General features: G+C 35.3%; 1 protein-coding gene and 1 long non-coding RNA gene across 2 annotated transcripts; one reads left to right on the forward strand and one right to left on the reverse strand.

Annotated features, from left to right (window-relative positions):
• The first annotated feature begins 644 nt into the window (after positions 1-644).
• LOC119070111 (octopamine receptor Oamb) lies at positions 645-47,560 on the forward strand. The gene is made up of 4 exons (XM_037174424.1): positions 645-668; positions 739-987; positions 11,331-11,571; positions 46,442-47,560. The coding sequence occupies exons 1-4, from the start codon at positions 645-647 to the stop codon at positions 47,263-47,265; spliced, it is 1,338 nt and encodes a 445-aa protein (XP_037030319.1). The 3' UTR covers positions 47,266-47,560.
• A 7,213-nt stretch (positions 47,561-54,773) lies between these two features.
• LOC119070115 lies at positions 54,774-59,883 on the reverse strand. The gene is made up of 4 exons (XR_005086465.1): positions 59,399-59,883; positions 55,869-55,919; positions 54,904-55,100; positions 54,774-54,828 (listed from the first exon to the last, which is right to left on the reverse strand). It is a non-coding gene; the product is annotated as an uncharacterized LOC119070115 (long non-coding RNA).
• Between the last annotated feature and the right edge of the window lie 12,206 nt (positions 59,884-72,089).

A 72,089-nucleotide genomic window follows, 5' to 3' on the forward strand; every position in this document is an offset into this window, starting at 1 on the left:
ATATCTACAGTGACCAACCATTACAAGGAGTATGAATTTCTGTTACTGATTTGTTCAACTCATATCTAAGTGTACACACTTCTCCATTTTCCACTCCATTATGAATTTTTATCCGAAGTCGCGGAGTGTCCACCTTATTGCTCAATTCAACGAAATAACGAATTGGTATTTAATATCAGACATTACCCCTTCACAGACGGCAAGCAATTATCGAATCTATTACTAAATTTCACTGCCTCTGACTGTAGAAAATAATTTCGAACTCGAAATGTAGAAAGAATAGAGTTTACATAAATGGGTTGGTAAACCTTGTTTTCGTTTACTTATTGACCTTGACTTCACACCAACACTGGAATTTTTGTCAATTAAATCATTCAAAATGATGGAACCTTCAAACTGCAGGAGAAGCAATTTTTTTTTTAAGTTTTGAGAGATTTTCCGGATAATTTTTGTCCTGTGCAATTTTCCGTGGACAATTTTGCTTTTTGTGTTTAATGAATGTGTCCAAATGTAAAACACGTATGACAAAAAACAAACGACATTAAAGTGAAGACGGATAGTTCCAAGCTCATAAATCAATCTCTGTGGTAAAAAAAGATCTATCGATAACTATGGGCGTCAAAAGCAAAACTTTTTTTTACCATATGAACGGAATATGCGATTTGACAGTGCATTGTACACCCAGCAATAGCATTTTTTTTTTCATTTCTCTTTAAATTAAAATTTTTTCGTTCACAGGTTTGGATATTTGGTGATTTATGGTGCCGTGTATGGTTGGCGGTAGATGTTTGGATGTGCACTGCATCTATTTTGAATTTATGTGCAATTTCCCTGGATCGTTATGTAGCTGTAACACGACCCGTAACATATCCAAGCATAATGTCAACAAAAAGAGCAAAATTGCTCGTAGCCGGAGTGTGGGTGTTATCATTCGTAATTTGCTTTCCACCCCTGGTAGGATTTATACATCAACCACAAACACCAAAGGTCAGTGTACAGAAACATGGCATAATATAAATGTTAAAATGGTCTATATGCTAACGGTAATGAAATTAATACAATGAATGATAATCACGAAAAGTCTTCTCGTCGAAAAGTTTTTAATTTTATCGTTTATAGTTTTGGTGAGGTGGGGAACAGGGATATAACTTAGAACACACGTTTTTTTTAATTTGTTTAACGAATCGAAATTGATGCAACATCGACTTCTGTTATGAATAGAGATAAAAAGATGAAAAGCAGAGTTAATCCGAGGCAAAGCCGAGGTCAATAAAAACACGAAAACGAGACTTTTCATCTTTTTACCCCTACAGTGAACGACATCTCAAATGTCTCACTGTCAAATTTTTCTGAGAATTTTATTGTGTCATTGCAAATTCACAATGACATTCTCTGAAAAAAATGACAGTGAGACATTTGAGATGTCGTTCACTGTAGTCATAAAAAATACTATCACATAACTAGAGATCCGTTACATGCTAAAGGTGTCAAAAGAAGTGCTTGAAACATGAAAAGTACGGTTTTCGACGCATGTAGCATGTAATAGTAATTTATGCAACTAGTTGCGAAAAGTGGTAGTTTTTGTCACTAGATGTGATGTTATCAAACGAGCGAAGCGGGTTTGATAACCACATCGTGTGACAAAAACAACCACTTTTCGCAACGTGTTGCATACAACGTTTTCTGCAACAAGCTGCGAAAAATGAACTTTTGAAATGCAAAACATAACTCTACCTTTAACATATATTCTACTGTATCAACGAAATATTGTATGAACGATCAAGTAGACTGCATTTATGTACGCTTCAAAAATTGGTTCACTGCGATTATGTATGTCGATAGCCGAATGGTTAGAGGTGTTGCTCGATAAGCATTGGATTTTGGTGTCGGTGGTTCGAAATTTGGTCAGGGCAGAATTTTTATTTACGGTTAATGGTTCAGATGTTCAGAAGGAGTGGTGAAAATTAAATCCATTTCACAAGTAGTGGTGAAAAGTAAAACATAGAAAACCAGAGAAAAAAAGACCCTTCTCATCCTTAGAGTTAATCATCATACCATGGTATTTCGTACGGTAAATTATGTCCCCAACATCAGTTTGTATAAGATGAATATTTCGTACGATTTTACGTAGAATTTTACACCAACACATTTTTGGTAGCTGTCAGTTTAGTATTTTGAAAATCCAGTATCGCGAATGTAAACTTTTGTTTTTATTTAATATTCGGGACAATTTATCTTTAATTTACTGTGAAAATATTGTGTAGATGCATTTTTTCGAGTTCGGCTTATATTAGGAGAAGAAAAAACTTCTCAATTTTCAAGTGTTTTTTATGAATTGAGTCAAAATTGTGCTAATTCGAAAATATTTTTCACGGAAACTTTTTGCAAATATTTCAATCCATTGAAATAAATCACTCTTCTTAGAGTACACTTCCATCTCTGAAAGGTTCCAACCTCATCCCCAATGTAATCGTTCCAATATTTATTTATTTTTTTAATTCAAAAGATTCGTGTAGCAAAAAATTTCGAAACCTTCGCGCTAATTTGCCCACCAATTCTCACACTATCAAATATTTCGTTTTTCATGTCGGGGACACAATTTTTACGTAATTTTGTTCGTAATTTCCAGTCTATATATAATTCGTCTAAGCTTCGATCGCCACCCAAATCACGCATGAAAAAGTTCAGTTTTCGCAGCGCAGTTGCAGAAATGGTATTTTATGACAATTTCTATGTTGAAGTGTTATACCTATGGTGGGTGTTCCTCATTCGTTTTATATACACCCTATATATATGCTTGGATCGATTTAGTTGAATATTAAATGCTGATGTTGGTCGTCATGGAATGGTAATTGTTACGTGAATGTAATAGGTTATTACGTCACTGCTAGTTTTTTCAACGAGAGCGAGAATTGCCGAACGAGCCGAAAATATCAGTCAACTAACTCACAATTACTTCCGAGCAATTACGTATTAAAAATGATAAGTGGCATCCGTCTAGCAAGTTAACTAATTTTTTGAACTTTACTAATGTGTCGGTATATGGACATTTATCGTGACTTGTTCGCTATAAACGGTTCATATTTTTGATTTATATTAATTGTGGTTTTGCACTTGCGTCATTAAATTCATTCGCTTCACCGCTCGTAAATTAAAACACCACCAAATAAATATAAGTAGATGTTGAACTACCAGCAAGGTAAAATATTGCCGTTCGACAGAATTTTGTACTAATTATTTTGATTTTATTCTAACCGCTTTGGTTTTATTCCGAAGTCTAGCAATGGAAATATATCCATGTATTAAGTAAAATGTCATTAGTCCTGTGGTTGGGATATACAATCTCTGTTTGTATGTTCGGATAATTTCGGAGATGATTCGTTTTACCAACGTGATTATCGTCAATATACAAAATTAAAACAGATTTTTCACAACGCTGAAATTTCGGATGCCTTTGTTGTGAAAAACGTTGTGTTTACATTGATAATTCTCGGATTGCAATTTTCAACTTTTCTTCCCTCGTTGCACAAATAACTTTTGTTAACCTATTGATCAATGTAACTTTCCTGAAGTCTGGTAAAAAAAATGAATCGTTTTCTGTATTTCGGAAGATTTTTTAATGAGTTTTCATAGTTTTCAGGGTCGTAGCTGAGCTCTTTCGTAAATCGTTTCAGCCAATAGTGGTGCAAGTGATGCTGTTCTGTTAAAACTTTTCTATATGTAGCAAAAAAAAAAACTTTTGAGTTAAAATCGTAACAACTTTGTTGTCTAACTAATTGTACACGTACACCAGTTTCCACCTAAAAAAAGTAATGAGTTCGAAGAATAGCTATTTTGCTAACTAGAAAGGCAATGGGGTTGTTTTGCCCACGAGATATGAGTTTTCCAATACGAGCGAAGCTAATTCGACAACACCTCGTGTACGCAAAACCCTCACCAATCAACATCGAAAACAAAATTTGATCCAATTGGTTTTCTCCACTAACCCCTAGTACTGAAAATGATATTCGTCTTGGATAATTTAGGCGTAGATATCAATCTCTCTCAATGGGTGAGACAAAGCGATATTAATAGAATAATTAAGAACGAAATTCGTTGAATTCGAATATCAATTTAACAACAACAAAAAAGACGAAAAGAAAATAGTTCTTTTCATGAATTATAGACAACTTGTGACCAAACTTTCTGTCCACCAACAACTTAATTTGTCAGTCAAATTCCCAGGACTGAAACTGAAAAAATGTTCAAACGAATGCGGAATTTGACCTATGGACCAGCACTCGGCGAATTTCGTACCATTCGATCGGTAATTATCCCTGCTACACGATAAACATTTAAAATTGAAAAAATCTGGTACTCCCTCATACAATCCTATACGAAAAACTGAAAAACCTACCTTTCTGGTTCTGGTTTGATCGAGTTTATTGTTTCCCGTTTTGCGTCGAGGTTGAGCTGCTGCAGTGTTGGCGCTTCTGCATAACGTACGATTCCCAATTCCAAATATACGTACACGTCCGACGTATAAACATACGACCGACCCGAAGTCACTAACATTACATATAATTACATGCTAGAAGTAAGGCAGGAAAATGTCTGCGTGGAAGCCAGTTACGTCAGTTATGCGAATTATGTCAGGCGGTAACTTTTCTGAGTGGGTGGAACAAATGAACCAAAAAATAAATTTCAACTGTCAGACCCCTTCGCTTTCCATTTTTAATTTTCTCGTTTCCATAAATCTTTAGTAGAAAGTACTGGAACATTGCTGTTTGTATTGGTCAATGTATGAGTCCTCTACCAACCCTTCACTACCAAGTTATTCTCTTTTTTAACGACAGATTCTGTCAAGATGTCCAGGAGCGAATGCGTTAAAAAAAGGATCGGAAAAAAGAAACTGATTTTGGATACATGCTGCTGAAACGTTTTACATGCAACCGGTGTGAAAATACTATATATTTTCACCTATGTGATTGACACAATTGACACGTTGGCTGTGTAACAATGCTTTTGTTATTTTTTTGAAGCTCTAAAACGACAGAAAATTTAGCACATTTCTTAAATTTAACGCTCCATCGCAGACACTTCAACTTTGGTTTCACTGCTTTATTTCTATTTAATTTGTTTACACATTTTCTTTCTATATTGGATGAGGGTTTTTCCGGAAAACGATTGAAAGATTGGTTTCGGATTTATTTTCTTCCTATCGATTGATTCGTACAGGTGATGTTAGTGGTTTTTTAATGGAAAATATGAAATACATAACACCTTATTATTCGAGGACAATAATGTGGTTTTTTGATTGATTTATAACAAAATATAAAGCGACGAAATCAAGCGATCAAACCTATACTTACCACGATCTAAATTTTAAATTCATTTGTCATTACCAATCAAATCAAATTCCAAATTGGATGCTTCTTGTTGTTGTTGTTGCTGCTGCTGCTGCAGGTCCGGACTGACCGTATGGGCATACGGCCGACGCCTGAAGTGTTTTTCGATTTTTGTATGAACGATGGGTCTTACACAAATTTTCATCATTCAATGTTCGAATGGTGCCAGCAAATCACAATGATGTCAAAGGTCTAACTTCGCGGTATCTTTATTCCAATGTGATTTCTTCATTTTGTTCACATGTACCCCAGCTTAGCACCGCTGGACGTGCATCATTTCATGGAGCACTCTTTTCGGAATTTCGATTTTAGGTTTGATAAAGTTGAGTTGAATATAAATTTACTAGAGCAACAGGTTTCCTTGTTGCTATGTTGGGGACAGGGTGTCCTTTTCTATTCAAAAAAGGATTTAGAGCATAGCTCAATCATTTATTTATGAACATGTATCCTCATTGACTAACAGGTATACAGCGATGACCCAGTCCAGTGTTTGTATAAAGAATTGGAATTATATATGTTGATATAATGGTCGTATCAATTGTTTCCCCTACTGGATGATGTTTGTGTATTTCAGGTTGCGTATTGATTACCAGTGTTGTGTCACTAAATTTCCAGCCCATATAGTATGTACGGAAATAGCAATGTTTTTTTGATGACGACAACATTTTCCAATTTATTACTAACTGTGTGGGCGAGTAAATTTTATTTGACCATGATACGGCAGCCATATCTCCAGCTGTATAAAAATAGTCGATTCTGATACTTCTTTCGCCTTACAACGAAATAGAGAACCAGGCTGACTGCTACTGATTGGTTTCATTGTGTCGTGGACTTGTGCATATTCTAGTGTTTGTTGCAAAATGTTGAACTTGATCAGTCTTTAAATACAATTTAATCATTTTGCGCCTCATTAACCTCATTGTAACTGAAGGGCTCAAGGGCTGAGTTTCATGAATAACCATAGCTTTTAGGTATTCGTTGGAGATTTTTTTAGACTACCTTTTGAGGTGTTCTCTTGAAAATGATTTTTTCTGAAAATGACTCAGGAAAAGGTCCCACAAATCAATTACTGCCTACGTTGTAAAAATCGCTTCAGTATGGTAAAAATTGCAAAATTTCAATCTAACTTCACCGACGGTGCATGTCAAAAATACATTGTAAACTGAGTAGCAAAACGATTGTTCATGATTCAACTGAAGTATAAAATAGTAATTTATGCAACTAGTTGCGAAAAGTGGTAGTTTTTGTCACTAGATGTGACGAGCGAAGCGGGTTTGATAACCACATCTTGTGACAAAAACAACCACTTTCGCAACGTGTTGCATACAACGTTTTCTGCAACAAGCTGCGAAAAATGAACTTTTGAAATGCAAAACATAACTCTACCTTTAACATATATTCTACTGTATCAACGAAATATTGTATGAACGATCAAGTAGACTGCATTTATGTACGCTTCAAAAATTGGTTCACTGCGATTATGTATCTCGATAGCCGAATGGTTAGAGGTGTTGCTCGATAAGCATTGGGTTTTGGTGTCGGTGGTTCGAAACTTGGCCAGGGCAGAATTTTTATTTACGGTTAATGGTTCAGACGTTCAGAAGGAGTGGTGAAAATTAAATCCATTTCACCACTAGTGACGAAAAGCATATATGAAAATCCATTTCACAACTAGTGGTGAAAAGTAAAACATACAAAACCAGAGAAAAAACGAGCCGTCAGAACAGTCAGAGCGTTTGCTGCGACTGAGCCCCGTACAAACCCGTACATCTATTGCGCACGTGACCCTAGTTCGTCCGTCGCCCTACTCTTACCATAAGTCTACTGCGCCCGTAAACGTCGGTAAAGTAAAATTCTTATGGAATGTGTACGTCTTAAAAATTGCGCATAGCGCAATTACGAAGCCCTGTACGATGTTCCTTTCAAACGTAACACAAATTTCAAATTGACCTAAAATTTCCTCAGTTCTATTTTAACCTATATTTACCTATAAATAAACAATTTACTGATAAATATGCTATCTATACCGTTAAATAGCTCAATATAGCTATATATATATATAGATATCCATATTTGGGATCCTTGAAACACCCCACACACGTAACCACTCACTTCACACTAATCAGTGACTTTGTAAGTATCACTTTCACCGATTTATATTGCTTTTACAAAAATCCAAAATGGCGGCCGACGGCCATTTTGTTAGGAGGTGGAAAGTAGTACGGCTGCTTAACATTCGTTAGTACCTTTCAAACAAAAAAAAATCATGAAATTCGGTCAAAGTTTACTCGAGATATTAACAAAAAACACCACCTTCACTGTACGGCCGAGTAGCCACATATAAGCTCACTCCAAGAGACCTAGCTCACGCTCCGGTGAATCGAATTTCATCAACTTTTTTTCCCCTGATTGGTACGGTCAATACCTATCTAATAAATTAAAATCCATCTAAATACGTTCTAATTTGGCCAACCTACAAGCAAAAACGGCTTGCCGCCCTGTACCTAGTTCACACCAAGGGGTCTAACTCACGAGTCGGTCATCTGATTTCCATAAACTTTTTTTTTGTCGATCGGTATTGTAAATATCTTGCACTTGACGTATCACTTACATGTGTAGTTCTTAAATGTCTGGAGATATCGTCGAAAAACAGTTAGGCACTTATTGGGCCCCAGCTCCGGAAGGGTCGACCCAAAATCGCCCATCTTTGAACTTAGCCTCACTATTTTAACTATCTTTCAGGGAAAAAAATTTTTGAAATCGGATTTGATTTACTCAAGATATCGACGTGACAGACGGACAGATGGACAGACAAAATTTTTATTGTGGATTCGTTATCTATGAACATAGGCAAACACTTTGCCCTTACCGTCTGCTTCGAATTCCATCAATTACACACGGCATCGTAATCCTATAAGCCCCTTCGTACTTCGTACGGGGCTAAAGACCCTTCGATCGCCACCCAAATCACGCATGAAAAAATTCAGTTTTCGCAGCGCAGTAAGTAAGTTCAGATAGTTCAATGACGTTTTCCCAATCCGAACAATATGTTCTATCCAAATGAAAAATGCAAATTTTCCAATTCGTTGTGAAATCATTGATTCATGTTACGAGATGCCATTGAGTTGTCTTTTTAACAGCGCACTGTACAAAGAAATGTTTTCCATTCCAGTTTCAGCACAAAGAAAAAGTGAAAAATTTAATTAAAATTATTCCTTGTGTTGCTGTTTTTATCGTTGATGTTGAAACGGCTTGAGATTCGATTATTCGATCATATCCGAACATAAGTATTTTTTTTTCTATATGAACACATCACTGTTAGAAGTTGATTGTTTATCGAATTTCTCGTTGAAATTTGAGTGAAGAAAATCAAAATCACTTGAAAATCCAGACAGACAATTCCTGAATATTTTCTCTTTATTTTTCTTCGAAACGAATGGTATTGGATTAAGTGTATTATGTTTACTCTTTGAGTGCAATGTCAAAAAAAAAATGCCTCACTGAAAAAGGATGAAAAATGAGCAAAGAAGTGTTTTTCATTTTCAACAATAAGATGAACAAGATGAACAGAAAATGCATGAAGGAATAGTTACACATACCGTACACCGGTAGCCAAATGTCTAACGGACCGATTATTCAATGTTGAATGGGTATTGTACAACATGGACGGTCTGAGTGAAAAGTATGTTTATGTGGTACCGCAAATTCAATGTCTTAATAAAATTGTACATCCAGTACATACAAACGGTTGCATACTTCGTGCATCGTACTTTTTGAATGTTAACATTCATCTATATTACATATGAAAAATCCTTAAATTTTACGAAAAACATTCCAGTTCATGGTCTAGTTGGAATACAGGTATATTACAATCTTGTTTTATATATATATACAACGAGATATATAGATGAGGAGTGTACCTTGTACATGTATATATAGATGATGAAAAATGCAAATTGAAGTGTAGATACTTGAAACTTGACCTGTTGGAGGGCTATACACTTTGAAATTGAAAACTGCTTCTCACATTTTAAATTTAGATTTATATCCTACTCGTTTCTACGAAATTTATATTAAAAAAAGAAGAGAACTATACAAACAGACACATATACTACCCGTCTTATGGCTCATACTAATACTATCTATCTGCCAGATTTACTGTTTCATATCTATATACATACATTTGTTGATACGAAAACTTTTTATGTGAATAGATACATATTTATGTACTAAATACGTGTGGATAGAAGAAATAAATGGTGGTTTTTTCATATATGAGCGAAGGTTGAAGTATTGATTTATTAAATGGTAGGTGATAGCCCGTTCGAGCATAAAACTAGAATAAGTTTCAAATAACACTCTTTTTAAATATAAATAGGTATATCTACCTTACCGACTACTTCTCATATGTCTAATATAAATTGGGGAAAAAAATCTTCTTTTGAATCTTTTATAGTATTATATAAATGTAGCAATTCGAACGACGACGAACGTGTTTACATACATATATAAAAAACGTATACGTGGAGGGCGTATGTATGAAGCTAATAATAGAATGTTTTTGTCCTTTTATTGTTGTTGAAAATATGAAGTAGATTGACTAGGACTACAATTTTACAGAATTTGTCGAAATATTGATTGAAATGATGTTCTCTTTGTGGCATTGACATAATTTATGACAGGTCCTTAGTTCTCTGTTTGATTTATTAAGTATAACAACAGGAAGAAAGTCTGTGAAGAATTTTTACCGCATTATACGCTTTTAGAATATCAATTTATCTAATCACGACTGCTGAAGCAATCCATTCGAATAATTTTCACTCGATTATCTAATAATAGTCGCAGAGTTATGAAACTTAGTCTTTTGGCGGATAATATCTTTTGACTTGAAGAGATTTCTTTTAAATTAATTTGTACATAAGATTCTGTGTTTGTACGGATAGAACCTCATTAAAATTAAAAGTTTCAATGAATTGCAACTCCAGCATATAAGTTGCAGCTCTTGAGAACTTATAATGAAAAAGTTTCCTCTCATAGATAGGCATGGGTGATAATGATTATCGATAATTATTGATGTTTTGATAATTATCAAGATATCGATAATTCGATATATCGATATTTCGGTCCGAAAATCCGATATTTATCGATATATTCCGATATATCGGTATATTATCATGAATTTTCAGACAAATATCAAAATATCGATATTTTGATAATTTTCGAATTTCGATATTTTGATAATTATTAAATTATCGATAACGATATGATTAATCGATTATCGATAATTTCTTTCGATTGATATTATCGATAATTTTGAACGTCTCCCATCCCTAATCTCGTAGATTCGACCGCAATACTCATTTTTTTCAATGTTGTTGGGAACTGGTTCACAATTCATAAGTCTTCGGTATAGAGTGTCTAGGAGATTTTTAAAAGGTTATGTCTTTATGCGTCGATGCCATTTATTCTTCATTTATTTTTCATGTGGCAATCAAATTTAGATGAAACAGGGGAGGTACAATAGGGTCAGACTCACCGAAAAAAGGGTCATTTTAATTTTTTGACTCCAACTTTCAAGTTAAGGGAATTCAGGAGTTCTTGCCTGACCTATACGAAAGTTGACCATTACATAGCAGTTTGTTCACTGTGAAAATGATCTTGAACATGAAGAATTCCTCTCAATTCGACGTGTTAGGTGTTACCCACCGACTCTAAATAGCGAAGAGACTCTAAAGAGCTAAAAAAACAGGGGAAAAACCAGTTAATTTAACTGAGCTAGGTGGGTGATAAATAAAAATTTCTACTCTCGTTTAAGAGTCTACTTGTATTGAATTCGCTCTACGTTGCACAGTTTTCTGGTTAAAAATTTCTCTGTTCCAATAATATTTCCAAACTGTAATGTTAACCAATCAATCAATAAATCAATGTTTTACCATTTTGCAGACTTCTGAAGACGTCACTTATCGTCGGGGAAACCATACGCTTATATCGGCTACAACGCCCTCACCAAGTTACCAATGTCCGTGGACATGTGAATTAACGGACGACACTGGTTACGTAGTTTATAGCGCCTTGGGAAGTTTCTACATTCCAATGTTTGTGATGTTGTTTTTCTATTGGAGAATTTACCGAGCAGCCGTCAGAACGACACGGGCCATAAACCAGGGATTCAAAACCACCAAGGGTAATTGCAATATAATTTTTGGTTTCAATATTGTTTTTCTCTCGTTCACATATTTATATTTTGCACAGAATAAAACATGCTCAGCTACATGATACATACAAATAAAAATATATTTTTTTCTGTTGATAATTTCATCCATTTCATTTGATCATAAAAATCCATTTCATTGATACAAATTGCGAATGATACCGTTCATAATAACACATCACACTCACACATTCATTTACAAAGCAGATGTGAACATAAAACGTTTTAATCAAATCAATATTTTATCCTAACAATAATCGACAGAAACAAATTACGCGAAAAACATTTGTGTTTTACTAATTTTATGCATAAATAATTGAAATTAAAATCCTTTTTTAAATTTAGTTTGATAACAATTCATTGCATTTCTAAATGAGTAGTTTGAACGAAATTATTTAACCCGCATTTGGTGCATTTATTTAAAATGATTATACGAATATTGTCCCAAAATAGTTCCAATTTATTGTAGATTTGTTCGACAACGTGAGGTAAAGCCTATTTTAATTTGATAATATATTGTATCCAGATACTCATCATGAAACGAGATATCAAATTATTTCCCGTGTGCACTATATGCTATTTTACTTTACGAGCGAGGTAAAGGGTTTTTTCACTAGGGAGGGTATGGCTCTATTACCTTCCTGGTAAAGTAATAGTATATTACTTCCGAGGTTCCAAGTTGTGTATTTGATAAGTGGGGTGTTACAGCCCGACCCGAAGGGGAGGGCTGTATTCCCCACTTGTCAAATAACAACTTGGAACCTCGTAAGTACAATGCTTTACGTGATTAGGCAATGTAAATGAAAATGAAACATGCCGTAACACGTAAAATTTATTTCGTCCCATTTAAAAGAGCCTGTTATTACATATTTTTGTGTTACAAATGATGGAAATTGCTTTACCGATTCAATCGAGAGTAATGAAGAGTGCAGTTTTATGCTGAATATTGTCGGCATAGCTCATAACTCGAAAACAGGCTAAATAGTTAGAACAATCATATGAAGTCTTCTCGCTTTTCATATTTTATTTGGCTTTGATAAAAGGAACGTAAATAAAACGTTTTTAGAAGACAGATTTATGAAAATGAAAACTGACTTTCTTTGATTACTCTATTTTCGAGTTACCGACTTCACGACAATTTTCAAGTCAACAAAGTGATTTTTCTCAAATGAACTACATTGAGTGGGGGTATCGTTAGAAAGGTACGACCTCTGACTATAAGATAAAAATTATCTTCGATCAAAATATGTCCACTCACTGAACTTTTGTGACAAAACGATTTCAGAGAGGTGTTTGAAATTTCATGAATTGAAAAATTTTGTATGGGGAAGGAACTGGTCCCATTTTACTGAATGCTGTTTTGAGCTCCCAATAGGTCCCTGAATCGATGTGCGTTCTTAGTTTTTGGGTGCATTTCGGAAAAACTTCTTTTTTGTAGGGGCGTGAATAGTTCTGAAAAAGTTCCGAGAAGTCCCGAAAAAATATCAGAATTATTCGGAATTTTTCCGAATTTTCCGAATTAAAATTCCCAACAATGGACGTTCTGCGTTCTGCTTTGTGTCCGGTAACGATTTTGATTGGACGAAAGCAGGGACTATTTTTGAGAAAATATTTTCCCATATTCTCTTGAATTGTTTTTTTCGCTGTTAAATATTTGTGAGAAAATTTGGAAAGATGTAAGAAATTTTCTGAAAATTTGAAAAAGTTCAGTAAACTTTAGGAATATTTCGAAAAAATTCTGGAAATTTCTGGAAATTTCAGGAAAATTCCGGAAAAATTCTGGAAAAATTGAGGAAAACTTGGGGAAGCGTAGGAAAATTCTGGAAAATTTAGAAACATTCCGGAAAATACGGAAAAATATTTCACCAGAATAGTGCCTGATCGTAACGGAGGGCACAATAGAGACTGAATGACTGCTATTTGCTTTCTCGTTTCTGCTTTGGAATTACGGCAGATAATTCTTTTTTTTTACCACCAAACAATGTTGCCTGTTTCTGGTTGAAATGGTGGTAAAATTGATACAGAAAAGATAACGTGAGCCCTAATATCTCACCTGGTGTATGGCTAACACTATATTTGGAATATTTTCACCGTTTCGCTCTCATTTCATCGCCAGTGAAAATTTTCTGGCCACGATTTCGGCTCGGATCAGCAAAATTTCACACACGAAAAGTATCATTTCCGTAATTTGTACTACAGACCGGGTAACTTACTGACGATAATTGCAATATAAACTCTAAAATTTTCAGAAAATTTGAAAAAGTTCAGTAAACTTTAGGAATATTTCGAAAAAATTCTGGAAATTTCTGGAAATTTCAGGAAAATTCCGGAAAAATTCTGGAAAAATTGAGGAAAACTTGGGGAAGCGTAGGAAAATTCTGGAAAATTTAGAAACATTCCGGAAAATACGGAAAAATATTTCACCAGAATAGTGCCTGATCGTAACGGAGGGCACAATAGAGACTGAATGACTGCTATTTGCTTTCTCGTTTCTGCTTTGGAATTACGGCAGATAATTCTTTTTTTTACCACCAAACAATGTTGCCTGTTTCTGGTTGAAATGGTGGTAAAATTGATACAGAAAAGATAACGTGAGCCCTAATATCTCACCTGGTGTATGGCTGGTTTCGCTCTCATTTCATCGCCAGTGAATTTTCTGGCCACGATTTCGGCTCGGATCAGCAAAATTTCACACACGAAAAGTACCATTTCCGTAATTTGTACTACAGACCGGGTAACTTACTGACGATAATTGCAATATAAATGCTTTATGTATTACACGATTTGGATAACGAAATTTTCGTTGGTTGACAATGTAAATGAGCGTGTACGACTTCCATGGAAAATTTGAATAATTGCATTCAGTTGGTTGGTTCAGTTTAAAATTTCAACTAATAAAAGTTCTTGACAAAATTTTTACAATTTTTCAACGGACGATTTATCAAAGTCAATTTTAATAGGGCTGTTTTGAGAATTATAATTGCCAGAGTGAATGTTGGTTTTTATGCGGTACTCCACATATTCCGACAAAACCAAAAGTTTCTGGATTTTTATTAGCTTTCGCGCAATCAATGCAAATCGTTTATGAAAAAAGTATTTTCAACGCAAAACATATATTTAAAAAAGAAAAACCAAAATGAACATTAAAGTCACTGAAATGAATACAGAATATATATATTTCACTACATAGACCAGCAATGACAACAGTTGACAGAAACACACAAAATGCCGCAAACTAAAATATTACCAAAAAATGTTTAATGTTGGCAAAATATATTGTTGTATTTTATCAAAATAGCACAGCTCACGATTCGTGTGTGTCTCATGTATTATAAATATTGTCTTCTCTTACACGATTTTACAAAATTCATTTGTATTACATTGTCATAGTGGTATGATTTTATGAAATATTTTGTAAAAGTTGAAATTGTAGAATTTTGTGGTCGTCCTTAAAGTAAAACAAAATCTTCATTTTCGCATAACAAAAAAAAAATCCGAACCCATTTTGGTAACAAAAGTTTATGGTTCCGAATTTCATTCAAGTGTTATAAAGGTGTATGAGAGTAAACACGTATAGACACTGATCACTGAAATGTTTGCTTAACTTTGAGTGTGCCAAACCCGTCAAACCCATTTCCGTTTAAACTGTAGATCAGATATGTTACAATTCAAACTTTTGCACTTATTTGCGTTATCCATATAATCCTTGTCACCTGTGCGTGTTGTTGTATAAAATTTCCTTTTAGACTTCTCAATCACAATAAAAAACAAATTGGCCTTTGATCTTGAATCGTACCGAAAAGTATATATATATATAGCAGTTACGTCACGCCATAAATTGTGATGCGGAGAGTTATAGAGAGTTTTTATTTAGAATAGCACGATTCGTAACAAATTAATCGTAGATTTTGGAATTATATTTCGTAAAGCGTCCTCAATATTTTATTGTCAATGCTCCCTATCAGTAGATTCAATCGAATTTTATTTATTTTATGTAATACAGTCAGAGGTAGTGAAATTTCGGTATGAATTCGCTTCAGCTGTCTTTCAGCTGATCCATAGATACAATTAACACTGTTTATACGGTTGAATTTGTTGCACGCACGTGCGTAGAAGTGGGAAAACCGTATAAAAACGAATAAACATTTTGATTGTTTATGTGGATCAGCTGAAAAATATCTACAGCAAATTCATGCTGAAATTTCACTGCCTCTAACTGTATGCAGTGGCAAAGTTGATTTAATATCTCCTTTAAATCCTTGTTAATGTTCCACTTATAAGATGAAATCTTTTATAGTCGATCTTGCACATTTGTCCTCATCCTTTTCTCTTTGAGTTTTAGCAACAACTATCGTTTTAATATCTAAAGAGACTTGGAATTCGAAAATTTCTTTTACCGCAATTCATGAGCGTCTGACTTGTATGATACAAAATGTATCTTTAAAATACAGTGGTCGTGAGTGAAATTTAGACATGAATTTGCTATAGCCGTTTTTCAGCTGGTCAAAAGTGTTTATATGGATGTAATAGTTAGCACAATCACGAAAACCCGTTTAAAGACGTATGAGTGGACCAGCTGATACACAGCTGAAGCAAATTTACTTCTAAATTAGACTGACTGACTGAGTCCGCCTTTTTGGTATCTGATTGGTTTTTGAATGGCCACCTAGAGGTGGAGAATGCTAATTGTTCAGTTTTGATGCATTTAGACAACCAAAAATTACTTGATTTTACAATTCGTTTTGAAAGTATCTTTCCATCTAACCAACTGAGAAATAAGGTTTTTTTTTGTGTATAGAAGAATTAGGTATCGTTCACAACTAACGTTCACTTTTTTCTCTGTTTTTTTTTTTCGAATCCCTTTTCCACATCGACGTTTTACTTATAGCTTATAACGTTATAACCACTTTTGTTTTGTACTTTTTTTTATAAGACGCGGATGCCCTTTATGAACGACGGGTGGCATAGCAAAAAAAATATCTCAAAATAGCGAATTCAGTCGGAGGCACTGAACTTTCAAAATGATTTTGCTTAAGCTGTTTTTTAGCTGATCCACAAATACAATCAAATCTTGTTTATACGGTTGAAGCTGTCACACCTTATAACGACGTATGATCAGTTGCGATTGTTTGTGTGGATCAGCTGAAATGCTGAAATTTCACTGCGACTATCTTTAATAAAATGACATTTTGTACCGACAAACCAATCACAAATCATTTTTTTGTAATGCGCACACCCCCCCTGAACCAAAATAAAATTTTACCGAAAATGCACCCAAAAATTGATTGCTGTTCTAAATAGAGGGACCCTAGGGGAGTTCAAAACTATGGTCCGTTAAGCTGAACCGGTTGCTTCCCCATCCCATATATTTTTTTTCTTAGTTGTATGGGGTTGGGGTAGCATCTGGTCCAGCTTAACGGACCATCGTTTTGAACTCTCCTAGGGTCCCTCTATTGAGAACAGCAATCAATTTTTGGGTGCATTTTCATCAAAACTTTATTTTGGTTCAGGGGGACCGTGTGCGCTTCAGCTGCTGCGGATAATCTGTTTGTACAAGAAAAACAACCAGAGGAAAAAGGAGAAGGGGAAAGAATTTTCTCAAATTTTGAACTTATATTCGATACCTATTTAGCGGTTGACGTGCCATCCCCACGCACTGTATTCACACATAAAATATGAATCAATTTTCTAGGAAATTTTCTTTCAAATTGAGTCTATTTTTGGTGACAAAAAGTGCCTGTAGTTTGTTGAAAGTTTAAGTACCATCGCTTTAGCCATATTGCCGAAAGTATTACAGTCTGAAAATGATTGGATTAAATTGAGTTCCATGCATCATTTTGGGAAAGCCCATGTATTTTATAGAATACTGCACTGAAAGTACTTTACAGATTCCCGTCGGTAGACATACTGTGTCGTAAGCGTCGTACAATATTCAACATTAAATGCGATTTACAATGGATTTTATGAGAATATTACGCTTGTTATGAATGTTCAAAGTCATTGATTTTTATCGATACACCATGTCATATGTGTTATATAGAGCGTGGAATATATTGAATCTTATACTGGTACCTTATTATGGATTTTGATTGTTGTCGTAGAAATTTGAAACATAAGAGTTGCAAATCTAATTACTTGCAAACACCCTGCCACACTTTATCAGTTCACCTTTTTTTTTGGTGTGTCTATAGATATTCTCTGCATTCACAGTATCAATTAAAGCAATGAATCTTATTACCCGAAACCCCTTCACAACTCATATAGCATTGAGTCAATCAAATTTATTTTTAATAATTTTTCGTATTGAAATTGTGTCATAATCATCGGAAGTTCATTTCACATTATCGCGACAAGTCACAGGTAGTGGTTTAAATATGATTGATAGTGAAACAATGTAGTGCACGCACGGCAAGACGAAACAACAGTAATAATAATAATAATAATAAAGCGAACACAAAAGGAATTTTTCTCGTTATATAAACATAAATACAAATTAATTTGTGTGACGTCTTTTTGTATAGAAGAGAATCGATGGGGCATGAGTCGAGTAATGTGTATTTCGAACGTAAATTATAATTAATTATTTATTTAAATAAGTACAACTAAAGTAGAATTAAGTTTATGTAAAATTAATTTACCAAAATTACTATTTCATAACTTAGTTATTATTATACATATGTGTGTGTTGTTGACTGAATCAATTCGTGCTAAAGATGTGAAAATGCATAACCAAGTAAAATTAAGTTAAACATTTATTTTGCATACATTTCCATAATTTTTAACAGGGAGAAAAAGTTGTGTATATTCCCAAACATTTACTTGAAGCGGCGTAGTATTTTGCATTAGTAGCAGCCGTTGTGAATGAAGTGGAATGTTCTAATCACTCAATTGAAATTTCCTTAAATCTCTTCAATTGTTAATTCAAACAAAGCATCACAAGAACTTAAATCTAGTTATGACAAATTTTTGCCGTCTGATATTTATTGGTTGAAGGTCAATGGCCATGCATTCCTAAAAAACAGATAGCTCGGAAAAACACAGATTTTAACCTATTTAGTACGCAATGCTTTTTACTCCTTTGTCTTATTTCAAGATAAGTAAAATTGGAAGAAAACAAACAATGTGCGGGAATTTCGAGAAAACAAGGCATCAGAACAGTCGGAGCGTTTGCTGCGACTTAGCCCCGTACGACCCGTAATCCTATTTCGTCCGTAACCATAATACGTCCGTAGTCGTAATACGCCCGGAACCCTAATACGTCTACAACCCTCTAATGCGTCTGTTACCAAAATGCAAGTCAAGTTGGGCATGGTCAAATTTACTGAAAGTGTTCATTTTTTAAATTGCGCATAGCGCAATTACGAAAGCCCGTACGAAGTACCTCTAAAATAAAACCAACAATTTACGACATTATTTTAGAAACCCAACATTTTTTGCCAACTTTCTATTGGGTATTCAATTACCTCTCACATAAAACAAAAATTAGCAAAATCGGATGATATTTACTCGATTTATGTGCAAAAAACACTTAGGGCCGAGTAGCGGCCTTAGTCCAAGGGCCCAAATTTGAAACTTTTTTCGCCACGTTCTTTTCGGTATTCAATTACCTTCCATAAAAAACTAAATCTAGCAAAATCGGATGAGATTTACTCGATTTATGTGCAAAAAACACTTAGGGCCAAGTAACGACCTTTGAGCTCTCCCAACAAGCCCACGTTGCATCTTACCCAAAAACAATGTTCAGCAACTTTGTTCTACTTGTCAATACCTTTCATTTGATATATCACAAGCAGCCATTGCGTGCGTATTTCGGTAGATATCGTCGAAAGACTGAAAAACACCTATAGGGCCCTAGCTCTGGAAGGGCCGACCCTACCATGTCTATTTTCGAACTTGACCTTACTTTTGTCGATACCAATCGGGGAAAAAAAGAATTTTCGAAAAAGGTTGTGATTTACTCAAGCTAGAGGGGTCACAGACGGACGGACGGATGGACATTTTTTTTATTGTGGATTCGTCATCTATGAACATAACCAAATGCTTTGCCCTTACTGTCTGCTTCCAATTCGACGTGTTACAAACGGCATATTAATCTTATAAGTACTTCGTACGGGGCTAAAAATGGTCTGTCAGAGTTGCATCTACTAATAGAATAGAATGCGCCTTAAAAGGATTTCAATTCGTTTTCGTTTATGTCCATATCGGGCAGAAAAAGTTTCCGAACAAAAACGAAATTACAGTGGAAGAAGTTACATTTTCAACAATTACAATCCAATCGACGTTATTCATTCCACATGCGATTTACACGTTATAGTACATGTACATGTACATGTCGATTGCTTTGTAATAGTTACGTCTTATAATTCCGAGATTATGCATTGTTTGGTAAATGATAAAATTGAAGTAATAGCCTGTTTCGAAACAGGCTTCGACCTATAGTTTTAGGACAGAGAACTGACCTTTGGTGACTTCCTGGCGACCTCAAACTTTTTTAAAGTCCTAAAGTTAACCGAAAAAATAGCTAAAATCCTAAGAAATGCATTGAGTATGTGTATCGATATACAATAAATTCACCACAAATTCACCTCAAAGTAGTGACTCGCTTGTTTTCGTGGATTTGTATTACCTTCACACGGAAAAAACGGAAAATGTCAATGTACGTCTGATTCGATCACGATTTACGTGTGGGTCGCAAATGCTACGTCTCGTACGTAGTATGTACATCGAAGTCATAAAATTCTACGTCTGCATCGTACAATAAACGACTGAGTGAACCATTGGTTTTGTACATTGTAGTTGAGTGAGGACAGAACCAATGGTTCACTCAGCCGTTTATTGTACGATGTAGACGTAGAATTTTACGACTTCGATGTACATACTACGTACGAGACGTAGCATTTGCGACCCACACGTAAAACGTGATCGACTCAAACGTACATCGACATTTTGTGTTTTCTCCGTGCAGTGTTTATATGCTTAAGGAAAATCATGGAATTTTCCATACTTCCTGAATGGAAATAAAAGAGAGTGGAAGCAGCGATAAAATGTCTGTGCAAGACACACTAGAAATAGCATACCAAATTGCAACTGCGTATCTTATTGAAATGAGTCTGGAAATGGTGGGCGAAATACTGCCGCAATTTCTAAGAAATACTGGAAATTCTTTTGTTTTTTCCGCTGGAAATTGTTTTTCTTACAAATTACTGCAGAATAGTCGTCACAGTTAACGAAACAGTATTTATGAAAATTACAGTATTTTCAGGAAAAAAATATTTGCAAGCAAACTTTTCATATTACCTTAAACCTTAAGGCGCACGGAACGACATAAGTAGAACCCTCTCTACTCTATATATAAGCGTGTCACATTTTTTTTTTTAAGTTTTCAACAAGTCAAGAAATCCGCATAACAGCCTGTTAATAAAGATTTTTCTCTATCAAATACATGCAATTGTGTTGACGCTGCACAATCTTTGAATAAACAACAAATACCCACCCTAAGTATATAATATCCCTAAGTTGTAGAATGTAGAGTATTCGTAGGTTATGCGGTCAAACTCTCTCTCGTGAGGCAGAACACCGCTGCAGCGACACTGCAACAAAATATGCTAGTCAAGAGAAACTTTATGTTTGATTGCTGGTGACTCGATTCGGTTTGCAAACTTCTACCTCGGTAACATGAATATTTTGAAGCATTTACAGCAGTCATGGGACAAACTAAAGGTTTAAAATTCACGAAAAGTGTAATTTAAAAAAAATATTTTTCTGTAACTTAATTCACGTCTGATACTAATGCAGCTCATGTTCTGTGTCCCACTACCATAATTAGCATTAGTTAATTCATAAAAGAAGAAGAAAACATAATCAACACCATCTCTTGTTGTATTATTCACTTTATGAACCAGTTATATTGGCGCAAAGTATTTACCCACTTGCCAAATAGAGTTCTCTGGTAAATGCATTCCCACCCTGAAAATGCAAATGTTACATTGATGTTGTGCAAGCATCTTTATTATGCGAATTTTGTAAGAACATTAATTGATAATCCTCTGGTATAAAGATAAGCCACTCAGAATTCATCGTATCATAACAGTTTTGTGCAAATTTCGCTTGTTTTTGCATAGATCAACAAACTGGAGTAACTCCCGAAGCAATTAACATTCATGATTAGAATTTCCACTATTTATCCACAACCATTATCGAAAGTCCAAACCACATTGTTTGAATCGATTCAAATGTATTCAAAATGGTTTAGAACAATGGATACATTCCACTTCAATTGCAGCTTTTACCAAGGGTAATTGTTTCAAAACGATAACTGAGGCGTATTGAAATAAACGTTAAAAGTATCAATTGCATTGAAAACAATCATTAGTAATAATTTTGGCGTAATTTTTCCTTCTTGTTGTGATTCCACTGAGATTTAGGATTTATTGATAGCGGAGAACGAATAAGCTGATTTGCAGTTTTTCACAATGAAAACGCCATTTCTATAGACTTGCACACCACTTCTGCAGATTTGCAGACCATGTGCAAAAACCTATCAATTGATTCCACGCTAGTGTTCCATAATTGCTTCTTTCATCCACATTAATAAAATGCAATTGTTAAAGAACAATATGTTGTCATCTGTGATGCTGAATGATAACAAAAATGAGTGATGTACTTTGGTGTGTGGTGTGATACATTTGTTAAAACTAATGCAAGTAAAAGATGTTGCACTTAAATAGAAGAAGTAGCAGGACTCCGCTATCAACAAATTCCTAACATCCGAAATGCCACAGTGCAGCGTGGTTGATAAGGACCATTTATACAACTATAACAATTTATTGCAACTATAAAAACGTTTGGCTTTTCATCCTTTTTTCCCAGGCATTTAGAAATATTCAAAAGAATGAAATTCTCTATTTCGACCTATACTTTTTTTTTTTTTTTTTGTATTCATAATTTGGTTTGTTTATTAAAGGAAAATGCGTAAAAAAAGACTGCTCACAATAATGACGCAGCCAGTAAAAAAGCGATCTTTTCTAAAATTAAATTTTCAATAAATAAAAATCATCTATCCTGCTTTTCCCTAATGTGCCCAAAATACAGGCAGCGTTTCCACGTTGGATAGCGATTGAAATTCGTTGCAAAAGATAGTCCTTTGATCTAACCTCACCAGTTGCCTTTTTCATTAATGATCCCAATTTGTCCACAAATTTCTTCGTTTCAGGACCCATGCAACCTAATGTCTCGAAAGCAAGCGGAGTGAATAAATAATTTTGCTTTAATTTCATATAATGATTATGTTTATGCCTCTCCGCTCTGTCAGCAATTGACCGTGCTTTCTTTGATGAATCGGTAATATAGGATGCAGCCATTGTATCTCTCACAGTTACATTCAAAAGAATGATTTAAAAATAAATATTCTAGGAACGGAGCCAAACGATTTTTTGGTTGTAAACGTTCTCAAAAAAATGGTCTTTATCAACTACACTAGTCAAAGTCGTGATATTCGAAAGTATATAAACCACTGAACGTAAAGCAAATCCGCAAAAACACTCGGAACCGAAGTTTTGGGTGAATTCGAGCGCAAGTTCACTGTAGCACGTACATACGACAGTAGAATTTTTGAAATACTTTTCCAACATTCACCACGTTCCATCAATTCTATATATTAAATCGGAAGCGCTACACCAAACGAAATATGATGCTCTACTTAAATTCACTCGAAACTTGGGTTCCGTATTTATGGACTTTGGTGATCACAGAGTGTTGACATCAAAATCCAGTTTTCCCCGATAAATATTTCACCTCAGCATCAGTGGTGAATTATTTTGTATGAAATATCGGATGTCACCGCGCATCTAACAAAATGGTGAATGAACTTAAACGGTATTACGTAAATCTAATAAAATGGCGATTGACGTTACCCAAACGTATACAGCCTTGGTTTTTACCCTGCAATGGTGTAGGCTAATATTTAGAGAGATGAAAATAATTGCCAGTGAGCTGACGCCAGTATACATGTTGATATTTATACATAATTTTTACAATGTTTAAAGATGAAACACCTCATTCTGATACATTAGATGCACTGTCATTCGTCACTCGACGCTAAACTAGAGAATCAGAGGTTTTAGTGAATTGCGCAACCTGTTATTTCAGAACATTGGTTGAGTAATTATAATCTTTCATGTACAGTATTGCGCAAAAGTGACGTTTGTAAAAGTGAGTACTACTGTACATAAAATCGTCATCCTAACTTGTGCCTAAACTGGAATTTTGAACATACGATATGCTGTCAATTTCGGCTTCGCCTTGAGTTGACAATCTTTTCAACTATGACCAAAATTTCCATTTAGGCGCATGTTATGAAAATATCTGTTTTGTACTTTGATATCGAAATGAACGCAGTTTTGTTGCTAGTGTGAAAACGGTATTTATCGCGCTAGTGCATTGAAATCATTTGGTTGAAATAATAAGTTTTTTGTTCAACGAACAATGTTCAATAATGATTTCGACATCAATTAGTATGAAAATTTTGTTCGATACATGTATCGAAATGGTGTTCTTTACTCACACGATGTGTTGCCAGTTGTCTCATACACACACACACTCACCTGCGAATTTTGTATAGATCATCTTCAAGGCCATTTGAAATGCCATCCACGTTAGGAAATGACATCGACGTTAGGAAATGCCATCGACGTTAACAAAAATCTCATACAAATGAATGAATGAACGAAACATTTAAAGAAACTTATGTGAGGTTACGTCTGAAAGTACAGTATCTTGAAGATGATCTGTATTAGTTTATTAACCAACTGACGACGAAGAAAATTGAATTGTACCGTTATCGAGTGTATGTATCTTAATTTTGTGTTTTGTATTTCGACAACCGATTTTATTTTTGTGGTCGTTTTGTGATAAGTCTTAGTTTAGATCAATTGAAATTTTATACATCTAATTACTATAATAATTATATTACTATATATGTTCGTGTGTGTAAGTCCTTTATATACATATATATATACATTTATTTCTTGTTAGATTGTGATTGCATAATGGAAGTAATGATTTTGAAATCGTAAATAATCACAACTTTTCTTTATTGCATTATAGTGTTGAATAATAATATTTATCAATCAACTAAGTGAGTATATTACATGTTGTAAATCGTAATTTCGCACTTTCCGTTTCTTTCTCTTTTCTTTTTGTTTCCGTTCTTTTTTCTCTCTCGTTTTTTTCTCGTCAAAAGTTTACCTTTTATTTCTAATGGCATCAATCATTTTCTTTTTATCCGTTTATTAACCGCTTATATATGATATACCAACAGAAAATTAATAAAATATAGTTCGACTATCAAACAAAAAGAGTTATATTGAACGGCAACAATTAACTTTTATTTCAGGATCTCGTCAAAATAAAGTTGATCAATCAACGCGACTGACATTACGCATCCATCGTGGCCGTCGGTCGAATAGTGTGCCGAGAGTATCATCACTGGGCACCGAATACCAACTGACATCGTCGAAAAGTGCCGACACAACGTCACTGGACCGTCGCTACAAATGTGCTAGTGCGAAAATCGAACGGGTCAAAGATTACGATGTCGATCATTTGACGAATAAAAGTCCCATACTACACATGATGCAGATAACGTTGAACCGGAAAGAAAATATGGAAACGTTTTTGTGCAACGATCCAACAAAGACCGACAATATAACGAAAACGGAAAGTGTTAAAGCGAAGAAGGGTGTTGGTAAACGGATTTTAAAAGTGCAAGCGAAACGATTTAAAGTGGAAACTAAAGCGGCTAAAACACTGGCGATTATTGTGGGTGGCTTTATTTGTTGTTGGTTGCCATTCTTTTCGGTTTATTTGATTCGAGCATTTTGCAAGACCTGCATACAACCATTGCTTTTTTCCATTTTATTTTGGCTGGGTTACTGTAATTCAGCTATTAATCCGTTGATTTATGCTCTATTTTCCAAGGACTTTAGATTAGCTTTTAAGAACCTTATTTGTAAGTGTCTGTGTGCTCAATATTTAGCGAATAAACAAACGTCGTCTTACAACAGTGCCAATGGCAGATGATAGACTCATTTTAATTTTGTATAGAAAAAGAAAACGTTCAGGGGTGATGTCTTCAGAAAAGTTAAACAAACATTAAGTAACACGAATCATTCGGCAACGTTGTTGAACTTGTCGCCTAGATGTGCATTTAGATTATTCCGTTTTGGAACTGTAAAACGAAAGACTGAAATATCTCAAATTGATCTGGTCAATACTTTATATTTTAGAACATAATTTGCATCAGTACTACAATTTCTACATAAGACAACAAAGCACTGCCAGTGTATACTACTAAACCATAACGGCAATGACTTCGTTTGAAGAAGAATCGCAAACATTTTCATCTGTATATTACATGATGTTCAACATTCAGACTTCATAGATCTACACTTGTCTTTTTAAGTATTTGACTAAATGAACAATTCGAATGGTATGCTCGTTGTTCCATTCGTGATAAATAAGAAAGTAGGTAAATTAAAAATTAACAGCTAGTCGCTAACTTTTAATGGAAATCATTTCAATATTCACCCCTGTTACATTAGAGAATTATGTTCTTTTTCTTTCTCAAATTAATTGTTGTCTGTATGTGTGTGCGTGTGAAAATGGTTCGGTTCGAAAATTCCCAAAGAAAATTCTATTTCCTAAAGTGAATTGTCATGATGTCACGATATCGTATGGAGGGATTCTTTTGAAAAACAGCCTACCGAAATCGGACGCATTTTCCAGTGGACTTTTTTATATGTGCCTAGAAAGGCCTTCGACCCTAGAACCCAAAACCACTTTCAAAAAAATTCTTCGAAGTTTTTGTGACTGGTGAAAGGTGATCAAAAACCGAAAACTTGCACTTTTCTTACCAATATTTCTCTAGTTACACGAGCCGTACATGGTGGTGTGGGGTATCATTTGAAAGGTAATCTTATGTGCTTTTGGGCCAAATAGGGTCTTATGGGGTTTGGATGCATATGCGATGAAATATGAGAAATTGGAATGTTTAAGTGCCCATATTTCATCGCATATGCATCCAAACCCCATAAGACCCTATTTGGCCCAAAAGCACATAAGATTACCTTTCAAATGATACCCCACACCACCATGTACGGCTCGTGTAACTAGAGAAATATTGGTAAGAAAAGTGCAAGTTTTCTGTTGAAAACTTCAACTGCACATATTTCAGTGTGGATTAAATTTAAAACCAATGAGTCTCTATTCGGCTCAATAGTACATTTGATTACCGTTCTAATGACACCCCACACGACCCTGTACGGCTCGTGTACCTGGAGAAATTTTGGTAAGAAAAGTACAAATTTTCGGCTTTCGATCACCTTTCACCAGCCATAAAAGCTTCAAAGATTTTTTTTGAGAGTGGTTTTGGCTTCTAGGGTCGAAGTCCTTTCTAGGTACCTATAAAAAGTTCCACTAGAAAGCACGCCCGATTTCGGTAGGCTGTTTTTCAAAAGAATCCCTCGTGGACTGAGTTGTCACTTTGTATCACGCTCTGTTCGCAAGTCAAAGCATATTTACCATACAACCGATAGCTGTAATTGTATCGGAATGATGCAGATAGTGTTCGTAGTGGGGGTGTTAAGGTGTATCTCTTTTTTTCAGAACTTTATTATCTTTATTCAATGAGCTTACTCGTTTACTTGACATGCTCAGAAATAGCAATTGGCCGAGGCAAATATATTTACGCAAACTTTGTTGAATAATTGATTGTGTTATCGAGTACGTTGAAGGACATTAACTTGTTCAAAAACGGCAGTATCTTATAGTGTCCGAAACAAAGTCTCTGTCATTTCATCAGTGTCAACATAACCTTTTAAATATGAGAGCAAAGAAAAGGGCAACATAGTCGGAACTTCTTCTTGTAAGGTCGTTACCGGTAACAGATGAGTAGCCGTTACTAAAACGTTCATCAAATCCTCAACACAATACCATGTCAAATTACTTACAAAAAATGACGAATTTTGCTTTTAAGTTTTTTTTCTTCCACCAACTTGACATTTGGGATGACGCACTATTTTATCCTGAAAATTTCAAAGGCGCCATCCTTGTTCTCATAGCTGAATACGGTTGATTCGTGAAGTTCTATTCTGAAAACTACAAAGGATCTTCACATTTACGCATAGTACGTGGTTCCATAGGATCCATATTCAGCTAAAGAAAATTTGCTGACAAGTGGTGATAACGTCAACACGATCCATGCTCTATTATCCTTCATTGTAAAGTCTGGTTTCCACTTAAAAATTTTCGACGTACCAGAGTTTCGTGAAGGATTCTTATTGGTTAAAAAACGAGAAATACGAATTTTAACCAATAGAAATCCTTCACTGTGATCTCTTACGGGATAATGTATGGTAAACATGGTTTGAAATCACGACTGATTATATAACAGATTTTGTTTTTATACAAACGGCCGTATATACCGCGGTTGGAGTGTTAGGGTCGACGGATCATATTACACTTGTTTGGGAAACATAATATTATGCACAATGTTTAAAAGGTTTCATTCATACCTTCAACAGTGATTCATGGTGCAAGGATCTCATTCATTTGTTATCTGTCATTTTTCATTGAATTTACCAATTGAATTGCAAGAGTTACCGGCTAGATTCAAATTTGAGTAAGTGTCGACAGCTTCGATGTTTATCATTTATGTTTCATGATATTGACAAGAATTGAAATCAATTGATTTTGATATCGACTAGAATCGCATTTCCAGTCTTCTTTTGATGATTTGTCGAAATGGTCGAACTGAGGAAATATTGCACTAAACTATTATGATAATCAATGACTTTATACCCCCTGCTGGATGTGTACCATATTTCTGTCCATTTATTTAATCGAACGCCATTTGTTGCCATGTTGATCGTGCGATTCGTTTTCAACGTCATTAATATATTGTCCTTCAACTGGTCTTCCAACCGGTAGACGCCATTGTATAATTGCTTTTTCCCATCATCGAACATTCTGGCTGTGTGCTGTGCTCAGTTCATTTCGTGTCATTTCATCAGCTATTCTTTTCTGTTGATGAAGTCATTGGTACAGTCCTAGAGATAGACAACCTAGTAGAGGAATTATGACCCGAAATTCATCGAAAAATTATATCACACACTAACACGATAACGTCAACTTTGCTTCTTTAGACATTATGGGTCCCTTTACTTTTGACATTAAGTGTTGAATCTTCAACAACACTAGCTACCAGCTAGTTTATGATTTGTGGCCCTTGGGGATTCGAGAAAAACACTTTAATTTGGGCGTATTGCCCATTCAATTTCCGTATTTATTCTCTGACGAACCTTGTAGTTTTTCTAAAGCAGTGCTCATTCGATCGAACAATTTAATTTTCAAGAGCAATTCGATTGTAAATGAAAACACCTTCCGTCCGAGTTCCAACGAGTCCCTTTTTACTCTCTACGAAGCTGTCACATACACATTTAAATACATGATTTTTCATTTTAATTTATCAGTTTGTTCTATTGAGAGGGCCCTTGTACACACAGTTCTCCATCTGATCCCATGCGCTTTGATTTTCAAGACCCAGTCGTAATTGGTGACCAATATACACATAACAACCCATTTTTCTTATAACATCATCTCCACCTCCAACCTTAATTTCTGCGTCATCTCCTTTGCTAAATTGGCTAAATAGTTAGGAACGAGCAAACAAAAAATGAATCGGGGTGTGCAATTGGTTTGATGCCGCCGAGCAATTATCAAAATGCATAAAATTCATTTGAGAGTCTATATCTGCATGAAAAACCGGAATTTATATTTTTTTGTTCGAGTTGCAACAGTCGGAAGTGGAAGATTATTATATGAAAATCATCTAAGGGACGTGTCACTGTACTTGATTTTTATACAACAATCTCTCTCAATCACATCAAAGAGTGGTCGATGAAAATGAAAAACAGAGTAGTTTAGAAATGAAAGAACGTTTGAAATGTCTGGTTAAATTGTGTGCAGTGCAAAGTTTACAAAAAGCTATTTACGGTAAATAATTTATGCGAATCGAGATTGTTTTTGCCCACTTAGAAAAGTAGATGTCAAACGAGGTTTGTTGGACACAGGCATGAGCGCCGACGGAGAAACCTCGGAGGCGGCTAGCCGAAAAAAATTTCTCGGCGGCGGCGAAAAAATCGGCTTGAGCCGGCTTAAAACGGCTCGGCTGGAGGTTCCTTTTAACTTTTTTTCAAAATAGAAACGTTTAGATAAATTCATGGAAAATGAACTAGTAAGCATGAAAATGAAATTGTACGGAAAGCGAAAATGTAGGTAGATTAGGTTGTTCAAAGTGCAAGTGGAACTGGTCTTGTTACAAGCAAGTCTCTAAGTCTAAGGTTCACTAACACGTCAAGTTTTATAGCCTCAAAACTTGAACTAAATGGAAAATCATGCTCCGGTACACTCATTTAACTCATTAAGAAAATGGTTTTCGAGAAGAAATCGAAAGCTCACGAAAATCAAGTAAAAATTGAAAAGAAAAAAAAATCGAGAAAATTCGCAAAGATCGATAAAGTTTTCTCAAATTTGTGAATTAACTGATTGTGCGCCTTCGGCTCGTTCCGCAAAGGTCATACTTGCCAAAACAACAAACTTAGAAGCGAGGACGTAATATACCATTCTGGAAAATTCATGAAAATTCAAGAAAATTTTCAAAATTTTCCTAATTTTGAAAAAAAATAATCAAAATGTACTTGAGCTGCTTAGGATCAACAGGAATCTCGGTTTTCAAAATTATTTCACCCATTCACCTTTCGAAATCTTTATTTCATTTTCCAGCCGTTTCAAGCCGGCTTGAGCCATGTTTTTGGCACCGGCTCGGCTGCGGCGCGGCTTGCTCAAAAATGGCCGGCGGCGGCTTGATCGGCGGCTTATTTTTGGCGGCGCTCATGCCTGGTTGGACAGATGAAAAATGCAACAATGCACAATTGAAGAGCATGAGCATATTTTCCAACGAAATAACGTTCGGAGTTGCGATTAAATTGTGTGGGTCCCTTCATTGTCTTGTCAATAGACTTTAGTTAAATAGTACTTTTTGGTGATTGCCGAGAGAAGAAACGAATGTTACAATAAAGACCTCCCCAGTGTATAAATACTTACACATTATTGTATTGCGTGTTATTAGCCAAACTCCCAATCAAGCATAAAAAATGTTTTATTTGGTAAGGAGATGCAGATGATAATGTTGAGATGGCGCAAGATTTTGTTGGACAATATGATAAGATTATCCATCCATCTATTACCACACATAAACCGTTCGAAATATGCATTTAACCATACGCGTAAAAGGAACATTTGTCATTTCTGACAAGTTGAAGTGTGAACGTACATTGGCCACTTTATCAATAGTTTGTGTTTTCAGCTATATTTTTGTCCCCGAACCTCAACCATCTTATTCACCGCGCAGGTAAAGGTAAATCTTTTTGTTAGCTACTCCACCAGTTTCTATGCATACATTTGTTTGTCAGTGTTGAAAGATCGGACAAATGACACCAAAATGCATACTGAGAGTTTGTTGTACAATTCGGCTGCAGGTCCGACACAAATTGTCAAATAATCATATAGAAAATGTTTGTGAATACGCGTTCCTTCCATGAATAATCTTCTACAATTTTTCGGGTATGATTATTATGACCTTCACTTGTGATTCGCTGTATCATCTCCACTGTCTGGGTGAGGAGTGAGAAGTTTGTCTAACTTTGGCTGGTGTTATAACTTATACGACACAATCTCTCTGGATTAAAGTAATGGTTTTGAGGGGTGGATAACGGATTTTATACGTTTATTTTACCCTCGAGCGGCTTAGCGTTCGATGAACATGTTGTCTATATGAGTTTCAATGTATATCTCTCATTACCCAAAGTGACTCTGGCTGAGCTTATAACCTGCATAGCATAACAACAGTCTCGCAGCATTGATACAGTGCCCAAGTAAACATTTCGTATTTGGGTGTGTGTTCGCAGTTCAACATATTTGCTCGCTGATAATAAGTCGTTGTCGAGGTCGTTATTTACATCTTTCAACATATCTTTTGCTACTAAATATGCTAATATTAAAACACATTTTGTAGGCTAAGATGGTAATGTGTAGTATTTTAGATGGAAACGGAACAGCGAAAAGAAAATCATAGTTTGCGTTCAAGTAATTCCGGAGTTATTTCGAAGTTCAGCACAGTGAATCCGTAGAAAATTTTTGGTTGTCTCAAACAATTGTGGTTGTAGGAGAAGTGAAAATTAAATTTACATTGAAAGCCACTTATTTATGAGGATGTTAATTACTTTATAGTTCGAAAAGTAGATTTATGTCTGATGCAACTATTGAGTCAAAGTTTGTAACAAACAAAATTTTCACACAAAAAATAGGAAAAAAAAATTGTAATTAAAAATTGTGGTTCGTTTATGCGAGCAATATCATCAACAACAAAAGAAACCACTCAAGTTATTATTACTTCAGCCAACAAAAAGCGGATACAATTTGTTTTTATAAAATACTATTTTCGTATCATATCATACGAGATATTGTTTCAGTCTTTTGTTTTTAGTACCATTGACACAATTTTACCTGCTTTTAATAATGTTCTATTATATAATATGATTTCATTAAGATTTACTTTACTTCTTTCTCTTCTAATTTTAAAATAAAAATGAAACATAACTAACTGAAGTGTTTAATTTGGCCGACGTGTAATGCGCTTTTTGTAACTGCACATGGCGCTTATACCTCCAATGTACAAACGTTTGTCAAACAATATATGAAGTAAGCACGAGTTTCTCATCTTACCGTGTGGCAGGGCCTGTTTTCGGAATTTTTTTCCTGCGAATTTTCAACAATTTCGGAAATTTCAGCAATTTGATCAAATTAAATTTTTAAAAATCTCGAAAATTAGAATTTCGAGTATTTTCAACAATTTTAAAAGTTTAATTTTTTTTTCATAATTTTGGTTGCTTCGACGAATATTTTAAGTCAACTGTTAAAAACAAAACAAGAAGCACATTTCATCACAAAATCTGAATTAAATCACACCGAAATCACCGAAATTATTACATTTTCACAACAAAGACTAAATTTTGTGTTGGCGATTTCAAGGCTGTATACTTGGGGCAGTTGATGATAAAATGGCCGATTTCATACAAAAATTAACCTACTCTGATGATTCTCGTCGTCTTGATGATGTGGTGAATTTTTTGTATATGTAAAGTCATCAGAAGTGGTGTGTTCCCGCGTATCTAATAAAATGGCGGTCTGCGTGACCTCCCCAAAGTATACAGCCTTGGGCGATTTGACGTTTGAAAAACTATAATCATGTTCCGATGAACGACTTTTACGATGATTTTCTTCGTTAAACCATATTTGACTAAGTTCAAGGTGGATGTGATTTTGGTGGGAAATTGAGTGGGAAGTGCTATTCTCATAGATTTTCTTTTTGTAAAATCTTTTAAATGAGACAATATTTTGAGGATGCCCGATGTACGAGCTTCTTATTTTTCGTATTTCTGTTGATATTTGACAAGAAATCGCGAATAAAATCGATAAGTCCCTCCCTTATTTAAATTCTTGAAATTCTTAAAAAAATTCGAAATTTGATAATTTTCAAGAATCAATTTCACGAATATAGTCAATGCCGTTTGGGCATAAAACGAAGTGTTCATTAGTGTGCATTGATAGTGCTATTCACGCTATTCAGAACCAGACTGACTACATTGTGTCGTTGGTATGTTGGTCTTTTAAACTTATTAATATCGGCTGTTTCACCTGAAAATAACAGATTTCGGCGAAACTTAGCCTATTCGTCTGAAGCGAACGTTTAGAGCTCGTACAGAAATTCTATTTTTTCGTCGCTCAGTGAACGCACTGAGTTAATGAAACTAAATTTTGACAACTCTCACTTCAGTACAAACAAAATTTATTTTCAATATTTACACTCGATCACACGATTCGTCGATTGAAAACTAATTATTTTTGATTAATACCGAAATCCAGATCTAATTGAAACCTTATTGACATTTGTCAATGACGAGTGAATTTTTCACGATCAAAATCGGCCGTGAAAAATAGATTTGTTCCATCGTACATACGGTAACAACGATTTTTGACAAGCCGAAAACGAACGAGAGCATCCACAGAGTTATAACGTCAACGCTTTTGCGAACAATTTGTCAACAAAAATTTTTTGGTTATGGCTCTATGGATGACGCTTTGACAGCTCAAATAACCTTGGAACAGACCAATACCATCTCTAGCAATGAAACTACTTTTTTAAGGTGTCAAGCAGCCTTTGGAATTTTGGAGTTTGTTTGCTAGAAAGAGTATAGAACAGACATATTGGCAATTTCAAACGATAGGTGCAGCTTGTAGCGGAAAAAATCGAATATACTTATGTCCGATATTCAAATTTTTCGAACATAGAAAGTGGTGACATGAATGTGTAGTGAGCAAACGTTCAACATACTTATGTCCGAAATTCAAATTGTTAAACATCAGTGAATAAAATAGAGTTCTTGTACGAGCTCTTATAACCGGACCGAATCCAATTTTCCATTGCTTCGTGTTTTGTCATAATCAGCAGTCGCAGATATCTTCATAGAACTCATTCCAAGCGAAAATACTATCAAATTATTCCACTTATTCGCTTAGGAAAATTGGTTAACATGAAATTACCACTTTTAGAAAAATCAAACCGAAATATAACTCCAGCTAATTCCTTCAAAATCAAATTACCTATAAGAATAAAGAGAAGACGTTATTCGCCGCCTTGTGGGTGTTGAGGTAGTGCGAAGGCAATCAATCAGAAGCTGAAGAACCAGAACAATTCTGTTTAAATTTTTGAAAGCCTTTCATCATGCAGTCCTTAAAATCGAAGAAAATCCTAACAAATCTTTAATAAAAAAAAATCGGTTAAAACTCCTGTTTTCTCACCTTCTATTTCACCTCAAGTTTGAAATACCATCCACGTCAAAACAGTTTCATACAAATGAATGGATTAACGATACATTTAACGAAACTTAAAGTTAGGTTACGTCTGACAGTATCGTAACTTTTCGGTATTTATGTATCAAAACTGTAAATTCAACAGTTGTAATATAAGGTGCAGTGGGGTAATGTGTTTGCCGCAGCCGCGAGTGAATAGTCGCTCAGCACAACAGCAAAAAGAACGTGAAATAACTAGACTTTTTGTTTTGTTACTTTATCACGCATATATCGAATTATGTCTCGTTTTTCAATTTCGAAGTCATGGAAAAAGTTGTTTTACGGCAAGCGAAAAACAACAATGTTCGTATTTTCTTCCAGTTTTGCGGGTGTTGTATAATATTACCGTTATTTATATTCCATGTGTGAATTAAACGAATGCAAATTGTTATTTTTCTCTCGCTTTGCAGCTTTTTCGATAAAGTTTTTACAAAGCTCTTGTGGCAAATTCATGAAACAACCAATACTTTCACGTATATTTTGCCATTCTCAATCGAACAAAGATTATGAAACAACGAAAAAAAAGTTAAATAAATAAAAATAAAATTCCAAACATTTTTTCTTCGTATTTTTGTAAGAAATTTTCACATTCTGTGTTACCATGTGTTACCGGAAATTCTAATTTCAGTTTCGGATGCGTGCTTTAACAGTTGCATAAATTTCTTAACTCAAATGATTTTATTTTCAAAGAAAGACAAAAAGAAATACACCAACCCTATAGGCCTATTATTATGTCCAATACACGTGCTACACAGGTTAGAAAAAGGAGAATCTCGCAAAATATAACAATCGAACAAATACACGAAAATGTGATTTCGTTAAATTTAGTTATTTTCACAGCGAGAAGTATGCATCCAATTTCTTGTCAAACGTAAATTTCAAGTAAGCAAATTAGTGGTGGATAATTAATTGATTTTACGTAAAGCTTGGGAAAATGAAAGTACCATTGTACAGTCGAATTCAGAAATTTTGCAAGCTAATAACAAAACTTCATTTGAACCAGAGAGAAAAATTCAAACATCGACCTAACTTTGGCAAAACACTGCTGAAAAAGTACTGGAAGCAGTCACAGGACCGATTGTATTAACAAGGCCTGGATTGGCCATACTCTGCAATCGGGCGATTAATAGAAGATTTATAAAAAAAATGTATAATACGAGCCCAATGCGTCTTTTGATATCCAGTTTGGTCCTGGTATTAACATACAATGGTGGAGACGTGAGCATAGAAGAAAACGTCATGCGGAGTGGTAAACATGTACGACCTGATCAGAAAACTCCACTCTCTTATTTTTGCTTGGCAAATACTTACATCAAGCGAATAATGTGTTGCAGGACAATGATAATAATGTTCGGAGAGAAAATAGTGTCGTCTATGTGTACACGTAACTAACATGAACAATAAAATACAAATTAAGTAAATACGAAGACGGACAATAAAGGAGAAAATTAGTGACTGTAAGTATGATCTTGTGAAGGTACATAGAAAACGTGGGATGTGGCATCTATCTATAGTATATTTCAAGTAAGAAATTTCTTATTTAAGTGAAAAGTTTAAAGCCAAAGGCCGAGACAAATGCTAGCGCCTAAACCCCACTCATCAAAATACCAATTTCCAAGCAACAGCTTACTCTATTTTCCATCTTACTGAATGTAAATGCAAAATAAAGAAACTATTCTTACGGATGGACGGTCGTAATGACACATTGACATATCTCAAGCATGTAAAATATATTCATGAGATAAGGACGTTGTTTGTCTTATTTGATTTATTGTTAATGCAAATACGTCTAACGTATTTAAAATTAAAATATTCATACCAAGAGCACACCACCCGTAGATGTAAATGCTGAATGTTTAGCCGAGCCAATTCCATTAACAGTTACGACTGTACCAGATCTATTTTCATCAAACTTCTGCAAATCTATCTATTTCAAAACCGGAATAAAACAACAAACAGCTGAAACCCCTGCATGTTGCCATTGTCATCATTATTAAAGCACTATGAATTTATAGTTGGAATAGTCGGAATTCGAGAGAACAATAATTGGTTCAGTGGGGTGGTGTAATTCAATTAAAAAGTTAACCTTTGTGGTTTTTAATTAAAAGTCTATTGGCTGTTGCGGATGGTATAATAATAGAGTACATGTTGGTTATTATTCTTTACCAAATCGGATATGTTGCCTAATGGGGTTTTTAAACTAATAATTAAAAATAAGAGTTTCATGTGGATGGAATGATTTAATAAATTCATTTCCCCTTTACACATTGAATTATGATGTGTGCATTTATTTGGGAAGTCATGAGTATTTTATTATCCGGAAAACATTCAAGTGTCGTGTAAATGGGAATTGGATGGACTGGTCATTTCCTCTTGAAAGCTAACGTAGCATGGTGCAGTTATATTTATATGATTTTGAAGCAATTGTTTGTACATTGTAAGCGAGTACATGCACGGAGCATTGTTTTTTATTTATCGAATTGCGTGGAAGTGAACAATTTAAAATCTGAGATGTTGTTATGGAATTGCCTGATAGCGTCACTGGATCTGAAATAGTTGGATTAAGTCCTTGTATGGAGCTTTTTATTTTTTTAAGTGCGACAGTTGTATAAAGCTCCAAACAATTACGTGGAATTTTTTAATACTCAATAAGTCACCGGGAAATAAGTTTTAACGTTCATATCAATGAAGTAATATGAGGCGACATTACTACACGGTCAATATCGTCAGGAACGATATTATCGTTTTTTAGACGATACTATCGTCCAAAAAAACGATATTATCGTCCAAACATTTTTCATCCTGGACGATAATATCGTCTAAAATTATAAATTCTAAAATATTTTCAGGACGATATTATCGTTTTCTGGACGATATTATCGTTTAAAAAAACGATAATATCGTTTTTAAACGATAATATCGTTTTTAAACGATACTATCGTTTTTTTGGACGATACTATCGTTTTTTTAGATGATACTATCGTCTAAAAAACGATATTATCGTTCAAAAAACGATAATGTCGTTTTTTTGACGATAATATCGTCCTGGATGAAAATATCCGCTGGACGATATTATCGTTATTTTCTTTTTCTGAACAATTTTATCATTATTTTGGACGATATTATCGTCCTGGGCGATAATTTTTGGGACGATAATATCGTTCTGGACGATAGTATCGTCAAGAACGATAATATCATTTTTAATTTATTAATTTTTTAAATTTGAGACGATAATATCGTCCAGGATGATAATATAGTTTTTAATTTATTTAAAATAAAAATTCTAGACGATAATATCGTCCTGGGCGATATTATCGTTCTGGATGGTTGTTGAAGACGAAACATAAAATCTTGTAGATAAACACCTTTTTATAGACGGCAAATATATATTAAAAATTGGTTCATTTGGTTCCGTAAATTTAAATTTTATATAGAAAAATTACACAGACTAATTATGAGACGATGCGAGAAAAAAAAATTAACTCCTAAGTTCCGACACCGTTCCGGCGCCCGGCTCGCATTGCGGCCCTCCGCTTCGCTCCGGGGCAATGGGCCGGGTCGCTCGGCGTGTTAAAACGCTTTTTATGTACAATCAAAGTTGGTATTCATTTCGTAAAACGATGATTTCTTTAGGGACGAACTAAACGCCTTTACGTTTCATTTCGTAAAAGTGTGAATTCCCTAGGAAGGAACGAACAAAACGTCTTTACGTTACATTTTGTAAAAGGATGAATTCCCTGGGATCAAAGAGTTCGACTCGTGCGACTGTAACATGTAACACTGCAGTTTTTAAACACTGATGTGTATGGACCAATGTATGTAGTGAACACAACCGATTTTACGATTATTTACTTTCTATCAATAAATACTTTGTAAATTCATCCTTTCACTTAATGTATCGAAACTATGCTTTCCCTGAAGGTTCTGCTAATTTTGAGGTAATCTTGAGATCTCAATCTCAACTCAACTTGAGATTGTGGTAATCTTGAGTTGAGATTAAGATCTCAAGAAAATCTTGAGTTGAGTTGAGATCTCAACTCAACGTAATCTCAAGATTGTCTTGAGTTGAGCTAAGATATTCTACATTGAGGAAAGACGTTGACTTGATAAATAGCTGCAATAAAAAATATGATTTTTAATGGAGGAAGTTACCGACTTTGTGTGAGTAAATTGTCCTTCTTTTATTTTTTGGTAGGTGATTTCCTCTGACAATTGTTTTTCGATATTTTGGAAGAGAGTTCGGTTCTTGCTGCACCTCTGAGTAAAATTGAGTCCTGGACAATATTACCACTCAAAATTAAACGATAATATCGTCCTGTGTGATATTATCGTTTTTTTAAACGATAGTATCGTCCTGGACGATATTATCGTTTAAGAAAACGATAATATCGCCCAGGACGATATTATCGTTTTGGACGATATTATCGTACCGAAAACGAAAATATCCATTAGATTTTCTAGAACGGTAATATCGTCCAGAAAACGATACTATCATTTTTTGAACGATAATATCGTACAGAAAACGATACTATCGTCCAGACAATATTTTAGAATTTCTCAATTTAGACGATATTATCGTCCTGGATGAAAATTTTTTGGGCGAAATTATCGTTTTTTTGGACGATAGTATCGTCTAAAAAACGATAATATCGTTTTTTAGACGATACTATCGTCCAAAAAACGATATTATCGTTTTTTTGGACGATACTATCGTCTAAAAACGATATTATCGTTTTTTAGACGATACTATCGTCTAAAAAACGATAATATCGTTCATGACGATATTGACGGTGTGGAAATGTCCCGCCACCGTATTCATACCGTTTACGAGAACGTATTGAAAAACGGAAAAGGATATGAGAAGACGTGATCCCAGAATCATAAGACATCAGGCGTAATGCGAATCCGCAGCACTTTTTAGAGTAGTATGCCCACGGTTTATCTTAGCTCTTCACACAGCTCTCCTTTTTCAAGACCATTGGTATTTTAATCAAAACGGTTTTTTTTTGTGTGAGCGCAAATACATTATGGTTTTGGTTCATAATGAGAGAACTACAAGACATTATGTTAACTTTAAGAAGGTGTTCAGATCAAAAGCTTGTATCTGCCTGGCACGATAATCACGATGTTATCCCTCTGGAGCACATTTGTTTATCTCGATATATCTGTTATCTTGGATTACCTTCGGCTAGGTATATAACTTCCAAATCACCAAAATAAACATTTTAGAAAGAGGCGTATAGTCTACTGTTTACAAAAGAACGAGTTTCGTAATCACTACATTACTGATATTTACCACAGAATACCAGTAATGTTGTTTCATTCGATGATCCTACCCTCGATCTTGTTTATGTTAGATCATCTTTTGTAATACAATGAAAACACTCAGAGAAATAATTTCACGGTTCATTATTGAGACAACAACCAGGCGATGATTGTGGGAAACATAGTATGATTGTGGAAATGGTTTCCACAAAAAATACCCTCACACCTACCTTGATAGATAAATAACAACATTTTGTTGCTAATACGTTAGTAAATGAGGGTTTTGCGCATACGATGTGTTGTAAAGCTCGGCTTCGGCTCGTATCGGCAGTCTCACATCTATTGCGCAAAACATACCATTAACTAACTAGTTAGCATAGTAGCTATTTTCGTTCGAGTGTTAATAATGACGAAAAACCATCCCCACCTTCGTGCTAATTGGAAGCGACACACAGGAAACAGTTACCTTGATACGAAAACGTATATGTCTTCGATCATTTAATCACATCTACTACTGATCCAACGAAGAAAAAGAAAAAAAAATCGTATTTGTAATCAATGATGCCACTCTGTGTTACAATGTAAATGGGGAAATATCAAAATGTGTGTGCGTGTATTGTGTGTATACCTTTTTACGTTCATTAGAATTGAAAACCTGATAAGGGAAGAACAACCATACCGCTTTTTCTTATATTAAATGCATTTATGTATGAGTTCACAACATTACAACACAATATCGAATTCATTTACAGTCGTATTCATAAGCATAGAAACCAGTATACCACATAAATAATAATGTAAAACCACCGAAAATGGTAGAGCATTAGGAGGTATTAAAATAATACAGCAACAGCACCCTCGCAAAAATGTAAAGAAGATGGAATAATTGACGCTGTGAATATTTCTTTTAAACTGCGAAAATGTAAATGTACCATGAATATCGGGAGGTATGACACAAAATATGTTGTGTGTATTCACAATAAATACGAACACCTTCCTTTCATTCAGAAAAAAACAAACAGGAAACAGCGGAATGTGAAACATTTTATTTATAAACATTGTTGTTCAATGCCAAATTTCTATTTCCATATTTGATGTAATACATAAATTGGTCAGAGGATGAAATACGTAATCAACTCAATTATAAATAAATAAACTCACCGGAAAAGGTCATTGCTCCATCACCTCTCACATCCAATAAAATTCGAGTAAAAGGATCTAATAAACGTGCACAGATAAAACTAAGCCCGAGGCATCATTGAGCTCCAGAACCAAAAATACGACGTTTGAGTTGGAGGACTGTTTTATTGGATAAATATTTCTTTAGTATATGAACAAGAAATAAAAGTTAAGTGATACGTTAGGTAATGTTTGCAAGAAGCATTTAGGAACGGGTAACATAAGAATCGCTGAATTTGTATATTTACGTAAGCCTTCTCTTTACATCATATTTTCTTTTGTGTATAAAACATATCAGCGTTTGATACGCTTTCGTTGAACGAATAAAATTAACATAAAAAATTTTACGATTTCTTTTTTTCGTTTCCCGTACAGTAGTAGAACGTAAGACTCTTGTTACACATTCTGTTTTGTTTTTTTTTTTTTTTTTTATCTTTATCTAATTTTGATGAACTATCAGTAAATTACAACCGATAAGATATGTCGATTTTATGTTTGTTTTGGTGCAATTCTTTTGGATTTTTTTTATATTTATTTATTTAGACAAAAGTGGTTCATCAATAATAAAGCCGTAAAGTGAATTTTACGATTTCATTTCTATATTTCATTTTCTTTTCTCGTTTATATTTCGTTTATATTTGAACAACGAATAAGTGAATCACATTCGTGACTTAAAAATCTCTCAACTTTTTGATTTCGTAAGCCAATTGGGCGACGTATTCCATTGGCGCCTAAATGGTTTCTTTGTCAATTTAAAGTGTCATTGAGGATCTCTTGAATATCTCCCTTGAAAAAGAAATCGAGAAATGCGCTATTAACCGATCTACGTATTTATCTAGCAAATATCCCAATAATCCAATTTAATCAATGTTGTGGTCGTTCTAAGGCGACCTGTGTACAATGTACCTTCCATGTACCTACGAAAAAATCGAAAAAAAAGGAAAAACACGCCCAGCAAACGGTTTTACAAGAAAAGAGCAACTTACCCTACATTGTAGTTGATGCGGAGCTTCAAATATATCAATAATGAAAACAAATGAAGTGCCATGGACATAAGGAGTATAAATGAAACCAATTTTTTACCGAACTTTTTATATCGTTTTTAAGGTTTGTGTGATGCTGCCGAATAGAATAGAATTTTTACTGAACGTGAAAAGTGAAATGTAACGTGTTTTCTGATTTAGGACTGGTTGTAGTTTGTGATTATTTAAACAAAAATTTCGTTTAACAAATGAAAATCTAGATTTATATTTTCTGTTTTTTTGCGAGATACGCTAAGTGCAACTAAATGTTGAAATATAGAAATCTAGATTTTCATTTGTTAGACTTTAACAACTCACAATCAGAACCCAGAAAAGCGTGGAAAAAATAAAACTTGTCGGTTTTACAGGCAAAATATTAGCGACATATGCCGATATCTTGGTCATCTGTTAAAGAATGAATGTTAATACTAATTATGTAAAAGATTTTATATAAAACACATAACGATATGGTGAACATTTGATGTAACAGATCCGATGATTAGAATATTCTCGTAAGTCGTTTCTGAAAGAGTATACCATCTAGTTCCGACACGTCACGACATTATCATTTTTAGTTGATTTTAGTTGAAAAATGGCATGTCGCAAACTTAAAGTTTATATACAGTGATAAACTCTCTAAATGACCGTCTTTCTCTGCATCTCTTATTTCTCCAACTTCTCTCATTTCTCCATAATGAATATATAGAGAAATGAGAGTAGTAAGAGAAATAAATTTAGAAAAAGACGGTCATTTAGAGAGTGTATACAATCCAAAGGCAAAAAAACCTCAGAAATTTTTGTTGGTCATATTGCTTAATAATAGAGACCTCTAAGGCATTTTTTCTACAAGTTTTGCAATGTTAAATAATCTCAGACAAGAAATACAAAGTTCAAAAGCCTCAGCTTTACCAAATTATTTCAAAACAATTGAATAAAAAGTCTCGGGGCTTGTATTTTTAACAAGTTTTGTGAAGAATTTGTGACGCAATTTCCTTCGGGTGTTTTTGAGCTGGTCCATACAATTTCACTGCCTCATTAGTATTTATACAAGTTGAATAGTCATACGCGAGCGTGGTAGTACCGTATACAAACGTGTGAGAAGGTTGTAGGGATTGAAAAACAGCTGAAAAACAATTAAGGTAAATTGTGCCACAAAATTGGTTGGGGATCGTAGCTTCAACCGTATAAACGAGATTGTATGCGTGGATCAGCTGAAAAACAGCTGAAGCAAATTAAATCTGAATTTTCACTGTATTGAGCGTTTCTTAAAAACAAGGCATCAGAACAGTCGGAGCGTTTGCTGCGACTTAGCCCCGTACGACCCGTAATCCTATTTCGTCCGTAACCATAATACGTCCGTAGCCGCAATACGCCCGGAACCCTAATACGTCTACAACCCTCTAATGCGTCTGTCTGCAAGTCAAGTTGGGCATGGTCAAATTTACTGGAAGTGTTCATTTTTAAAATTGCGCATAGCGCAATTACGAAAGCCCGTACGAAGTACCTCTCAAATAAAACCAACAATTTACGATATTATTTTAGAAACCCAAATTTTTTTGCCAACTTTCTATTGGGTATTCAATTATCTCTCAAATGAAACAAAAACTAGCAAAATCGGATGAGATTTACTCGATTTATGTGCAAAAAACACTTAGGGCCGAGTAGCGGCCTTAGTCCAATGGCCCAAATTTGAAACTTTTTTCGCCACGTTCTTTTCGGTATTCAATTCCCTTCCATAAAAAACTAAATCTAGCAAAATCGGATGAGATTTACTCGATTTATGTGCAAAAAACATTTAGGGCCGAGTGGCGGCATTAGTCCAAGGGCCCAAATTTGAAACTTTTTTCGCCACGTTATTTTCGGTATTCAATTCCCTTCCATAAAAAACTAAATCTAGCAAAATCGGATGAGATTTACTCGATTTATGTGCAAAAAACATTTAGGGCCGAGTGGCGGCCTTAGTCCAAGGGCCCAAATTTGAAACTTTTTTCGCCACGTTATTTTCGGTATTCAATTCCCTTCCATAAAAAACTAAATCTAGCAAAATCGGATGAGATTTACTCGATTTATGTGCAAACAACATTTAGGGCCGAGTAGCGGCCTTAGTCCAAGGGCCCAAATTTGAAACTTTTTTTGCCATCATTCTATTCGGCATTCAATTACCTCTCAAATGAAACAAAATCTAGCAAAATCGGATGAGATTTACTCGATTTATGTGCAAAAAACACTTAGGGCCGAGTAGGGGCCTTAGTCCAAGGGCCCAAATTTGAAACTTTTTTCGCCACGTTATTTTCGGTATTCAATTCCCTTCCATAAAAAACTAAATCTAGCAAAATCGGATGAGATTTACTCGATTTATGTGCAAAAAACACTTAGGGCCGAGTAGCGGCCTTAGTCCATGGGCCCAAATTTGAAACTTTTTTCGCCATCATTCTAATTGGCATTCAATTACCTCTCAAATGAAACAAAATCTATTTATGTGCAAACAACATTTAGGGCCGAGTAGCGGCCTTAGTCCAAGGGCCCAAATTTGAAACTTTTTTTGCCATCATTCTATTCGGCATTCAATTATCTCTCAAATGAAACAAAATCTAGCAAAATCGGATGAGATTTACTTGATTTATGTGCAAAAAACACTTAGGGCCGAGTAGCGACCTTTGAGCCCTCCCAACAAGCCCGCGTTGCATCTTACCCAAAAACAATGTTCAGCAACTTTGTTCTACTCGTCAATACCTTTCATGATATATCACAAGCAGCTATTACGTGCGTATTTCGGTAGATATCGTCGAAAGACTGAAAAACACCTATAGGGCCCTAGCTCTGGAAGGGCCGACCCTACCATGCTCATTTTCGAACTTGACCTTACTTTTGTCGATACTAATCGGGGAAAAAAAAGAATTTTGATAAAAGGTTGTGATTTGCTCAAGCTAGAGGGGTCACAGACGGACGGACGGACGGACGGACATTTTTTTTTATTGCCGATTCGTCATCTATGAACATAACCAAATGCTTTGCCCTTACTGTCTGCTTCCAATTCGACGTGTTACAAACGGCATATTAATCTTATAAGCCCCCAGTACTTCGTACGGGGCTAAAAAGCCTCAGAGCTTTTTAACTTTGTACAGCAGACTTGTATTTACATTTCGTTCAAATAACATACCTGGTGTTAGCAGAAATTTATGATTTAAAAATAAAAACGAATAACCTGCTAAATCCTTAACACATTTAACGGTCGAATAATGATAATAATAATGTGTAATTAGTAATACCGAAGAATATACAATGAAACTATAATTGCTTTGTGGTCAGTACAATTAGCTTCCGACACACCTACACGAACGGCACTATAACACAGTGAACACATTTATTATGGAATTTGTGATTTAAACGGATAAATTATTTTCCTTTTTAGTTTTTGTCACCGTTACCATTTAATATTTTGAAAGCAAAGCACAATGAAAACTTTTCCCTTTCAATTAAAAGTTGGCTGCAATTAAATAATCAATGAACGAACACGGACATGCAACTCTTCCGTTATTTTGCGGTTTCTTCAAAAGGGCATAACGACTTAGCACTGGAGTCGATCATTGGTTCTTTTTTTCCTACACGAAAACTCCTTTGCATAGAATCCTCTGTGTATTTTCGAAATTCCAAATTGATATCATTAAAGCGTGTGTAAAAATCGATAACGGAAATAATGTTAAGGTCGAAAAGACTTCATCAGTTCTATATACAGTTAACAAACACATTGAAGTCAGTGCATTTTATAAACATATATCGAGGGCTATAGATACGGTCGACAATTTTTGCATGTTCATTTTGTAATCGTCACGTTCCGTGGTACAAGGATTTCGGATCTTCTACTAATTTTTCACAATGTTCTGCAATGGTGTGTCAAGTCTATAAAAAATTTAACGACAAATTGATGGGTATCGGATGTGTACACTATATAACTGCCTATCAAGCTACCTATCCAGCTACCTCTACCATATTAAAATGTATGAAATAACATTACACGGAAATGAAGATCTGGCTTAAGTTTATTGGTTGCCTTTACGAAACGGTAATTTTATCCTTCAAATAAGATTATCCTTTACCGTTTTTCAAATTCCAATGGGTTCTCGTACTATTGTGGAAAAATAAATATTTTATTTGATGTTCCGTAACGTGCTCCGAGGCAACCGAATTTTATCAACACTGCTACACTCGACGAGTTTGCAGTTAAATATACTTTTTACACACACTCCAATAAAAAGCATGTACAAGCATTTAACTAACCTCTGCGATAAAACATTGTTCGGACTTTTTTCATATTTTTCCCTTTTCTCTTTTTTTATGTCCTCTATTAGGATCATGTGGCATTGGCAATCGTTTCGATGAGCAACGATTAACACTGCGAATACATCGTGGCCGCGGCCGAGACGAATCTGCCAGCAATGGCAGTACGCATAGCACAACAACAAGTATTGGCAGCTCATCACCCGAGAGACATTCGAAATTCTCCACACGGAAGCATGATAAAATAAAGATATCGGTGTCGTATCCATCAACCGAAAATATAGCCAGTCCAACGCATCAAAAACAATCCAATAATGTCCTGTACGCTGTTCATTATTCAACCAATGGCAAGGAATTAACATCATCTCAAATTTTTCATGGTAAAGAGGGTTATCTTCAAGTGGTTAAAAGTTTACCGAACATTGAAAAGGGTCTTTCGCCGCGCACAAGTAAAAAAATGGGTAAGAGAAACATTAAAGCTCAAGTGAAACGATTTAAAGTGGAAACGAAAGCAGCCAAAACACTGGCGATTATTGTGGGTCTTTTCATATTGTGCTGGCTTCCCTTTTTTACCATGTACTTAATACGTGCTTTCTGTAAGGATTGCATACCACCGTTATTGTTCTCCATTATGTTCTGGTTGGGCTACTGTAATTCAGCGGTTAATCCTATGATCTATGCATTATTCTCGAAAGACTTTCGCTTCGCTTTCAAGCGCATCATATGTAAATGTTTCTGTTCCGGGCCGGGATTCCATCAAGCGACCAGCCGAAGGGGATCGGATATGTCACAATTACGCACTGGTGGCAGAACGCCAAGTATATCGCCAAGTGCAGCAGCTAATTCATTGGGCGATGAGAGTGATCATGCGGCCGAGTCATCTGAGCTCAGGTGACGGTCACTATGCCCCAGTATTAGTTCAACTAGTAGTCCTGGGGGCCGGCAACACTCGAATGGAAGACCGGTATACGAAATATGTCATCCACTTGTTATGGAAAGTTCCTCTTTCTCATATGGTGGATGTGGACAGAAATCGAATTAAGAGAGGGAAAAATCCAATTTTGGAAACTTATCGATTTACAGTAAGTAGCTAGCATATAGGTCATTATATAGATACTCTAACGAATCGCGCATTAATAAACGGTTGTTGGGTTGATTTTACAACGGAGCTATAAATTCTGAAGTTATAGTCGAATTTCATACCTAAAGGTCGGTTGGACTGCACACTGCATACACTTAAGAAAAAAATTTCAAAGATAGGCAGTGTAGGTATTGTTATTGTTAACGTCACAACGTCCATTTTCATCGTGTAACAATATAATTTGAAGTAGGTATTGTAAACAAGCGGTATTGATACAAGTTTAATATTGAACCGGTAGTATTGTTATGGACCTGGCCTTAGATAAAATTGTTTACCAACATTTATAGGGCACAGGGCAGGGATTCTGTAAGTAGTATGTATTGTATCTTGGGTTCCCTTTTGTAAATTTTGTGATAGAGGACATTTTGTCATAAAACTAGAGGACGCCTCTACTATCGAAAAAAGGGACGGAAAGTAAATTTCCAACTTTTTTCTGTCCAGGTCTTGCGTCATTCCCACTGCTATTCATGTTAAAATTCTAATATCTCTGTACACTAACATCTTCTCTCCGGCCCAACAATTAATCCTATCCGACCGACATCACAGACACGGACGACGACGGTCACAGGTTTCAGTTTGAATAAGATCTATGTACAATTAGACATTGAAATCGTGAAGATATTCTTTTGTTAGTGATATCACCCACCGAATATTGTGCGAATAAGGACTATTTTCTAACCTATCAAATTTTGTTAAATTTAATTTGATTTTCTTTCCTGCGAGAATTTGGGTGTCTCTCAAATTGTCGACAAGTTTCTGTATTCTAAAGACAGTGCACAACGCGAGCGGAGCGAGCTACAGAATTTCTTGTTTTTTTTTCTAAAGAAAGTCATATAGTGTAAGCTGTGATGCTAAAATTTTTCGCTCTGTTTATATGAGCAGTGCCATCAATTAGAGGCGACAAATCTTCAAATGTTTTTCATGTTGTCGATCTAACCAAAACCGAAAAATTAAATTTAAGAATTTTTAGAAAATTTATTACACTCGCTGAATTTTGAAAATCGCCACATTTTCTGTTTCGGTGTTTTCCTTGAGTTTTCTATTTCTTCGTATAAAAATTCACAAAAACACCAGTAAACCACAAAACAGAAAGTGTGTCGTTTTTCAAAATTGCGTGAGTATATAGGGTGGTTTTTTTTGCAAAAATTGTAAAGCTTCGTGGATTGCATGGTAAAATAAATATTTTGGCACTAAAAAAACGTCGAAGCCGCGAGGATTTAATTTTTTGAATTTTTTTGAGCTGGCGCAAATTCATCAAAGTTTCGTCAATTTGGTTTGAACTTTGATTTTTTCGTAACCAAAAACGATCAGCAAAACGGTAGATGTATTTTTCTAACACGTCTTTGTGGCTAAGAAAATTTATGCTGCAAGATGGAAAAAATTGGCGTCGTTGTTCCCAAGATATGACAGAAAAAGTGACATTTTTAGGCGACGGGAACAGGTTTTCGAGTGTGCTGTCTTGTAAACGGGTTGACGAACACTGGTAATTGCATTAAATGATAGTTTACAATCATACCTATCAGGGAAAAAAAAACTTTGTGAAAATTGGTTCAGTTTAGCCGGAGATATTGCCGAAGAACTGGGCTAAAATCTAGCTACTCGCCCGTAGAATGACTGATGACCATTTTCTTTGCTAATAAATTACGAAAAAAAAACAAAAATTCTCCATTTTCTTCATTTTATGAATAGAGATCGAAATTGTAAGTAAAAGTTAAAATATGCGAAAAGTTGGTCAGGTAGACGTCAAATTTGACTAATTTTTGGGGGTCTGCCAACGGTTTTTCGTGCGAATCTTATGAAGTATGGACTTAAGAGCATAGTTAAAGACAGGAAATGAAAGGTATTGCCTCTACCAATCAGGGAAAAAAAGATTTGGTGCAAAATTTTTTAGGTATGGTGACAGTGTCAAAATGTTATTCGACATCGCCTCGTTGTCAGTCCACGCCATAAGTCCCCCAAAAATTAGAATTTTTTCAACTCACAATTGGACAAAATACCGCTGACTTCATGTTAGTAATGTCAAAAACTGTGCGTTAAAAAATCCCGATATGTACTATTTTTTTAAGTAGAAGGCGCTCTTATGGCGTCAGTTCCCTCCTTATCAATAACCCCTTTTTACTGTTATTTACCGAAACTCGATGTCATTCCGCAGTATATATACTGACCTATATGCCTTTGTTACAAACTAATTCGATGATGTTTACCAAATATTTTTTCATGTGTGTGTCATGACTGCTACTTTCAAAGAAATTTTAAACGATAATGAAATTTACAACTTGTTCGTTTCACTCATAATTTTTAAAGTCAAAGTTTGTATATCCACCATCTGTATTTAAAAAAAAATAAGAAGAAGAAGAATAAGAAGAAGAAAAATCAAACATAGCCCGTAAGTACCTACTTAAAGAATTTTTGGTGTGTAAAATAAGTGTATGAATGAAATTAATTACTCACAATGAAGACTATTACACATTTTATGTACAAAATTTAAATTGTAAATATGAACAATTATTATACATATTATATGGAAAAATGTGTATCTATTCCGATTTAATGTTATATACTTATATAATACGCAGAATTAATGTTAGCTTGAACATTACCATACAAAAAACAAGACAGGAGTTCTAATATAAATATAAATATATGGAGGCCATACGTAACATGTAACATGTATGGTATTAACAACACTTTAGCATAATTAAAATTATTAAAATAGGATCTGTGTAAAATGAATGTTATATACTCCTCTCTCTATCACAAAAAAAAAGAAGAAGAAAGAAAACAACAGCAAAATCAAATATATACCAGATATTATGAGTGTGGCAAGTATACTAAGAAAATCAAAAGAATATACCTTCAATGTTACATCACAACACTAATTTATATATTATAATAAATTACAACATAAACATAAAATTAAAATGTTGCCGTTTTAATGAGAATCCATTTCGGTGAAGTATGCAAAAGTATGCAAAGGATGTGCGACGAAGTGACGATGTTCATTAATTGCGTCATTACATTTAGTGAAACGAACCGTGACTCTGAACACTTGTGGGGCTCTCTGAGCAGTGGTGATGGGGAGACTGGATTTTGGTATAGTTCTCTGTTGTCCGTACACACACGTGATCCACGAGACTCGCTCCGTGAAAATGCATCAATCACTTTTGCATAATAATTTCAATTTAAGTGTTTAGAATCAGGTAACATTCACATGCTTCGTATCAATTCTCGGTTGGCCGAGTTCCAATTTTGTTTCAGTTGGATTTCAATAAATTGGTTCGCTTTTCTGTGTATACATTGGTCAATGGTCATAAATATAGAATCGCACCTGTGTAAGGTGGCCAATCAATTGTGAAAACAGAAATGGTTATTTGGACTGAATGGGACATTCGAACAGAACGAGCGCGAAAACCGATTAGATTCAGGCAACAATAAGGTAAGGTGCTACAAACTCACAAATTAAACTATCCATTTATCTTGTCAATTTGAAATAGAATTTGAACGATGTCATAGCATTGCTCCTAGCACGAACACTCATTTTTCTAACATCAAATGGCCTCCATTTTGTCAAACATGTCAACACATGAATCGTACTCGTACCAAATCATGATTCCTGTCTTTATGAAAGAAAAACGAGGCCTTTTTTGATTGCATAAGTCTTCGAATATTTCTTAGGTTCATGCTAGGAGCAGAGTGTGTCGATGCCCATATTGAAAACACCTGAAATCACAGCACTGTGAGATGTCAAATTGGGAGCCTCTGTTTTGCATGCATGCAAATAAAACTGCATGTGGTGTGTGTTTTAACTCACATAAAGAAAAAATGCCTCCTGTACGTATGGAAAAAAAGCAGAGTCCATACTATGATGGCAGCTTGGAAGTTAGAGTGCTATGCTGAAATGCAAACTGAGTTCATGTACTCAAACGGTCATGTACAATAAGGCCAAGCGTTTTGAAATTCCTCAAAAGCCCTTCATTCTTTGCGCCTCAAATCAAAGCACCTAGCAGGGTAATAGAAGAAAAATAAAGTAGTACTTTAATCGAAGTATGCGAATATTTCCACACCTTTTTTTACCATTAAGGCTGCTAATGGTATTATTGGTATCAAAAAACTACTCTATTTGACGTGTAAAAACCTCTATTACCCTGCTAGGGGCTTTGCATTTATTCATATCTGCAACTGTCTTCTTCGACTGAATAGCGAAAGCTCGCATTGGCTCGATATTTTAAACGTTACGATTAGCATTGGACCGTCAGATCTCGTATGAGTAAGGGTTATGATATGTAGTGTGCTTGTGGACATTTAAAAACTTTTTAAGGAAATTTCTTTTTCAAAGTGACGCAAAATTAGTACGATTGATTGAAAAATTTAGAGCAAATAGGTAAATTAATGAGGTCATGCATTGGTGAATCCATACAAATATATCTTCTACTGTTTAAATTAGGTAAATAACAAACATCTACTGTTATAACAGTAACAAGCAACGACAATGTTGACTCGATTTAGTGTTTGTTTTTCTTCAAAACTAAAATCTGAGTTTCATGCTCCGTAGTTTTTAACCCGTGAAAAGTTTTGCAAATCGTCATAATTATGCTGTGAGATTCAAAATTAAATTTGAATGTGAATCAGCTAATCGTTATTATTTCAAATATAAAATTCATTAAAAACTTTTCCCAAGAACATGCAATTCGCTGATAGTAACAGCACAGTTCTACAGAGAAAGTTAAACCAAAGCTGGAAAGTTAAATAATTGACGATATTAAGCCCGTTCATGAACCATTGTAGCATAATAAGTGAGAATTTAGAGCTATTATAGAGAATGTGGAAACAATGTCATTGTTAGCATTATTGTACACAAACGTCATTACACACATCTTCAATGGGACAACTAATGCACTTATGGAAATGGTACTTCCCGTGTGATAATTGTGGCTCCGAGCCGACAGCGAGCCATTTCAGTCATTTATCTCACGCAGTTAATTAAATATTTTTTCATGTGTCGGGGCCGAAAATGAGGGAGTTTCGAGATTTTTCTCGGGTTTTCGACCCCTTACATGAAAAATTTTTTGAGTATCTGTTTTGGACGATTGATTTTAGGCACTTTCGCATGTACAACTCGCGAAATTGCCTAAAAACAATCGTCCAAAACAGATACACAAATAACTATTTATGCCAAATACTGCGAAAGTTTGTATTTTCGGTCCTCAAATGGTGACCGAAAGTAAAAAAATTCAGGCCTTGGGCCGAAAGTAAATGTCACTGTCATCATTTTACTTTCGCCCCGTGGGCTTGCGTATTTGCGGGCCGAAAGTAAATGTCACTGTCATCATTTTACTTTCGGTCCTCATATGTCTCGAAAACACTTGTTCACTTGATTGAAAGTACGCATTGAGTGTAGTGTTGTGTTGACGATAGCCAAATGTTTTGTGAGCAAGTGAATTTATGTTTACAGTAATTTCATTTGTTAAATTGTTTTTATTTTTAAGCCAGGGGCTGCCGCCCCCTGGACCCCCGCGCTTTTCGGCATTTTGGTGTTTCTACAGCAAATTTTGTTGATAACTCAACAGTTTAATTAAAATTATGTTTTGTTTCGGACCGAAAATACAAATCTTCCGCAGTATTTGGCATAAAAAATAGTATGCATCAGTCGGGGCAAATGTAAAAAATTCAAATCGTGTAATTGCCGCCCTTGCCTGCGGCGCGGGCTGCAAACTTCACACGTTTGCATTTTTTTACTTTCGCCCCTTGTTATGCAAAATGCTATTTAAATTCTTGACGCTTGTGTGGCTGTGGGAGATGATAAAAAACCTAAAACATGCATTTTTCTTATGGAAATTTCTCCAGATACACGAAGGGTACATGGTCGTGAGGGATGTCATCAGAAAGGTAATAGCATGTACTTTCGTGGTATTATTGGGTTTGAAATTCATCCACACATTGAGCAGTTGAAAAAATTGGGTTCATCGAAATCGTCAAATTGTTACCAAATTTTTTAACTGCTCATGTCTCTGTGAGGACGAATTTTAAACACGATTTTCCGGAAAGTGCATGTAATGACCATTCCAATCACACCCGGCACCTGACCATGGACCATGTGTCTGTAGAATTTCCATAAGAACAGTGCATGTATTAGGTTTTTCATCACCTACCACAGCCGCATTATTTAAGTGGTTTTTGCTTCTGGGAACAAAGAATTTCTAGGGTATGTGTCCAAATTCGGCATGGCCAATTTCAGAAGAGTCCCTCACAATGACCTTTAAAAATGGTGGGAAACCCTATTTTCGTTTGAATGAAGCAGAAAAATTTGATTGCAATCCCGAACGTTTGAGTTCCCCATCCCAATAATATCAATATTCGATTACCTTAAACATTCGGAGTACAGCCATTGAATTATCGCGTTAGCATGAACGACGGCAGCTTTTGAAGCACTGCTACGGGCGTTAGTGGTGACGACGGCGGCGTCTCAAACGGGCTCTTTGATCGATGCGGTGACAGTGGTGGCTTCGATTTCGTACGACTTTCGACGGGATTGAGCAAGTAATCGCCAAAATTGAAAATATTTTTGCAAGTTTTCAAATTGGAATCGGATGTGAATATGGGACTTTTTATGAATAGAACGGGCTCGTCGGATAGCCGTCGCGATGAAAGACAATTGAATGAACTGGATAGGTTGCTAGCTAGTTTGGATGGAAACTGAAACATGTCCAGTGAAGGTGAGAGTAAAAGGTTTGGTGATAGTAAATAGGAAGATAATTTAGGACTATCGGAAGATGGTTGTGTAGCAGTCTGTGTCGGTTCAATAATTGATATCTTGATCTGACTGGTTGATTTTGGTGACGGTGATGTGTCCGCATCAGAATTCAATGAATTTGTTTGGAAATACGCACTGCAATCGAATCCATTCAGTCGTAGAATCGGCGAATGAACGTAGAACTATGAAGTAAAGAAAAATTTGCATTTCAAAATTACTTGCAATTTTTCAAAGAAAATCTGGTGACCGATCTGAAGCAGCGGAGTCTGTAATCGTGAAAACGTTTTCGCGAATTTTCAAGATTGTTGTAAATCTCGCAAAAAGTCGGGAAAAACACGAATAAAGTTTTTACGATTGCAAGCCTTCTTGACAGCAGTGTATTTACCTCATCACCCTCAGAGCTTTTAATGACACCGTCATTAAAATGACCTTCTTGAAGTGCCGCTATTAATGTAAATGGTACATCTTGACCAGTCGATTGCTCGTCTTTAATTCGCTTGCCAAAGTAAAGTATACCAGCCTTCACATGACAATGACATTGTATTACTTGGCGTATAGTTATCAGTCTACGTTTTCCGATTTAAAAAAAAAATTGGAGTGAATTTCAACGACACATCATCGACAAAATTGAGTCTATATACCTTAAACTCTATATTATGTCCAGCAAAAGCTCCAAACAACAATCCCGGACCTTCAGCCATGGCATCGATTAGTTCGTACGTTTCACAGCTGAACAAAGCTTCTGCTGATTCATGGGGTGACCATGTCACCAAAGTTTGAATGAATCAAATCGTTATACCATATTATGTCTCCCATTTCATCCAAGCGAAATTTGATCCTAAATGAATAAATGATACAAGGGAAATGAGATCTCTGCATTAATCCATTGTTCAAAAAAAGTGAACAAAAGCACTAAATTAAACATTGGATTGGTTCAGTTGTTTTGCTCCGTATATTAGTGAAAATCACAATTGACTTTTGGAAAATCAGCGACTATTCATTCACATTTTCCAAAACTTCACCAACATTTTCCAGAATTTTCCAACAATTTTCCTAATTTTCCCAAAAATATTTTTTGGTATAATTCAAGAAGATATGGGAAAATGTTTTCCCCGTGAATATTCTTGAAAATGTTGTGGTGATGAATGCAGCAACACTTAGGGTATGCTTCCGCATAATAGGTTTCTTTGGGGACATTACGTGCTTCCTTGGAAATTTGTTGTTCTGACTAGTAGTGGGTTTGTAAGCTGAACAATTTTGTAGTTTGATTGCATTTGTTATGTTACAAACTTTGAGGACAGTTGGTTTGGAAAAGTGCGAAAAGGAAATGAACAAACTATAATCGAATTTTGGATCGGAAATCCATTGTTTGCGGGTTATTCAGGTATCGTTAAAACCAGATCGAATGAAACACTGTTTACTCTTAGCACACAAAAAATCGATGCTCGTTTATTAACCGCATCAGTTATATCCAAATTCAGCTATTTTAGTTCCACAAGGTGAAAAACACTTTGCTGCAATTTAATTGTGATTTTACGTATACGAACGACTTATTACGCTTTAAAATATATGTTTCCTGTCCATAAGTAACAATTGAAATATTTACCCCTCCAGTCCAGTGATTTCCGGGTCTCGCATTTAAGGAGCATTCAGCTATCTGGAAAATTGGTTAAAAAAGTAAACGTTAAAAGAGAAATAGTGGAGAGATTTGAAGAGGGATTGTTTGGTACGCAGCAACACATCCTCGTTTGGAACTTTTTATTTTTACTTCAAGTGCGACATGGTTACATTGCAAAAGTTGAGCAACCTCTTCACAATCTTTTTGTATAGTACCATCTTGCATTTTGAAAAGACTTGCGTACCCTGATAAGACTTAGAATTTTACCTTTTTTACTTCTCATGTTATTTAATGTGCCCATGCGATATAATTTAATCAACGCGTGGTATATTATTGGCAGGTTTTTTTTTTAAAATAGAATTTTCTAAAAAAAAACGTGTTGGGTGGGTCAGATCCTTTGACTATCTGAATTTCTCAATACTTTTTGTATGAGTAATGATTTATTGATTTCAATGAAACAAATAATAACTACCTACTGGAACGGTCTTAATCTCTTATTAATAATTCAATTCTGTCTAGTCTCACTGAAAATCTTCGAAACGTATTGGAACGTTATAAATCGATACTTAAGAGTGATATCGCCAAATCTTCAGGTGATTTTTTTTAACTTTGGAAACAAGCGGTCTCCGATTTTAATGAGTGATAGCTCGTTGGATTCGTTATTCAATTCTAGGAAACACGTGTCTTTCACTTTTTCTTAAAAAAAATTGTTTTCTTTGAAAAGCGCTCAAAAGTGAAGACATGTCAGAGGGTACCGAAAACAGTTTTTCGGCAATAACTCAAGAAAAAATTATTTTAAATGGTTGTAATGTTGTACGATTGTCGGCCTTGAAAAGACTTACAGGTGGAGTATACGCACCGCTTGGTGCTAGTTGATCCACTAGAGTTATGACTAGAAATATAGTGAATATTCGGAGAGTCCGCCTTTTCTGCAGCTTCGATGTACCACGTAGCTGAGTATGGGGTGTTGTAGCTGGCCTCACCCACTATCGTTGCACATATAAATGAACCCAGTACTTTTGGGCTGCAAGCCTACAGAAGTCTTGAAAAAAAAGTTGGTGCCAAAATGTATATTTTTTCCTTCTGTCTGAGGGCCCAACTGCCAGAACAGCGTCTGGAACGGTTCTACGTGAGTAATTTTGTATCGTCTACTATTCCCTTACCGTATACGCTTCACTTTGACTCGAATATAGGTCGTAACAACATATCCAGTGTTAGTAATTCTTGTGAAAAATTATCAAATTTTTCTCGGAGGATTTTAGTCAAATAAAGTGTTAGCGTATAGCAAATGACCTCAGGAGTCCGGAACAGTAATTAGTTTTTCAATTGGACCAATATTTGCTACGCGACAGGAGTTTGGAAAAACGATACGATCAAGTGGGAGCAAACGGTTTTCCAAACTCCTGTCACGTAGCAAATATTGGTCCAATTGAAAAACTAATTACTGTTCCGTAGTCCTGAGGTCATTTGCTATACGCTAACACTTTATTTGACTAAAATCCTCGGAGAAAACTTTAATGATTTTTCTCTTGATATTACCAATAGTGGATCTGATATATTCGCGACATAGCGAAGCGTTTTTCTATTGATAAGGTGAAAGAATAGTAGACAATAAAAAAATGATTGCCGTAGTACCGTTTCAGATGCTCTTCTGGCAGTTGGGCCCTCAGAAAGAAGGAAACAATCTACATTTTGGCACCAACTTTTTTTTCAAGACTTCTGTAGGCTTGCAGCCCAAAAGTACTGGGTTCATTTATATGTGCAACGATAGTGGGTGAGGCCAGCTACAACACCCCATACTCAGTTCCGTGGTACATCGAAGCTGCAGAGAAGGCGGACTCTCCGAACATTCACTATATTTCTAGTCATAACTCTAGTGGATCAACTAGCACCAAGCGGTGCATATACTCTACCTGTAGGTCTTTTCAAGGCCGACAATCGTACAACATTACAACCATTTAAAATAATTTTTTCTTGAGTTATTGCCGAAAAACTGTTTTCGGTACCCTCTGGCATGTCTTCACTTTTGAGCGCTTTTCACAGAAACAAATTTTTTTAAGAAAAAGTGAAAGACACGTGTTTCCTAGAATTGAAAGACGAATCCAACGAGCTATCACTCATTAAAATCGGAGTCCGCTTGTTTCCCAATCACCTGAAGATTCGGCGATATCACTCTTAAGTTTAGCTTTAAACTTCGTTTTCTGGTACATGCAAACATTGTTTTGCTGTTTAGGCTGATACACAGTTGGTGAAAAATGTGTTTAGCCACAGTTCAAAGTTAACAATTTACATTTTATTAGGATACAAAATCAGCGCTATTTTCGTAATTCGGTAATTATGTTCACCAAAGGTACCAATAAACACATTTTTTACTTATTGAAAATCACAATTGACTTTCTGGTACATAAATTTTATGCTCACATCAGATTGTTATTGTCTACAAAATTTTCCGGGTAGAAAATGGCGTATGTCTTCAATGAACTCAATGCGGCCCTAGCTTCACTCTCACACTCATTGACAAGAAAAAAAATATTGAAATCGATACAAAAATTCGTTTAGCAACGGCGCGGCAGCTAGATCGTTAGACCAACATAATCTATCGTGGAATTTAACCTCAGGAATTCCATTCTCCACCAAATAATTTTTTTTAACAATCGTTTAATTATTCCTCCAGTCATCGTGTTAACAAAGAGTAGAAAAGGCTTCTTTTGAGAACTACTACCAGATGGTTGAACCGATACCCGACATTTTCGAGTAGTTCAATACCTTCATCGAATATTTTTTTTTTTTGAAAATCGGTTGAGATTTACTTAAGTTATCATGTTAACAAAGAGCCTAAAAGTGTTACATTTAACGTTTTTAATCACATTTCCGTACAATCATAGTAACCGTGTTACGTATGGTGTATTTTCTGTTGTAAAGCCCATGACTTACAGTCAAGGGAATAAGCAAGCTAATAAACAGAAGCAAAATTGATGTTGTCCCTTCTGATGAAGTAAACTGATTAAATGAGAATCGCGCCTGTTCTACGCTTTGCAACTGAGATTTGAAAACTTTGTGATAACTCGTTGATTTCTTCTTTCGGATACCGGATTATTTGAATTCAGAGTCTCCGAATGAGATATTGTTTTTAATTCAACCTTCGACATAAAACATTGATGCGATTATAAACAATGATTCATGCTATTCAATGCTATATGCCATCGCATTAACAATATATTTATGTGAGTAGTCTGCTTTATTAACAGCCCCCACTGAGACAAAAATGATTAAATTAATTTTAAATTAATTGGACGAAAAAATAAAAACTCAAATCGACGACGATATAATTTTCGAACATCAAATGCGCAACAAGGACTAATCGAATGTAGATGAACAAAAAAACCCACAGTGTTATAACCAGCAAACATTTGCATAACGTATACATCTTGAATGCACTGCCACTTCCATATGCACCCTTACGGCATGCAACACTGTAACAATATACAAAAGCAACATATATATTTTAAGTTACATACCTCCCAGGTACCACAGAATGTATGTTCTGAAGACATTTTTGAAACACTTACTGCCTAAAACATATATAATATTTTACTTTCTTGATAACACAGATCTATTCCGAATAAACTACATCGAAGAATGTACAATGAAATGCATTATTTTCAAAACGGAAAACAACCAATTGTCTGCCGAAAAAGCCCAACTAAATTTTCCATACGCTAACGAAAAGCAAGGAAAATCAATTTTGACGCCTTTGACAATTTATGAGATTAAAAAAAAACGTTTATGGTTTATGTTCTTAATTTAACACATTTTCACAACCAGCACACGAAACGAGTGGATATTTTGTTAGATTTGTTTTTGCGTCTAAACTTTCGTTACACTCAGGATAAATTTGATCACATTACATTTTTTGTTGTTTGTGAAATGCTATGCACATTATTGGAACACAAAAAAAAATTGAAAGAAAAATTCTGTGAAAATATTTTCATATTGAAATGTCAACGGTTCGCAGTGAAGTTGGTCGCAATTTTCATGGAAAGTCAATTTTCATCGTACTTGCGTATACACTGTTAATGGTGTTCCCGTAAAAAATTATTCGTTTTACATCATGGTAAGAAATGTGACCATTGTGGTGGTGAGAATATTTCCATATACTATACTATACGGAAATCTTGTGTTTAGGTTAACGTGTCTAACCCACAGGGGTGTGTAACTTAGAACAATTTTTATTGTCGCTGCTTAGAACATTTTTGATTTTTGTACCAGCCCTGTTGAATGTCGTTCAAAAACATCGAATCGTTTTTTAATTTTCTGAATGTTGTTTTCGGCAACAACGATTTTCTGTTATAGTAACTTTTAATTGTCTTCGGCAATTGCCTAACATCGATGGTATTTTACGACAATTTTTATGGTAAAGTGGTACAAATTCAGACTGTTCAGAAGTTGTATCAAATTAGTCCATAGTAGGTTGAAACGTAATAAGCGTAACACATGAGTAGAATCTACTTGTAGCTTATGTTTCAGCCATTATTTCGACTTTAAGCATAGGTACAATCCATCATTTTAATGTAACAAACGAAAAATTTTCATCTTTGTACCAATTTAGGCTCGAAACCGAATCAGATCAATCTGAAAACTTTCAAATCCGATCTGAAAATTTTCAGAACTTGTCTTGGATGGATCTTAATGGATGGATGTCAATATGAGATTCATTTCGACAACTGTGATAGACACATATTTCGTACATCTCTCGGACTGGCAAGTAAAATACTCCATTGTCTTTAAAAAATGTTTTTCTTTTTTCAATCTGAACCGGTCAGATCAGATTCAGATCAATCTGAAAATTTCAGATTAACAGATCAGATTAGGTTGTCACCTGATCTGAATCTGAAGAACTGTAATCTGAAAACTTCAGATCAGATTGAATCCGAAAATTTTCAGATGAAAATCAGATCAGAACATCTCTGATTTCGAGCCGGCCAATACTTTATGTTAGAATCTTCGACCTCTAAACATACATTGAAGGACAAATTTCGTGCGCACTTTTAGAGGGGGGGGGGTCAAAAAGCGGGATACTTTTACTCATCGATATACAAGATATTAAGTTACTTCTCTGAGTATGCTATTTTGCTTTACGAGCGAGGTAAAGTGTTCAACCGTAAGAGAAAAACCTCGTTACTTCACTAGTAAAGTAAAATTAGTTTTTTAATAGGGTTGATGTTCACGAGGGGAAGATGTTTTGAAAAATGAAGCGTCTCGAAATTTCTTTCCAAAATGTTAAAACATTAAGCTTCACACATTTTCACAATCACGATCACAATCAACTCCAATGGGGATTGTTAACCAGAGCCTATTTTGAAAAGCATTTTCAGGGAAATATGAAAATTTACGAGAAAATCAAGTAAATTCACGACAATATTTTCTCGAAAATAGGCCCTGTACCCCTGCACAAAATCTATTCCACCGAACTGAAATTATTGGTTTCAGACCTAACTCATAACAACGCATCTGGTACACTGCAAAAGGTGATTACCTGCGACAGGTGTCAATTATAATCGTGTTGCCAGTCCTTACTCCTTCCTTGTGGAAAATATAAGTTCCGGACCTACCAACATTATCATTAGAATGAGATGAACAGCACACACCATAAATTCGATGCGAATCATCTATCAGGCAATGTATATTTAGCGTCTCTAATAAATGAGAAATCAATGTTAATAGTATATTACTTCCAGAGCCGGATCAACACGATGGGCTTTAGGGGCTTAGCCCCTTGGCGCTGGATAAAAGTGGCGCTGGAAAATTAATAATGAATCGTGTTTAGTTTACTGGTTTCATTAGAATAAACAACTTTTACAGATATTTTAAAAAAATTTGCCTGCGGCGCATTTATGTCATCTCTTAAAAAGATAAGGCAGTTTTCACATTTTCTTGTTTGGAAATTCCTGATATCCACTGTATCCAGAATACTGGGAAATCAGGAAAATTAAACTTCAAATTCTTGATTGGCATTTTATTTACGATAAGTAAATCAGTTTTATCATCGGGACAGCTCTCAACATACTCGTTTAGTAGTAGCAAATGTCATTGAGAGGTAATAACATGGCAGATGTAAAATTGTTATTCAAAATCAATCTGCTTACCTCAAAACAAGGCATCAGAACAGTCGGAGCGTTTGCTGCGACTTAGCCCCGTACGACCCGTAATCCTATTTCGTCCGTAACCATAATACGTCCGTAGCCGTAATACGCCCGGAACCCTAATACGTCTACAACCCTCTAATACGTCTGTTACCAAAATGCAAGTCAAGTTCAGCATGGTCAAATTTACTGAAAGTGTTCATTTTTAAAATTGCGCATAGCGCAATTACGAAAGCCCGTACGAAGTACCTCTCAAATAAAACCAACAATCACACACATTATTTTAGAAACCCAAAATTTTTTGCCAACTTTCCATTGCCTTAGTCCAAGGGCCCAAATTTGAAAGTTTTTTGCCATCATTCTATTCGGCATTCAATTATCTCTCAAATGAAACAAAAACTAGCAAAATCGAATGAGATTTATTAGATTTATGTGCAAAAAACACTTAGGGCCGAGTAGCGGCCTTAATCCAAAGGCCCAAATTTGAAAATATTTTTGCCACGTTCTTTTCGGTATTCAATTACCTTCCATAAAAAACTAAATCTAGCAAAATCGGATGAGATTTACTCGATTTATGTGCAAAAAACACTTAGGGCCGAGTAGCGGCCTTAGTCCAAGGGCCCAAATTTGAAACTTTTTTTGCCATAATTCTATTCGGCATTCAATTATCTCTCAAATCAAACAAAAACTAGCAAAATCGGATGAGATTTATTAGATTTATGTGCAAAAAACACTTAGGGCCGAGTAGCGGTCTTAGTCCAAGGGCCCAAATTTGAAACTTTTTTCGCCACGTTCTTTTCCGTATTGAATTACCTTCCATAAAAAACTAAATCTTGCAAAATCGGATGAGATTTACTCGATTTATGTGCAAAAAACACTTAGGGCCGAGTAACGACCTTTGAGCCCTCCCAACAAGCTCGAGTTGCATCTTACCCAAAAACAATGTTCAGCAACTTTGTTCTACTCGTCAATACCTTTCATTTGATATATCACAAGCAGCTATTGCGTGCGTATTTCGGTAGATATCGTCGAAAGACTGAAAAACACCTATAGGGCCCTAGCTCTGGAAGGGCCAACCCTACCATGCCCATTTTCGAACTTGACCTTACTTTTGTCGATACCAATTGGGGAAAAAAAGAATTTTGAAAAAAGGTTGTGATTTGCTCAAGCTAGAGGGGTCACAGACGGACGGACGGACGGACGGATGGACGGACGGACGGACGGACGGATGGACGGACGGACGGATGGACGGACGGATGGACGGACGGACGGACGGATGGACGGACGGACGGACGGACGGACGGACGGACGGACATTTTTTTTATTGCGGATTCGTCATCTATGAACACAACCAAATGCTTTGCCCTTACTGTCTGCTTCCAATTCGACGTGTTACAAACGGCATATTAATCTTATAAGCCCCCAGTACTTCGTACGGGGCTAAAAAGTTTTACTTATCGACGAATTTTGTCTAAGACCAACCATGAAAGAAAAATCAAGTTGCACACGGAATGTATCGTCTTGAAAGTTTCTTGATGGAAAGAATCTAAAAATTCTTTGCTCGCTTCGCTCGCGGTTACTTTCTCCTTCCTTTCACTTTTAAATGAATATCAGCAAAATGAAAAAACTAGGCCCACCTTATGGGTAGGTCAGGTCCTTTCACTGACTGAATTTTTCAATCAATTTTTGCGATTGTTATAAAAATATCATAAAACTGTGCATCGATTCTCATGTGATCGTAACCATAAATATTCGTAACTTGACAGTTGCGTGTATAAAATCCCATAAGATCATAAAATCAAGTTACGAATTCTTAAAGTAACGAAAAAACGAAGAAGATTTCTTGCTTACGTTTTTAACAAAAATGAAACTCGTTCAATTTTTTTTACAAACCACGAAATCACTCAAAATAGTACATTTCGTACCTAGGACTAAAAGTCTTTTTTAGCGTGTGAGAAGTTGCCAGACAGAGCCGAAGGCGAGGTCTGGAATCGGATACGCTAAAAAGACTTTTAGTCCGTGGTACGAATAGTATTTTTCTCCGTCCAATATGAAAAATACTATTCGTACCACGGACCAAAAGTCTTTTTTAGCGTATTCGATTCCAGACCTCTCCTTCGGCTCTGTCTGGAAACTTCTCACACGCTAAACGAGCCATCAGAACAGTTGGAGCGTTTGCTGCGACTGAGCCCCGTACAAACCCGTATATCTATTGCGTACGTGACTCTAGTGCGTCTGTCACCCTACTTTGCCGTAAGCCTATGCGCCGGTTAAAGTAGTTAAAGTAAAATTATTATGTAATGTGTACATCTTAGAAATTGCGCATAGCGCAATTACGAAGCCCCGTACGACGTTCCTTTCAAATAAAACAAAAATTTCAAATAGCCCTAAAATTTTAATTTATTGAGTATAAATACACATAGGGCCCTAGTACCGGTCTTAGTCCGAGAACCCAAATTTAATTTTTTTTTCAACTACATTCTATTCGGCCTTTGATTACCTTCCAAATGAAACAAAAATTACGAAAAACGGATGAAATTTGCTCGAGTTATATGTAAAAAACACATTGGGCCCTAGTAACGGCCTTAGTCCAAGGACCCAAATTTAATTTTTTTTTCAGCAACATTCTATTCGGTGTTCGATTATTTTTCAAATAAAACAAAAATTACGAAAAACGGATGAAATTTACTCGAGTTGTATGTAAAATACGCATAGGGCCCTAGTAGCGGCCTTAGTCCGAGGACCCAAATCTAATTTTTTTTTTTCAACAACATTCTATTCGGCCTTTGATTACCTTCCAAATGACACAAAAATTACGAAAAACGAATGAAATTTACTCGAGTTCAATGTAAAATACACATAGGGCCCTAGTAGCTTTTCACTTCTAAGGCCCTAACTCACGGTCCACTCACCCGATTTTAAAAAACTTTTTTTTCCTGGATTGGTATTGACAATACCTATCATTTGTCGTGTCATTTACATTTCCATCGTTTATTTTGCCATAAATATCACCAAAAGACCTTAAATCACTTAGGTGGCCCTAACTCACGAAGGGCCGACCCGAATATGCCCATCTTCGAACTTAGCCTCACTATTTTGACTATCTTTCAGGGAAAAAAAAAATTTTGAAATCGGATTTGATTTACTCAAGATATCGACGTGACGGACAGACGGACAGACGGACAGACGGACAAACGGCCCAAATTTTTATTGCGGATTCGTCATCTATGAACATAGGCAAACACTTTGCCCTTACCGTCTGCTTCGAATTCCTCAGCCTCAGAAATTTCAGTCCTCTCGATTCAAAAACTTTTTTGGAAATACGTTTAGAATTACTCGAGCTACCGTATTATCAATCTTCGAGACGAAAATTCTTTTGACAATATTACAGAGGTCACTCGTTCCTTTATAGCTCATCTCCAAACTTAACCTCAGGAATTTCATTTCTTGACGATAAAAAAATGGAAGTCCTCAAGTTATCGTGTTATCAAGAGACGAGACAAAAATTCTTTTGGTATCATAGAGATCGCATCGCCCGTCCGTTTTAGCCTATCTTCGAAGTTAACCTCAGGAATTTAATTCCTCGTCGATTAAAAAACATTTTTGGAAATCCGTGGCAAATTACTTAAGTTATCGTTTTATCAAGGAATGAACAAAATGTTACAAATATTTTAGAGTGTTTACTATCCGTCAGACCCATGAATATCAGTCAAGATAATTATTTACGACCGAAGTTAAACTTAGCTAGGCTACAGAATGTTACAACCCAGTTTACGTTCTTATTACCATTTCTCCTAACCGATCGTTAGGATATCGACATTAATATTATTTTTAATATGTTTAATACGTTCACGAAAAGTAAAAGCCATGTTTTTGTAATTGGCGCTCGAAAACTAATAGCCCCGTGGCGCTGAAAACCTTAATCCGGCTCTGATTACTTCCGAGGTTCCAAGTTGTGTATTTGATAAGTGGGGTGTTACAGCCCGACCCAAAGGGGAGGGCTGTATTCCCCACTTGTCAAATACACAACTTGGAATCTCGTTACAATGCTTTACGTGATTAGGCAATGTAAATGAAAATGAAACATGCCATAACACGTAAAATACTTAACGTTCGGATGGATGTGTCGTGTCATCTACACGATTATTAATAATCGACAACCGGCACAGAGTATAATCATTTCTTTCTGTTTTGTTCCTTCGTCTGAAGTGCATCGGACATCATTTATGCGTTTGTTATAGATTTTCGCAACTCGCAATTCCTATATGGTATGAAGATGACTTTATGATGTAAACGATTTTTATTGTCAATCCCATTGTACAACGCTTTGAAGCGCAGATTGAATCGAGATGCATTAGTCATTTTTCCATGCAATTGTTGAATATATATATCTTTTCACGAGAGCCAAATCAAGTTTTCTGTAACCCAACTAACAACATGATCTTTCTCTTTATTTTGTTATGCGACAATGACCTCTGATTCACGTCTTATTAGTGTTCAAGGCCATATTCGTTGAGAAAACGAACATCGAGCTCATCACACACAACCTATTTAATATTCGCATAAACGCATTAACTGCAGTTGCAATAATCATATGTAATTTTCCATTTCACCTGATTAAAGTGAAGTAACAGCGTAAAGACCTCTTAAAAACAACTGAATATGTGTAACTGATGCTTGCACTCCGATGATCATATGTATATAGTTGTGGATATAATTTAATTGTGTAATTATGTAACGTAGAATTGAATTAAAATTTATAATTCTGCATTTAATGCAATGAGGGTTCACCAATTGCAGCCGCACAATGTTACGAGATGTTTAAGAACTTGTTTCCAAGCATTTTACATTTTGTGCGCTGAAACGTGAAAAGTTTATGATTTTATCAGTTTTAGATAATTTCATTTAGGAATGCAGTTTTTCGAGGAAGAAATCCATGGCTTATTGTTACGGGCTATAATTAAAAATAGTTAAAAAAAAAACACTTGGCTTATACGTGACCATCGGATATAATATTATAGCCGAAGCATTTTTGCAAGAATAATAATTTGAATGGAAAATTCATAAATTTTCAAGTTCATTATTAACGAATAGCCAACATTTGAAAACAGCGCGGCGCCCAGACAGTGAGCCAAGCCTAAGCGTAATGAGTGTAAAGTGTCGTAGATATCAGATATTAATTCGAGTTGGTATAATTTCCTATGCATAAAATTGCATTTGTATTACATGCGGAAGATCTGTAATTGCCATCTAGGTAAAATCGATGACCTCTCCGACTTTTCATTATGTTTGACATTTTACGGCAAAGCAACGCTCATTTTTATGACCTTAATGAAGTTGGTGTATGGTGACGAAATTAACATTACTCAGCAAGCGGGATAAATGATAGAAATTGTACTTCTTGAGTGAAATTTACTGATTCGAGGCGAAGTCTAGGTCGGAATTTCGAAATTTCGAACTCGGTTTAAGAGAATTTGAAAACAAAAATCGCACAGACAAACAATTGCACAGATAAAAATGTGTGATTGAACTTTAAGGTCCGTGTGAGATTACTTTCGGTTTACTTGGGACGGTTGAGGATTAAAGAACATTTTTCAGTCCCAAGGGGTTTTTTGTCCTTGCAACAAATAATCAAAGTTCGAAATAAACTCAAACATGATCAAGAACACAATGGCTCAGGGCGAAGATTCTCGGCTGGTGTTTTTGCAGGTCCCAGCTTCAAATTTCGTAAAAAGAAATTAATCTTTAAAGAATGAGGGTTTTATTTTGTATAACAAACATTTCAAATCAATTACACATCATTCGATAATAATAATAATAATATATCTTTAAAGAATTTTAATTTTGGTCCATATTTCCATAAGATGTGTACATAAGTTCTAAAACGCCACAGCAATGATAATTACAATGAATGTAATTTTCAGATTTTTTCTTCAATAAAAGAAAAAAAAACGCGAATTTTAGACTTAAGAGTGATATCGCCAAATCTTCGAACAACTTTGGGACAAGTTGTCACGGATTTTATTGAGTTATAGCTCTTTCGATTCGTTGAACTGATGCGAGTAAAACGTAGTACTACGTTTGATGAAATTTATTTTGTTGTCGACGATCGAGGTAGTGAAGTAAGGGTCTGCCAAAAGGGGCCCAAAATCGTTTTTTTACAATGACGGTGATATTAATGAATTTAGATGAAAAAATAGGTGATTTTCCTAAGTACCTGAGCGGCTGCAGTGACACAAGTCCATGACATGGTATGTATTGTGAGATAGCCTAGCCTCTGTAGTACCATAACATGCAAAAACATCCTTGGATTAGTTTCACTGCAAAGGGTTGGAGTGACTTTAGTGGAAGTCCACCCCAAGTCGACGAAATTTTATCCCTTTCTTTCGTTTGTTTTTCGCTTTTTTGAGGTTTTTTGTGCGGTCATTCATTATTTATTGCTGATAAGAATGAGATCAACTAAACAAAAGATTTTATTGATGTATTCACGTGGTTCTTATACTCTTGGAACCCAAATTTCGATCTATTTGGACTATTTTCTATATAAAAGTGGGATGTGAAGCATTTTTGGACTTTTTTTGTGACTATTCAATATGTATTTTCAATAAAATTGTTATTTTAAGTGAATTAAACTAAAATAAAGAGTAAACTGATATATCCACGTTGGTTACGTACACTACGACTTAAAATTTCGAACGTTTTATGCATATATTTCGACTATTTTTCATGATAATCGAAAATCTTCCACTAAAGTCACTCCAACCCTTTGCAGTGAAACTAATCCAAGGATGTTTTTGCATGTTATGGTACTACAGAGGCTAGGCTATCTCACAATACATACCATGTCACGGACTTGTGTCACTGCAGCCGCTCAGGTACTTAGGAAAATCACCTATTTTTTCATCTAAATTCATTAATATCACCGTCAGATGAACATGGACCTGGTGGTGTGTATACTCAAAATGTGCATCTCTTCAAGGCCTACTAGGCTAGCTGAAAAAGTTTTTTCCCAAAATTGTTTCACTCGAGTAATTGTAAAAAAAACGATTTTGGGCCCCTTTTGGCAGACCCTTACTTCACTACCTCGATCGTCGACAACAAAATAAATTTCATCAAACGTAGTACTACGTTTTACTCGCATCAGTTCAACGAATCGAAAGAGCTATAACTCAATAAAATCCGTGACACCTTGTCCCAAAATGTCTGATTTTGTTCGATGTTTTGGCGATATCACTCTTAATTAATCCACCTTGGTTGTGATACATGGTGTGACACCATTGGTGTCGAATCCGTAAAACACAATTCTTCCGAGTAAAATTTCTGCCAAAAGTGAGTGTTGTATTGGATTAATGAAATAATAGTAGTACAATTGCTTACGAAAGGGAGCTGCTTTAGGGTAGTAAAAGAATGTAAAACTTACGTAATTGTTTGAAACTTTATCTTTTGCCTACTTTACTTACCAATGGGGCAAATGATCGAAATGGTACTTCTTGTCTGAAGTTTGCCGACCGGGCGTTGCCGAGGTCTGTAAACACACTAGAAGTACCATTTCGATCATTTGCCCAATTGCCAAGTAAAGCAATCACGTAAAGCATTGTACTTACGAGGTTCCAAGTTGTTATTTGACAAAAACACCCCACTTATCAAACACACAACTTGGAACCTCGGAAGTAATATACTATTATTCAAAAAGTTGAGGTAAAGTTTTCGCTCCATGTAGTAAAGTTAACTTTACTCACGTTTTTTAATAAAAAATAAAAATAAAAAGTTCCCAACAAGGATGTATCCTAGCGAAAACTAGATGTAAAGTTTTGCCGCCGTTAAGTAAAAAGTTCATTTCCTTCACGTTTTTGAGTAAAATACTTCACTAGGTAATGGGGGAAACTATGGAAATGGCTTCTTTCGCATGTTTAGTTCGCATAGAAGTCCTGCAAGAAGTACCATTCCATTGGTAAGTAATGTGCTATTATGATGAGCCGAGCGGTTTTTGAGAATCGACAGCAATGTCTAGCATCAGTCAGTTTATTTAAATGAAGATCCATTGTGAGATTCAACGAACCAGTAAAATTTTGAGACTGGTGACTGAAGTCGTTGTCAGAGTATCTGCGTTTGTCACAAAAATATTTCATCATCTACCACACATCGTATTATATGGAATGGACGCAAACAAATAAAATATTTGTGATAAAATTGTCGTTAAGATTTTGTGCTGAATGACAAACGTATCAGCCTATATCTAACCTCAACCGTATGCGTACCTATTTTTCATTCTATTGATGGTCATTTTATTTGGATCTTTAGAGCAGATAGAGAAAGAAAAAAAAAATAATAAAAACGTACCAGGTACTAACGATTAAATAAATCGATCGTAAACTTGATATATGTAACCTTAAACTACAAACCGACGTTATTGTCTTTTTTTGTGTTATCTCTCGATTCTTTTTGTTTTCTACAAAAACCAGGGGAATGATCGTGACTATGTCAACTATTATCATTCAATATAGAAATCAACTTTCTCAGCTACATATTCTTTGCATCAGCAATGTTACACACGCAGAAACGAATCCACATAGCTATGCAAGAATATAAACTATTATGCAGGTGTAAAAAGTGATACAAGAAAAGGCAGCGCAATTTATGCAAAAGAATAAAACAAAAACAAAAAAAAAACAAAAAATTATGGCATATGGTATATTTATAGACGCCACGGCACTCATATATTATCGACTAGATTCCATTTAGATTCTATTTTAAGTTTTATTCAGGTTTATGCACGATCTTTTCAAGATAATCTAAACGAAAAAGGTTCCTCATCCTCACATTTATTGTGTCAATGATCCCAATACCACAAATACAAATGTAACATTCTACCTCTACACACACTTCGTTCGTGGTAATCTCTTCAGGGCAATGCAATGTAATGTTGTCCGAAGAAGTCTGTGTTTTAGATAGAATGTTAGTGTTGCACTGATTTTTATCTTGGAAAAGTTTATTTATTCATTATTTGCTTGCCTCTTTTCGGAAGATTCTTCTTTCTTGCCTATTTATAGATCATGCTATTTGCAGTATATAAAACACGCACACACACAATGCAATTTTCGATTATTGTATTTAAGTCAATTTCATTTTTCAGCATTCCATTCCATACTTATCGGGCACTGAAGTCACTTTATTAACCGCAAAAGAGTAACAGTCACAAATCCTAACTGTGCAGCCAGTCCTTTGGGTTAGAATGAGTCGCTCTCTGTTTTTTTTTTCATTTGGCTTTCTCCTAAGTATAAAACTACATATTGTTCGTGTCTCCGGTAAACCGGTTGTTCCGGTAATTTTACCTCGAATTTTACCGTTTTTCTGTATAAAACGAAAAATCTAAATAACTCGAGAAAGAAGCAATAACACTTTAAATCCAACATAAAAGGCATATTCAATACCGTTCGGAATTTTTTTTTTTGTCTATTAGATGCAACCCATTTCTGAGCGACTCCTCCATCAACTTAGAGGAACTCATTTTGTGTACAAAAAATTCTTTATGAAAAACCACGGAACCGTTCAAATTTTGCCACCAGCCCTTTTAGTGAGAATCTTAACCTTAGAACTTTTAGGCACACTGTAGATGTCATTTTTATATAATTTGTAACGCAGGATGACGATTTGTATTTGTGTAAGCTATCAGAGAAATGATATCGTTAGCCGGAGCCGGAGCGTGCCGTTATCATTTCTCTGAAATCTATTGCCATAAAGGTTTAAAATCATTGATAACTCCAGAAATACGTTTTTTTGAGGTGTCATTATTCCAAAATAAATACTTGTCGAGTTCAACCTGTAGTGTCTGTCAACACTGAATTGAGGACGTTGTTAATAGTTATTTACATGCTACATGCGTCAAAAACCACACTTTTTATGTTTCAAGCACTACTTACGAAGCCCTCAGCATGTCCATCCATTACATAACTCGGAATAGTATTTTACTTTACTAGTGAGGTAATGTGGCCTTTCCCTCACTAGTGAGGACCCTTTCCCTCGTTCGTAAAGTAAAACGCCACACCTTACACGTGAAATAATTTGA

Source organism: Bradysia coprophila (genome assembly GCF_014529535.1).
Source record: "Bradysia coprophila strain Holo2 chromosome X unlocalized genomic scaffold, BU_Bcop_v1 contig_473, whole genome shotgun sequence".
Classification (NCBI taxonomy): domain Eukaryota; kingdom Metazoa; phylum Arthropoda; class Insecta; order Diptera; family Sciaridae; genus Bradysia; species Bradysia coprophila.

Coding starts and splice junctions, on each gene's coding strand:
- LOC119070111 (XM_037174424.1), top strand. CDS start 645: ATGAACGGAATATGCGATTTGACA. Junction 988..11,330: donor ATCAACCACAAACACCAAAG/GTCAGTGTACAG, acceptor ACCATTTTGCAG/ACTTCTGAAGACGTCACTTA. Junction 11,572..46,441: donor GGGATTCAAAACCACCAAGG/GTAATTGCAATA, acceptor GTCCTCTATTAG/GATCATGTGGCATTGGCAAT.